The 72,089-nt window shown below is 37.9% G+C and overlaps 3 protein-coding genes and 1 pseudogene across 10 annotated transcripts in view; 2 read left to right on the forward strand and 2 right to left on the reverse strand.

Moving 5' to 3' along the window:
• The first annotated feature begins 12,580 nt into the window (after positions 1-12,580).
• On the forward strand, positions 12,581-16,640 carry LOC113311674 (magnesium-transporting ATPase, P-type 1-like). The gene is made up of 8 exons (XM_026560480.1): positions 12,581-13,003; positions 13,097-13,213; positions 13,286-13,512; positions 13,624-13,835; positions 13,985-14,087; positions 14,168-14,538; positions 14,815-15,319; positions 15,415-16,640. The coding sequence occupies exons 1-8, from the start codon at positions 12,832-12,834 to the stop codon at positions 16,546-16,548; spliced, it is 2,841 nt and encodes a 946-aa protein (XP_026416265.1). The 5' UTR covers positions 12,581-12,831; the 3' UTR covers positions 16,549-16,640.
• Positions 16,641-16,898: 258 nt separating this feature from the next.
• Positions 16,899-19,778, reverse strand: LOC113357581 (annotated as a pseudogene).
• Positions 19,779-23,685: 3,907 nt separating this feature from the next.
• Positions 23,686-29,081, forward strand: LOC113335005. 8 transcript variants are annotated; one of them, XR_003353122.1, is made up of 16 exons: positions 23,686-24,079; positions 24,184-24,318; positions 24,538-24,620; positions 24,760-24,977; positions 25,089-25,365; positions 25,533-25,668; positions 25,778-25,927; positions 26,045-26,174; positions 26,271-26,582; positions 26,800-26,944; positions 27,056-27,066; positions 27,248-27,315; positions 27,649-27,723; positions 28,658-28,735; positions 28,825-28,944; positions 29,040-29,081. XR_003353122.1 is itself a non-coding variant. In XM_026581232.1 (6 exons), the coding sequence occupies exons 2-6, from the start codon at positions 27,308-27,310 to the stop codon at positions 29,059-29,061; spliced, it is 303 nt and encodes a 100-aa protein (XP_026437017.1). In that variant the 5' UTR covers positions 26,667-26,944; positions 27,056-27,307; the 3' UTR covers positions 29,062-29,081. The 8 variants fall into 8 exon arrangements, 1 of the variants encoding a protein (XP_026437017.1); XR_003353105.1 differs by having other exon boundaries at positions 24,760-24,819; positions 24,924-24,977; positions 27,056-27,315; XR_003353116.1 differs by having other exon boundaries at positions 27,056-27,315; positions 28,814-28,944.
• A 38,971-nt stretch (positions 29,082-68,052) lies between these two features.
• LOC113357588 overlaps positions 68,053-72,089 on the reverse strand; it is a 9,332-nt gene continuing 5,295 nt past the window's right edge. Inside the window, exons 11-17 of the mRNA XM_026601036.1 lie at positions 71,870-72,058; positions 69,858-69,971; positions 69,514-69,725; positions 69,217-69,427; positions 68,850-69,087; positions 68,606-68,756; positions 68,053-68,520 (exon numbers count right to left, since the gene is read on the reverse strand). Of these exons, the coding sequence (XP_026456821.1) occupies positions 68,224-68,520; positions 68,606-68,756; positions 68,850-69,087; positions 69,217-69,427; positions 69,514-69,725; positions 69,858-69,971; positions 71,870-72,058 (1,412 nt within the window). The 3' untranslated portion in view covers positions 68,053-68,223. The remainder of the gene's footprint in view (positions 68,521-68,605; positions 68,757-68,849; positions 69,088-69,216; positions 69,428-69,513; positions 69,726-69,857; positions 69,972-71,869; positions 72,059-72,089) is intronic.

Genomic DNA, 72,089 nt, shown 5'->3' on the forward strand with positions numbered 1-72,089 from the left:
TAAGTTCAAGTCTCCACATACCTTTTTGTCGGATGAAGTTCCACTTATTCCTCGAGTAGTTCTTCGTCTTCGTAAGATGATCGCCATGGAGTCTGGAACTCAATTACACTTAACTATCCTAGACCGAGACTTAGTCATAAGTAAGCTAGAAATCAAGACATATAGTTTTGATCACTAATATTGACAAACATGCTTGAGATAACAACGCATGTGAGTTCGACGGATCATTGCTCTCCTTCTTTGTTAATTTTAGTGACAAAACTATCAATACATAAAGCTTACAAAATAGATAAAACTTTGTAGCTTCTCGTCCACATGCTTGATATCCTTGTCTCTTCAACATTACTCGAAAACTTCGTCTTTTTCAAGTACTCCCATGATTACAAAGGTTGTAATTTCAACATCATAGTTGTTGATGTTTCGTAGCCATAAAAATGAGAAAACAAAAGTTCTCGATCATTGTTATACAGTGTCATAGTATTATTACACAGCATCAAAGTTCTCATATCACAACTTCGACAATGATGATATGTATCACTCCTCCTTAGTCAATACTTCGTCTCAACATGAAAACCACTCCCCCTTACATAATGATCCGAAATCCATATGTATTTGTACTGTGAACTACATATTAATTCTCCCCCTTTTTGTCAATAAAATTGGCAAAGGTACGAAAACGGAATCCTAATGAAAATTTTCATGGAGACACTTCAAGACCAAAGGAAAGTACGTGTCAACTTTATTTAGATGCAATCATAAATCCGAAGCTAAATGCATTCATCACGGATTTTATAAAGATACAATATAACTCCTCAAATATTCCACAGCCGCACTCCTCACAAAGATATGGCAATTAAGCATAAGTTCAAAAGAACCCTCCCCCATTTGATGTCATTCCCGAAAGAACAACAAGAGCGACCTTACTTTTACGAGAAAATAAGGATTTCTTTGGACACCAAAAACCACAAAATGATTTTGTATCCGAAATTCTCAATTGAGCTAACCACAAGAGAACCCATGATTAATTTAATCGGAATACACAACCAAAATAACCACAAACGAATCTATGATTAATCTAGTTGGAAATGCTCACACAATAAGATTTATTGAGTTGCACAGTATATACATGAAATATGAATCAGGGAAGATAAATACTGCGGATATACAAGGATTCATTCTATTTCCATCACTATTCGCACAATGACATATAATAGACATAATCCTTGTAAACAAAAGATTTTAACCTATCTTCCATCAATAAATGACATAATAAGCTTTACTTTTGTTTGTCAAAAGTTCATCGATCTTGTATCAATACATGCATATCGATATATAAATGAGATAACTTTTGACAATATATGGGACAATAATAGTTCACGGACGCAAACATACATATCCCATAACACATTGCAATATATAAAACCATAAAGATTAATAATGCAAAAATCATCTTCCAAACCAAACTTTTAGAATTTAAACAAATAAATATAAAAACATGAAGATGAAAACGTTGGACATAGCTATGTGTACTCACAATAATGGTTATTCCAAACCCTAGTTTTCCTTCTTAAACAAAAACAAGAGTAAAGAAGATTTACTAGACAAAAAAAACCTATAAATTATTTCACTTACTTTGAGTACTCTGCTCATATTCTATGTATTCATCAAGCTCATCTTCGATCATATCAATTCTAGATTCCAGATTATCCATGTTTTCTTCAAGTCTCTTGGAAGAGGTTTCAAGTGCACTTTTCAGGGCACAAACTTGTTCCAAGACGAGATTCATGGTTAAAGAGAGCTTATCAAAATGAGAAACAGAGATGTTCCTGTCCAGAGAACAGCCGTGAATGTCAGGGCTCATCACATTATCAGAAGAATCAAACCGTATCTTCTTAGATGGAAAAAGAACAGTCCAAACATCACTTTCTTTGCTTGAAAGACTTGAAGAGGACATGATAGAATAGATAGATGAAATGTTTATTCAACGGAGAAAAACTTCATTTTAAAAGGAACTAAGGATAAAAGATAAATATCCAAAATGACCTTTGACCAAAACCCTAACAGAAAAGGTCTTAAGAAGAAAACCGTTTGAAAACAAAAACAGAAGGCTAAAATAAATTGAAACAACAACAGAAATCATTCATCACAACCCTCTTGAAGATTATAAGTTTTGTCTAAGAGGGATAGACAATAATCATCAACACAGTACTACAAACTGTAGTTGTTCCAATCCCTTGCAGGACTAGGTAACTTCTTTCGAGGGGATGAAGTATTTTTTATACTTTGTTTTTGTCTTGTTTTCAAGAAAGAAGAGTTATGTACTTCATCCTTTATTTCTTTCAGCACAGATTTGAATACCTTGATTGTTGATTTTCACAAACTATACATTCTATTGGAAATCTCTTTTACAAAGGATGAGGGTTTTGTATGAGATTTCTTTTTCTTATTCTGCAAACAACGTTTCACAGAGGAGAACTTTTCATGTTTCATAGTGTCATAGGTTTTAAGATGATCCTGATGGTCATGTGAGGAAATCACAAGATTAGATAAACTCTTGTGATTTTCTATATGATCTTTGGCGTCAAGGTGACTTAGAAATGATATAGAATCAGGAGGAATTTGCTGACAATTCATAGTCGAAGAGGTTCAGTATGTTTTGTAAGAATCACGATTGATCATCTCCAATTTTAGATTAGACAGTTGGCATTCCATATTTCCAATCCTTTTAATTAAGACTTCCTTTTCAAGTTGAAGTATTTTTGAGGAAGTAAGATTTTTTATCATGGAATAATCAGGACTGTTAGGAGGACAGACGTGATTATCAGCAAAAAGATTAAGAGAACCATCATAGACATCATCCTCAGGACAGTAGTCAAGAGTATCCATCCATGCTTTAGTTATCTCACTCATCTCCATATTAGGACATTTAGAAGTATTGTGAACACTTCTATAACACTTGAAACTGGAATTGTTAACATAGTTTTTCTGAACCTTTTTATTGATTGACTGAGCTTTCTTTTGAGAGTTTTTTTCTCTGTCTAAGAGATTTCTTAAGATGTTGTATAAACAGTGACAGAGTCGAATTAAAGCAATTATCATCCCTCTTAATAGTCAATTTAGGACGTCGAGACTTACGATCAGATGAAGCAACATGGTTGCTAAACAAATTACGTTTCTCTCTTTGTTCAAGTTCAAGATCAAAAATTTCCAACTTTCCAACAAGGGAATTTATGGATAGAGTATCAAGGTTATTTCCCTCAATGATGGCAGCGATCTGAGAACTTTCATCAAAATGTCCTTTTCAGGAATAATCTTACCTAATGCAAAAGATGCATTAACAATTTCAGACACTTTGTGATTAAACTCATCAAATGAATCTTCATTTGCCATACGAAGTTTTTCCCAATCGGAATTAAGGTTTTGAAGCGTAGCTTCCTTTTCGCTGGTATTACCTTCGAATACGTTTCTAAGATATCCCACGCATCTTTAGACCTAGTGCAATTTGACACATGGTGCTGAAGATTTTGGGTAATGGCATGTATGATGGCATTCAAACCGTCGGAATTTGCTTTGCAGCAACTATCTTGGGAGGACTGTATTCACCAATATTCTTGAGAACGTATACATTTCCTACTGATTGAAAATCATATGCTTGAAAAAAAGCTCGCATAGCAATTTCCACCATAAGTAATTAGAGCTATCGAAGACTGGTGGTATGTTTATAGATATAGCACCTCTGTCCATAGAGTCAGATCGCTACAAACACAGACTTGTAAGGTCTTGAACGTGTTTGCCTTCTCTGATAACAATTGAAAAAGTGTGGGTACAACAACCTCACCCAATATTTCGATTAGCAATCGGTACGGACCAACTCTAATATACTTTTTAATAGAATCAACTAGACAGTCAGACTCAAACTTTAAAAAAAGTATATCAAGGATTTAATATCTCTATCTCTCGATTTGATCATTACTCAAGCAAATGGAAATCTGTGAGTCTTTATCAAATACTAGAGAGCTAAGCTTGGATGGTACCAAAGACCAATATCCAAGTGTCAATCAATGTAAATCAACAACCAAAGGTTGGATATTCTAATTGATTGATCTTAATGCACAACCTGTGATATTTCAATTATATAACAAAATATAATGCGGAATAGAAATAACACAGACACCAGAAGTTTTGTTAACGAGGAAATCGCAAATGCAAAAAAACCCTGAGACCTAGCCTAGATTGAACACCACACTGTATTAAGACGTTATAAATACTAGCCTACTACAAACTAACTCCGGTCTGGACTGTAGTCGAACCCTAATCAATCTCACACTGATTCAAGGCACGCTCCTTACGTCTCTGATCCCAGCAGGATACTACGCACTTGATTCCCTTAGCTGATCTCACCCACAACTAAGAGTTTCTACGACCCAAAGTCGAAGACTTCGATAAACAAATCTGTATCATACGGAAAAGTCTACGGTAATTGAAAAATCCGTCTCCCACGAATATACCTACGAGTTTTGTTCCGTCTTTTGATAAATCAAGGTAATAGGAACTAATTGATAAACCAGACTTATATTCCCGAAGAACATCCTAGTATTATCATTCACCTCATAATAATCTAAATCGTATGGTAACGAAACTAGATATAGTGGAATCACAAATGATGAGACGAAGATGTTTGTGATTTCTTTTTATCTTTCCCTATCAGAGATATAATCTCAAGTAAATTATTCAATTGAACTCGTACGATAGAAAATGGCAAGATCAGATCGCTCAACTACGAGAAAGTAGTTTCGTCTGGGTCGTAGCAACCAACTAGTATCACACAGTTAAAGTAGAAGAAACATACAGTTAAAGGAGAATCGACTCTAGCAAAACCAACTAGTATCACACAGGAGGTGTGGGGATTATTTTTTCCAGTTGTTAGATGTCTCCTTTATACAGTTTTCAAATCAGGGTTTGCAACCCAAGTTACCTTGGCAACAAAGCATTCAATATTCACCGTTAGATGAAAAATCTGATTCAACCAAGCTAATATCTTTCAACCGTTAGATCGAAACTTAGCTTGTCACACACAAATAAAATGTATTCATTCAGGTTTGAGTAACCGTACCTAAATGTGTACACTTAGTTAGTTCACAAATAGTTAACCAATGGTTATCCTTATGAGCACTTTCATATTAACCGTATTCATCTTTCTCATAACTAGTTCAAATGACTCATAAGAACTAGTTCAAAAGTTGTTCAATTGCTTAGGTCTTTATTCATAGACACAATTGAAGCAAAATCGGTTTGATTCACTTGAATCAATTCATGAACAATATAGCCACAATTTGAAAAGATTGCATTCCTTATAATTTATTGTTTTCAGTTCATGAACTATGGATTTGAGAAATAACCAGCTTGGGTATGCGTACCTTAGCTACCAGATTTGAGTTTACAAACTCAGCAAAAAATTTTGTTTCGAAAACTTACGTGGGTACGCGTACGGGTATGCATACCTAAGGTGACTGGTTTACTAGTTTGCAAACTTACAAACTCAACAGAAATTTTCGGTATGAAAACTTCCGCAGGTACGCGTACTCAACCTGTCTCCTTCACTAATACCGCATGCACACATATGCACGCACTTGGTTTCTGGCACATGGATTTATACACTAATGTTCAAACACATTATATATGCTTATATCCATAGTTGGTAATCTCAACTCTACATTTCAAATGTGAAACATTCTTCTATGATGTTATAACAATTGTTATTCACGACTATCGTCATCAAAGCTATTTTCAAGATTGAAACGTCATCATGACTTTCGTCACGGTAAAGATGAAAATGGTTAAAGCAAAAGCTAACCAACACATATTTCGAGAAAAGAATACGTGAGTAACTCGACTCGAAATAACAAATGTGTATGTATGAAAACTATCATACTTATGCGACTATTGTCTCAAGAGTAGGAGATAGAGTAAACTTTTGAGTGATAGATAAGTTCAAGTCTCCACATACCTTTTTGTCGGATGAAGTTCCACTTATTTCTCGAGTAGTTCTTCGTCTTCGTAAGATGATCGCCTTGGAGACTGGAACTCAATTACACTTAACCATCCTAGACCGAGACATAGTCATAAGTAAACTAGAAATCAAGACATATAGTTTTGATCACTAATATTGACAAACATGCTTGAGATAGCAACGCATGCGAGTTCGACCGAGCAGTGCTCTAACAAAGGGTTGGATGTCACCTTGTCGAGGCTCAAATTTAAGCGACCTTGAGAAGGGTAGCCAGCATTGATGAGCAATGCTAGTTACTGTGGTTATTTTCCTCTGAAATGCAGCATGTAGCAAGTCTGTAGAAATCCCAACAGTCTCTGCACCATCATCACAACAATCTTTCGCAAGGACATCACGGACAACACCAACTAAGGTTCCCAAACAATATGCACTAACCTCAACAGTCTTAGCAACACCATGGATGAAAAACTCTGCCACTGCGCCGTTGAATGGTCCTGCAACAACATCCCCATGAATCATTCCTTCTCGACCCTTACAAGGTACTTTCCGAAGGCGTCCATGAACCCTCTCCCAGGCAAGCTATATCTGTAGATTCATGGAAATCAGTTCTCTATGGTTGGCCTTGCTATCTTCAGAAGAGAAATGCCGATCTTGTAAATGCTTCAAAAATGATCCTTTGGCATAAACCCATGCCATTAACACCATCCAGACAACCGTTAAATCCTTTGAAAGGGAAATGGCATAACCCTTTATCAAGTGTAGCATCCCCTATAACGAGAAAAGAATAAGAAGAGTACTCAAACCCCTGGGAAGAGAGTGTTGTTGTCAACTGTCGCCTGGAAGAGGAATCCCTAGTTTCCCTAGCCATGAAAGATGAAAACAAGTTCTAAAGGAAAAAAGAAAAACTGAAACCCTAAAACGAAAAACAACAAAAAAAAAGTGCCGCGGGGAGAGAAAAGGAGAAAACCGTGGAAAGGAAATCAATCGGAAAACAAAAACTAAAAGAAAACTAGGGCAGACCACAGTAAATCCGGTGAATAAACCTGGCTTTCAATCGCCAGGGGAATCGCCGAAAAGAGAAAAACCATGGTCGCCGGAAAAGAAAAACCATGGTCGCCGGAAAAGAAAAACTAGGTTGTATTTTATTTATTTTTTTAATCACACGAATTTTATTGATTAAAATAAAGAAATACATCCACCGAATAAGAAGATAGAAAATAAAACAACAGAAAACTAAAAGCCTAAAAGAACGAGCCTAGTAACAAACCTACCGAGAAGGCCCGTCAACAAATCTACTGAGTCCAGTTTTCAACTTTTCTCAATTAGATTTTTTGTTCTTCAGTTGAATCTATAATAGTTAATGCCTGGCATTTCAATTCTAGCTAGAAAAGAAGGTCTTTCCATATAAATCTGTTTTTCACCCGCACTGAGTTGGGCCCCTTTCTTTGCAACAACATCAGCAGAAAAATTAGTTTCCTTGTAACAGTGACAGTACCTAATAGACATCAATTTTCCAGCTGCTCTTCTCCATCTTATTTTGATGAACCAAGGAATATTGCCAGAAGCAAATTCAGCTATGACTGTTTGAGAGTCAGAATTGATGATTATGTGTTCTAATTTCCATTCAACAACTAATTCAACATCACAAGTGATAACAAAAACTTATGCAATGTAGTTTGTGGTGATTCATAAACCTCCAGTGAGAGTGCATATTACCTGACATAAGTAATCTCTGACAACTACACCAAATCCTGCCTGGCCTGGATTTTCAAAGGAAGCACCATCACAGCAAAATAAGGTTTAGGAAGAGCTACTCTTTTTCTTATCCTCTCTCAATAATGAATAGGATGCTACCAAAGGAAGAGCTACTAAATGGATTTAAACTCAGATCGACTTGGCCTTTAACAATCCAACTAGGATATACTGAAAGAATAACGACCATGAGCATGAACTCTCCCAAGAAGATAGGAATGGCCACTATACTCAACAATTTCAAAATTGTTAAATCCTTCAGCAGGACAAATCAGAACACGAGATTAATTGAGAAAAATGGAGCAGTAGCAAAGAAGATAGAGAAATTGTGTAGAGACTTTTTAAGGGGTGATACGAAGGAGAACAAAACTTTTCATTGGGTGTGATGGAAGAAGACTAGTAGACCGAAAGTGAAAGGGGGATTGGGGATACGCAAAATAAATCTTACCAACCGGGCTTTCTTAGCGAAATGGATATGGAGATATGGCTCGGAAAAAAAACATATGCGGAAGAAATTAATTCGTCAAAAGTATGGAGGAAATGAAGAAACTTGGTATCCAGATCATGTTCGCACTTCGCATGGCACAAGCTTATGGAAAGGTATTATGACTTCTCTCTCTTATAACCGAGAATTCTCGTATCACTTTAAACAATGGAGAAAATACTAGGTTTTGGAAAGAAAGTTGGTGCACAAATATTCCATTACGTGATAAATATCCAAGAATTTGGAAAGTATGTACATCTAAGAATGTAACTGTAAATGAGGTTATTCATGGGGCAGCAACAAACTCGTCTTGTAATTTGGGTCTCAAAAGGAACCTGAAAGATGAGGAGATTGCAGAGGTGGTCCAATTGGTACATGATATTGGCAATCCAAAGATAATATCCAACATCCCGGATCACAGACATTGGCTTCACTCAGCTACAGGTGAGTTCTCCGCTAAATCGTGCTACAAGGTTCAAGATGAGGAGATCCATGAAGAAGGAAACGACTTCGTAAAACCTCATATCTTCTGGAATGATATAATCCCTACAAAGGTTTCCTTTTTCATTTGGGCTACGCTATGGAATGTGTTACCTACTATGGATGTTCTGGTGAGACGAGCAGTGGTACCACCAACAGCTGATACGAGATGCAAATTGTGTCTCACGGAGGAGGAAACCAACAACCACATTTTACTTCATTTTCCTTTTGTCTATGAGGTGTGAAGCTACTTTCTGAGATACACAGGAATAAGTAGACTAATGCCTTTCACAACTCGGATGTGCCTTGATGATTGGTCAAGAAAGTTGCCTAATGATATGCACAACTTTATCTGGAATTGTCTTCCACATGCTATTTGGTGGGCAGTATGGATGGAGAGGAATAGGCGATCCTTCCATAATAAAAACCAAAATGAAGCCGACACAATTATTGCGGTTAAGTCTCTCTTATATCAATGGGGACTTCCAACTAAGGCGTTTGGTGGATTATACTTTGACGACCTGGTGGCTCGTTGGGAGGAAAAGCTTTATCCGAAGTGATTGGGATGTTAATAGTGTGTAATTCTTGTCTTTGGCTTTTCTGAGATGGCGCTTGCTTGTTTAGTCTTGTAAACTTTTCTCTTTTTCCTTCTTTTCCTTCTGTATTTTTATGCCTCCTCGGCATCAAGTTATCAATATTAACCCCCTTTTCAAAAAAAATAAAATAGGAGAGAGATTTTCCGGTTACCGTGTAGAATTTGGGTAAAAGCTCAAAATTTTGGCAACTAGTCAAAATTTGGTAACAACCGTAAATTTTGGGTCAGAATGCCGACTTAGGTCATTCACAAATTTTGGGTTGTCACGATGTAAAATTTGAATGGTGGGGTATAACACAAGGCCATGAGACGGATTAATGGTCACGGTTTTGGGTCACGGCAATGAGCCCCCTATTTTGTATGGCACTGCACCTAACCGTCTGAATTGCATGTCTAGTCTATTATTTGAAGAAATGATCGAGTATTGTGAAGAAAAATCCACCAATAATTTGAAAATGTTTCGCGATGATTGGGTTTCGATCTTCATTCTGGCAGTGACTGTTCTGTTGGTCTTGGCTGTGTTTAAACACGAGATTGATTGAGAGATTCCGGATTAAACACGAGCTAGGGACTCGATGTATTGATAAAAATTGATAGTACCACAAGAAAATCTCTGACGAACTGATATGTCATAAATTTTCTCAGAGCTCATATCTTTTAGATCATAATAGACAACCACACCATCCCTTGTTAGCATCACAACTTTTCCCTCTCCACTCTCAATAATGAATAGGATGCTATTAAAATAAGGAAAAAATGTAGAACCAGAGGAAGACCTACCATATGGATTTAAATTCACATCAACCTGGCCTCTCACAATCCAACTAAAATCCGCAGCATCCATCTCGAAGATCCTGAAACGATTATAAAAAGAAACCTGTTTTGAGGCATACTGAATTTTTTTGAGGCATACTATATAATGTTAAAATAGGGTCACTAAATAAAAAACAACATCACCCCTTATCCATCCTTTTTGATAATGGCATAACTACCCTTACATAATTAGTGTTAATGATTATGATTAGATTTGATTAGCTAGGAATTTTAAGGATTGATTAAAAATAAAATTATTAGTGGTGAATTAGTAGATAAATCAAATTTATGTGAGAGAGTTGGGATTTTTGAGAGGAGGAAGAAGAAGTGAAAAAAACTTGGGTTTTAAATTTTGAGATTTTAGTGATTAGAAGTGACCAAAATGGGTGATTCAAATCAGAGGTAGACTTCTATACGAGGTTTAATTTCTTTTTATAAGTTGAATCTTTCAAAAAAATGAATTTTTAAAACCCGGATCTACTGATCAGATGAACGGTTCGGCTGAAAAGTTGTCAGCCGAACTTCACTCTGAAACTAACAAATTTAGGTTCGGCTGATTCGAACAAAATTTAGCAAAGTCGCGTGAGCCGAACATAGTGTTTCTCTAAATGATACACTAGGTTCGGCTCAAAATTGATACTCCAAGATCAGCCGAACTGATCTTCTGAAAACCCTAATTTCATCTTTGAAATCATATTCTATCGATCAAACAAAATAAAATCAATCAAAAACAAGATGGGTTTGTTACACATACATTTTAAAATACATCTAAGAGCAATTGAGGTTTGGATTTCGCACTTCAATATCGCTCACTTTGATTCGTGTTTGCTTTACTTGATCAATTTCTTGATTGAATTGGAGTCCAAGATTTTTAAGTTTAAAGTTTATTTTGATTTTTGATTTTAGGTTTTTGAGGATAAGGGCGTTCTAGTAATTTAAATTGTTTAAGGATATATAGGTAATTGAACTACCTTTAGACACCCCTTATAAACCCACCCTAGATGGTGTAATGAATGAGTATGCCTCAAAACAGGTTTCTATAAACACACACAATTTGTCTCCAAAAGATAGAAATGGCCCATTGGCCCCCATACTCAGCAATGTCGAAAGCCTTTGAAACATCATCCCTATTTTTTAACAAGACTTGCCATTGGACTTACCCCTACTAATTCTTGGTCAATATCAAAAAACACCACATGCCCTTCTTGGTGGCACCAGTACAATGAACCATTCCAAAAGATGCCAGATTTCTTTCTTGGTATACTTTCAGCACCAGGAGAACATGTATAAAATCCAGACAACCTCCAGGAGAACATGTAAACTCAAAAGCGTCCTTTGAGCAACTTGTACATAAGAGTAAGCCATTGCAAGATTGCACAATCTTTGTACCATATATATCCCCTGTAGAAGTGAGGATTTTAAAAGGGGCAAAACTACTATTGGCATTTCCATCAAGAGAGATGTAATCATATGTTGGTTTTTCCCGAGGGAACGAATCATTGCCCCAGAAAAGTTCTGGGATTGAAACTCTGGGATTTTGAATAAACTTCTAATGAACAAACTGAGGATCGGTGATGTAGGAGTTAAATATCGCACATATTAATAACTACGCGAAGTGAAGAATACAACATACGCGACGAGAATCGCACACAGCAAATTGAGATGACACATCATATGATGTCAGCAAAGTCACGGGTAAAGTGTGAAGAATTATGCGAAGAAGTAAGTTATGCGAAGATGAGCGATTGTATATGAGCGAATATGTCGCATAACGATCCCGAAAATAAAGGGATTCTTACCTGTCATCCACTATGTAAAATCCTATATAAAGGAGAGAGTCCTTGTTTCTGTGAGGATTCTAGGACAAGTTTGGTAAGAGAGATTGAAAGAGAGAGAAAGTGAGTTTAGGTTTCAAGAAGAGTTGTTGTAAGATTTCCATCTATTTTGTAAGCGATCTGAATCTTCAATCAATAAAATAATTGTCCATGACGATCACATAGAGAAATAACCAGATTGAGTGGGGTGTAGTTGTAAGAAATCTTACAACTACAGGTGATTCTAGAACACCATTGTTTTGATACGGATTTGAGTACAAGTAGAGATTTTAATGGTAATCGGGTAAGAATCAGTGTTAAGATATCAACATTACTACCTATAATAGATGATGACGCTGATGCTGTTGATGTATTCTTTTTCTGCCTCCTCCTTTTCTCTGCTTTGTTGAAGAAGAAGACATCTTTACGAACCCAACCTCCGTTCTTCTGTACGGAACCAACCCCCAACTGATAATCAAGTTATCGGTCCTACAGCATGTTATAAGTACGAGAGAGATTTTCCTTCTCCGGTCACCGCGCAAAATTTGGGCAACTGGTCCAAATTTGGTAACAACTGTAAATTCGATGCAGTGAGACATATTTTAGGAGTATATTAATTTTTGGTTCAGTGAGGAAATAGTTTGTCAATGAGCCCCCTATGTTGTATGGCATGTACCTAACCGTCTATGAAGGTTGGTAGTTGAGAATTTTTAACAACTCTGAATGGCTGGGAGAGAAAAAATTCTTACACTTCAACGTTTCACACCAACCACTCTATAGTCTAGCACAACATAACCCTGTAACAATCCCCTGTTTCATTCACATATCAATGTTTCTCAATTTCATCACTTCTTGATCAGAACCCTCTCTTCAACTGTCTTTCATGGACACTACCAAATTCCCCGCTTCCTGTTTTGGCTTAAATAGCCACAAACACCCTTCACCTTTGAACCGTATGAATGAAACTCTAGTTAAAAAACATGGTTCTTTCACCCTCAAAAGAAGATTCATTGATTCGATTTTCGGCTTTTTTATTAAGAGGCTGTACTCTCCTAGTAAGTTATGTATCCTTGTTGTTTTCCGTAAAATTTATTTACTCAGTTGTGTTTGGAACTTGATTTTCTTGTGATTGTTGATTTCTGTTGCAGAGAAGATTGATGGTGGGAAACAAACTGAAGAGGAAGGCAAAGTTTGTTCTTGGTTATATGCCTTAGCACAATCTGGTCCGGATTTGGTATTTGAATACGTCCGATCAACGGAAAGAGGTTCGATCATTCATTTCTTAATTAGTTTGAATTTTACGATACATAGTTTGAACATGTCTTAATGTATTCTAGGCTTAAGTTTTAAGGAAGCTGAGAGAAGGCTAGCGGAAACCGGTCCAAATGTTCCTCTTTCGCATTCTTTCCCAAGTTGGATGCAACTTCTATGGAATGCATTCTTTCATCCTTTCAATATCATTTTGATTGTTTTGGCAATTCTCTCGTTCACTTCGGAAGATTACCCAAATGGTATCATTATGTTCGTATTAGTTTTTGTCAGTGTAGCTCTTCGATTCTACCAGGTAAACTAGCTATCTAAACTCTTGTTCGTCCTAGAAGCTTATGATAATGCTTTATAACCAACTGAATATGAAGAAAACGGCTAACTGATACACTAAAATTGTTTCTGTCAGGAATACAACAGTTCGAAAGCAGCGATGAAGTTAGTAGAACTCTTGAAATGCCCTGTTAAAGTGCAGAGATGTGCAGGCAGCGTGGTTCAAACTGAATTAACAGTTCAAATTGATCAGAGAGATGTTGTGCCAGGTGATATTGTCATTTTTGGTCCAGGAGATTTGTTCCCTGGTGATGTTAGGTTAATAACTTCAAAAGATCTAATTGTAAGGTAGGATGAATTCTTTTCTGCCATGGCCTAATCTTCTTTCAGTCAAACTTACCAACCAGTTCAGGATTCAGGGTTCAGGTTGTTTTTTTTTTTTACTTCAAAAATGAAAAAGTTACCGACCCGTAACTACTATCTTATTTCTTGAACAGCCAGTCCTCATTAACAGGGGAGTCAGGGACAACAAAGAAAACAGCAAACAGTCGAGAAGATCGAACAACTCCTTTGCTAGACTTAAGAAATATTTGTTTCATGGTAGGCAAATTCATGGTTCCTTTCTATTACTCCAATCGTGTGTATTGTGTACCTGACGGTGACGATGAAACATATTTCAGGGTACTAGTGTTGTATCCGGTAGTGGAACTGCATTAGTTGTTTCAACTGGAGCACAGACTTACATGAGTACCATGTTCTCAACCATTGGGAAGAATAAACCACCTGACACATTTGAGAAAAGCGTTCGAAATATTTCTTATGCGCTCATTGCTGTTATGCTACTTGTAGTCCCGATAATCATCCTCACGGATTATTATGTGTCCAGAAACTTGAGCAGAGCTATTCTCTTCGGGGTTTCAGTCGCAGTTGCTCTTACTCCACAGATGCTTCCACTAATAGTGAACATTAATCTTGCAAAAGGAGCCCTGGCAATGGCTAGGGATAGATGCATAGTCAAAAGCTTAACAGCCATACAGAATATGGGAGCCATGTAAGTCCTCCATTACATATACTCTATATTGCGAAAGGAGAGCTAGGCGCACCAGTCGTACAGGGGCTGCCTAGCTAATAAAACGCCCAAGCCGCAAAGAAAATCAGCAATTTTTTTTTTTTTTATTATGGGCACCTTAGGCGCGCCTAGGCACTAGATGAGACGAGGAGAAGCGCTTGCGCGCCTCGCCTTATACAATATACTCACTAGCTACAGCTACTTTACTGTAACCGTTTTCGGGAATTTGAGTAATTTATCTCATTGTTCGTGTTTCAGGGATATACTGTGTATTGACAAAACAGGTACTCTCACTGTGGATCAACTTATAATGGTTCATCACCTGGATAGCGGCGGCCTACCTAAAGAGAGAGTCTTGAGATTTGCATTCTTAAATTCTTACTTCAAAACCGAACTAAGAAATCCGGTAGATGAAGCAATTCTAGCTTATGTCTATTCAAATGGATACAGATTCGAACAATCAAAGTGGAAAAAGATAGATGAGACTCCTTTCGACTTTACAAGAAGACGAGTCTCTGTTATCATTGAAGCAGATTCAGAAACAACAGATAGAATTTACCCTCATCTTGGTACTAATAAGCTCGTGGTCACTAAAGGCGCACTTGAAGAAGTGTTACAGGTTTGCAGTTTCTATGACCATGCTGATAGTGGTTCAAGCATACCACTCCCTGTAGAAGATCAGCATAAGATCCTGCATATGGGAGAAGAACTAAGCAATGATGGACTAAGGGTTCTTGGAGTGGCTATACGAAGACTAGCAATGGTACATTCTTAATTATCTACAAAGCTTAAACGATTTATGTTCTGCGCATTCATTGCCTTAAGCATTTATAAAGTGATGCTTATATGGTATTGCAGGTGGGAGAAGCGAACAGTGTGGAATCAAATATGGTTTTCCTAGGCATCGTAACCTTCTATGACCCTCCCAAGAGCTCAGCGAAGGAAGCCTTAAGGAGGTTGGCGGAAAAGGGTGTAGAGGCGAAAGTATTAACTGGAGACTCAGTCTCCTTGGCTATAAGAGTCTGCAAAGAGGTAGGAATTAGAACCACTTATGCATCCACAGGACCAGACCTCGAACTCTTAGACCCTTTAACCTTTCATGAGACAGTTCAGAGGGCTACGGTATTAGCTCGACTGACCCCGACACAAAAATTCCGCGTGGTTCAGTCACTGCAGACAGCTGGAGATCACGTCGTAGGGTTCTTGGGAGATGGAGTAAATGACTCTCTTGCAATGGATGCTGCAGATGTTGGGATATCAGTTGATTCAGGTGTATCTGTGGCCAAAGACCTTGCTGACATTATACTACTGGAGAAAGACTTAAACGTTTTAGTCTCCGGTGTAGAGCGAGGAAGAATTACTTATGGGAACACAATGAAGTATATAAAGTTATCGGTGGTGGCAAATGTGGGCAGTGTTGTGTCAATTCTAATTGCAGTTCTGCTCCTTGGATACGAGCCCTTGACAGCAAGGCAACTCGTTGTTCAGAATTTTTTATACAATGTCGGCCAGATTGCCATTCCTTGGGACACGGTGGAAGAAGACTATGCAAAGTTCCCTCAGCGGTGGTCATCAAAAAGCATACCTATGTTCATGCTCTGGAACGGACCAGTTTGCTCCATGTTTGATCTAGGGTATCTTGTGTTCCTTTGGTTCTACTACGAATTATACCATCCTTCCTCCGGAGATAAGCTCTACCATACTGGATGGTTTGTTGAAGGGCTTCTCATGCAAACCCTTATAATCCATATGATCCGAACAGAGAAAATTCCGTTCATTCAGGAAGTAGCGTCATGGCCAGTGATCTGCTCTACTGTTTTGATATCTGCTGTAGGGATTGCATTGCCGTATACTCCGATAGGAAAAGTAATGGGAATGACTGACCTGCCATTGTCCTATTTTGGTTTCCTAGTTGTGCTTTTTCTTGGTTATTTTTTTCTTAGCCAGGTGGTCAAGAGAGTCTACATTAGGACTTATAAAGAATGGCTCTAAATGATACCTATGTACATTATTCACTGCTCAACATTTTAGAATGTATACATGCATCTGAGATTTATGTGATGTTTTTGTTTATTTCATCTTCATATTATGTCCGCAAATTCGTTCATACCAAACTTATTACTATGTAAAACTTATTCTCATTTATAACTGACACAAGTCAGGACCAAATGAGTTTTTTTCTTATAGAGGTTTCGGTAAACTGACACAAAACTTATTCTTATTTATACTCAACGACTCTACATGAATTTTTTTTCTTATAAAGAAGTTTCCGTAAATTACAATCATTGTGCAAGTAGCAATATCTACTTGCCAATAGGAATAACCGCAATTGCTTAGGATGAGTTACGAGCACCAAATGAGTCGATACTTCCCAGGAAAACCTACCGAGTTGCACAAATGAAACATGGATTTAACTGGTAGTACTACAGAATAATGTAATTGTTCGTACCTTATAACTGCAGGATTTTGTTCTTGATGTTCCACCCGAGATCCCAATGATCATGAACATTCTTGAGTGAGCAATATGCCCATCCAAAAGAAGCTGAACCATAAACATCTAACTGTGCGCTACCAAAGTCTTGATAATTCTCCTGAGAACCGCCTCTAAAGCTCCATTCATTCACCCACTCCCCTGTATCCAGTAACCAGTTCTTAATTTTTCTATGAACAACAAGCTATATCTCTTGTTTTAACATACACAGGAAACAAGTTCGTACATAAGAACTTCCAAATAAACACAGTTTAATGGAAACAAGTCTTACCAATAAAAACCAATGGTCCATCTCGATTAGCAGCGTTTAGGAAATCCACTTGAGCTTTCCTGCTCTCTTTGATGAATTGAATATTCTCAGCAGGGCTCATCGTATCAAATTTTGATTGAAAGAAATTGTACAAATGTACATCCACCACTACGTTTGATAAACCCATGTTCGCAATAGCATGATAAAGCTCTGATGGGTCTGCGCCAATCAACTGACACATTATAACATAAGCTGTAGCTGAATATTTCCTGACAATATTGTATCCCTTTGAGTAGTAATCCAGTAAGGTATTGAGGAGAACTTCAGGAGCTTTTGGTTCATTCAAAAGTTGAATCCCCAATAGAGCAGGATTGCTTCCATATCTGCAAATGAAGTATGACATGCTCGTTAGGAGCAAATGGAAACACGAAATTCAACCTGATTCCAGAGAGTCCAGGGAAAGCCGTATATGCAATTATTGAAACCTAATGGGCAAAAATTGGGGAGCAATGACAATTATCGTTAAGCGTGGTTATATCTAAAGATAAACGTATTTTACTTGGAAGCTAGGAATTCTATCGCATCAAGGCTTTGCTGGATGTGTTCTTTAGATGTTGGCCAGCCCACGAAACCATCTCGACTAGCACTGTGATCCCACCCATTTTGGGAACCATTAACTGCATGAAGGTCTATTAGTCATTTAATGTTATACTCCCTGCAAGAAAAGTTGCGAAGGAAATTATGCATCACCAATGTTAGAAAAACCAGGAAACATGATAACATGAAAGTTTGGAAGCAAGACCCACTGTGCCCATTTGAATGCATTATCAAGAGCTGTCAAACTTCCCCCAATGTAAGGAACCGGTGGGTTGAGACCTTGGGCAATCCACCACCCAACAGGAATCCTCACGGTGTTTATACCATTTTTGCTAAGAAACTGAAAGTCTGCTTGTGTAATGTAGCTGCTTCTATGTTCCTACAGTTCAAGTAAAAAGTAATAAAGCTATTTATATTTCACCCTGAGGCTCGAACCAATCGCAAATTCTATCACGCCAAGGTCATTAACATCAGTACTAATGTCATAGCTTTCCATTACGCAAGTAGATGTCGTTAACATTGATTAACTACTATGCATACGGGACTTCAAGAGTTATGTGGAATGGGATACTTACATTAAGTACTTGTTTCGCCTTTTCATATCCATACCCATTGGCAAGCTGGTACTCCCCACGCATATTTTCACCATCAAAAGTCATTTCAAACGTGGCTGCATTATCATCCCATCCTGGGTTCCCTATATAGTCTGCTCTGAGCTCATTTACAGGAGACACCTAAAAAAAGTCAAAAGCAGCATATACCAATTACAACAGCCCGAACGTCAACTGAGAAATTTAAATGGCTGATCAGAGTATCATACCTGCAAATACGTACCACTAGATAGTTTAATATGAACTCTATCATTGCTACTCCTCACAATAGAAAACGTTTCCGTCAAAGACTGGTAATTCGATATTGTGGAGACAATGGCCCCTTCTCCACCACATGATAGGAATTGCCCATTATAAGTACGAAATTGAAATTCCGATTGAGATACTCTCCATAACTGCAACAAAGATTAGCTACATGAACAATCTCCAACACATTTCAGAAAAATAAAATTTGTGTTCTATTTTCTTTGAGTCTGTCTTACTCTGAAGGTTTCCTAGGCACTAGGTTTCTCCCTGTCTACGGTAACAACGTCGGAAACCCCTCCCTCCTCTGCACATATATACTTATTCGAGCTCAGAGATTTGAACCTAACCTTTGCTCCATCCTGCATTATACATTCCAATGGAGAACTAACTATTAACCACCAAAATTACAAGAATTGAAGTAAAACTTCTCACAGAATCCCCCCCCCCCCCCCCATAAATGAAGAATACTTACAAGCATATCTCCTTCTGGAATTCCCTGAAACAATGAAGGTTTCATCCATCCTTCAATAACCAACCCATTACCCAAATTCACACCTTTTACTTTTTCACCATTCAATTTATCCACTCCCGAACCTGTAATCGAAGAATCAGATTCAGCAAACAAAAAATCTCATCAACAATTGAAAGCCCAAAAAGAAAAATGACCAAATTTAGATACCACCCAGGATGCAAAATTACCTAAAAGGGAGATCTTTGTCTTGAGTTTATCAAGTTCGGTTTTTAATTTTGAAGAAGAAGAAGAATCAACGTCAGGTACAACCAGGGATCCAAAATTACCTAAAAGACAGATCTTTTCCTTGAGTTGATCAAGTTCAATTCTCAATGAAGATGAAGAAGAAGAAGAAGAAGAAGAATCAATGTCGGATGCAACCCAGGATCCAAAATGACTCGAAAGAGATAACTTCGTCTTAAGTTGATCAAGTTCGAATCTCAATGAAGAAGAAGAAGAATCAGTATCAGATACATTCACTTGATGATCATTATCATCAGCATCAACTCTCACCATCTGCCCCTAATTCGTGTGGTGAAAAATCACTGCAGCTGGTTTTAGCAAAATTCTGTATTATAATAATCCGAGTGAAGATGAAGAGGACTAGAGAGTGTACCATATGAAAACCATTTAGTTTAAATTTTTTATTCCCACCCGGTTGAAGTGGCTGTCACGTGTGCCTCCAAAGGTTTTCCCTCACGATGTGTCGTTGCCGCACTGGTTCATGACATTCTGTACATGTCCCAGACTCCCAGTGCAGGTCCCAAAAGCTTCTTGGTTCTCGAATCTATAACAAGATGAAGCCGAAGTAGTGCAAGTGCACCAATGGACCATTGTGCACTGCAGTGCTCGACCCGTCATATAAAGGATTTTTGATTAGTGACTAAAAAATAGGGTTGGCCTGAAAAATGAATAGGCATGGATAATGTGTTTTAAAATTGTGAAAAATACTAGAACCCCTATTATATGGGTTTAATATATAGAAGCCTCTTTAAATGGATCCTTCCCTATCAACTCTATTATACAGGTTCAATATATAGAACCCCCACTAAATGGATTCTCCCTATCAACTCTATACTTTCACTTTTTAATATTTCTAGGCTCAGAACTTTAGATTTCAGGGCTTGGTAATAAAATTTAGGGTATGGGGGAAATTCGTAATACCAAGAATGCCCTTTACTATATATCTCCCTTATAAAGCATGGTTTGGACAACTTAGGCAAGATAAAGAGCGGTCAGGATTCGTTATTGGAAAAGCTAAATCCATGGTCGTGGTTTGCAATAATTAAAATTAATCATTATGAGTGTTTTATTAATTAGTGTCTCATTAATCTCTCATAATGAATAATTTATTAAATTTTCATCATTTAATGTCCTCTTAATTAATCTAATAAATATGTATTTTTACATTAATAAATAATTTTGACAAAATTATATATATAGAGAAATTAGTGGTTAGTAGTGGAAGAAATAGTGGCTGGTAGAAGCGGTGGTGGTGGTGCGATAATATCAGTGATGGTGGAAAAAATAATGTCGAAGGGTGGTTTTATGGTGGTGATGTTGGTGAATAGTCGTGAACATTATTAGTTCTGTATATTTACAACACATGCAACATTGTATCGTGAAAGATGTAGTTAGTCAACACGATTGATAAAAACAGATATCATATTTTGTGAAAATATGAAATTTGGCTACAAAAATTTGTGATTAGCCAGGTTATGAAAATTTGGCTATCACAGGTTGTCGGGGTTTCAATCGATTCAAAACTTTTTGGTCTAGAAATGTGAGATTTTCTCAAGAACCAATTTTTCGTTCATATTTGTTTAGACTTAGTAGGAATAGAATTTTGATTTTACCTTGATTCAAAAACGGGTTAAAATAAAATTGATTGCAATACAACAGAGTATATAACAATAAAAAATATAATTGAATAAATTAATTAACAACCTAAGTTTGTTCAATCAAAACTTTACTCATGATGTGTGTGATTTAAAACTAGAGATACGACAAACGGCCAACGCGAGGACGCGGCGGTTGTGGTAGAGAAATAAATGGTATTAAATGGTTTTGTAGTGGTGGCGGCGGTTGGTGAGTAGTAATAGACTACATAAATTTTGTATCGCTACAAAATGACATTATAAATTAGAAGTTGTGGTTGATGGGCTTATTAATAAAATAATCTCGGTTAAAATACGTGAAAGATCACAAAAATAAAATAAACCAAAAAATGTCATGTTATATAATTTCTACAAACAATCGGGCACAAGGTAAAATCAATACACAAAAAATTACTTATCATCGGGAGGTGTCGTTATGTTAAGGGATGTACCCAAAGTATGCATACTTTTCTGCCTATTTCTTTGTATTGTATTATACAATGAAGCTTCGCTAAGTTAGGAAGATAAAGACCGATCCTGATTTTTCCTTCCAATTGGTAAATTCACGGTTTCTGTCAATCCCATGAATACACGTTTATTTGAGAAAAATTCATTACATATTCTTTTATTCCCATCTCAAAATTCAAAATCAAAATGGAAAACTTTGATCAACTGAAAATAACAAACCTGCCTTCCCATAAAATTTACCAATTGGTTTGTCGCTCACATTCGGTATGATGAGTGGGTCTAAAAACTCTAATTCCTTACTTTAGAGCAAACGAAAATTAGAAATAAAGTTGGGAAGGGAGACAGATTGCGGAGAGGAAAAAACTAAAATCTAAGAGAATAGTTCCGCTCAATATTGTTTCAATTGTCTCTCAATCTTCGTCTCAAAACGTACATCGGTGACCTTAAACTACTCTGAGATAACAACATATGAGAAAATCCTTTCATGTATGATTTTTTGGAATTTTTATCATGTTCTTGAATATCATTTGTTGTATTGTATATTTAGCTGAAGCATACATTTTCAAAGATAATCTTATTGATTACAATAACCTCATAGTTGAAATTTAGGGGTGCCTGTATTTTGTGATTGGTCAGGTTATGAAAATTTGGCTATCACATGTCGTCGGGGTTTCATTTATTCACAACTTTTCTGTCTAGGTTTAGACATTAGAGGAAATAGAATTTTGATTTCATCTTGATAGATAAACTTAGAGAGAAACTTATAAGGTTATTCAAATTACACATTACAATTTGACAATAGATTGATATTTGCAAATTAATCTTACATGTATACAAAAGCCTCTATTCTCCGGGCTTATGTTTCAAAGTATAGAATAATTTGACTAGAAGTTAATAAATAATCTAACATGATTATACGTAATTTATACAACACCCTTCCCATTATGGAAAGATAAAAACGGCCAAGATTTTTTTAGGGTAAATCTAAATCAACAGTTGTGGTGGTTGACATCATAATTGTATATCTGTAATTTCTCATAATAAATATTTTATTTTATTAATCCTATATTATAAACATCTTATGATTATCTTCATAAATAAACTTTTATTAATCTTACATTATAAATATCTTTTTACATCATAAATATCTTATAATTATTTTTATAAATTAACTTTCACTTAATATTTTATTAATTTTTCATTATAAATGGCTTATAATTTTTAATCAGATTTTCCTTTAGTGGGAAAGAGTACGATGGAGAGTGGAACATATTACAAAAAATTGGATGGAAGCCTGGCAACAAGATGGGCTCCAACCTATTTTTGAATGAGAAACCTAAGTTCCTAACCTAGGGAAAAGAAAATCTCCCACTTTAACATTCGCAACATTAAATATTCATCACTAAATAAATATAGTTTCATTATTAATTTTTTTTAATGTTTTATGATCTTAATAGATATTTTTATTAAATAAATAATAAGTTCGTTACTATCATATTAGTCGGGTGGTATCTGCGGGTGGTGGTCCATGGAAGCTGGTGACGATGGTGATGAGGTAGTGGTGGTGGAAGTGCAGGTGGTCAGTGTGGCAATTAGGTGGTGGACAATTCTTATTCTATGTCGTTAGGACACAAGTAAACTATTATGGAAGTTGTGGTTGATTTTTTTAATGTGAAAATAAGTTGGTTATAATACAGAAGAAATAATTGTGCAGGCTGACCGCAATTTTCTCTAAAAACAACCTTAGAAGAATTCAAGGATGATAGGAAAATAATCTACAATTTGGATAGTTAAGGTTTTCAGTTGGTCCCACTATATATTTCACTCGATGGTTTCTTTGAGACATCTACTACGGTCAACCTAACAATTCTCAAAAAAAAAAACATCAAAAAATATTGTCACTATATATATCCAACAAAAAAATTACAACGGTTAAAACTGACATATTATTGTTTTACTTATTATGAAGACCGTGCCGTTACGGCACGGGTGAAGTTCTAGTGCCTAATGAAATAGGTTATAGGTTTCATTTCCAAATTCATTTTCATTTTCACTTTCTCTCACTTCTCTCTCTCGTCTCTGCTCTGAAGAAAATTGGGGTTCTTTCATCAGACCAAAGAAAACGATTGCAGAGAGCAAGAAATCGATTCTCGCTCCATCGAGAAAATCATGGCACCATTGTTAGAGATCTCTGAAAACAAACTACCAGGAGGAATTTTAACACAATCGTTCCGTAAATTACTACCTAGATCTTCTTCGGCAAATATGTCACTGAAGATGAAATCAATCAAATCGATTGATACTGAAAACACTCCTACGTTAAATCAAATTGTTCAGTTAGATAATAATTACATTTCTTCTCCGTCTACAAAAAAATATCCACTGAAATCAGTTAGTTTTCAGAGAGACGTCTTAGTTTTAGATCAACATGTTGATAAATCAGCTACTCTTCCTCCTGATCCATCAGTTAAGGTAAAATAATTGTTCAAATTTATATTTTATTTTTTCATTTTGGCTTGTTTTCACTCAAATGTTGGGTTGTTTCGATTCTGATTTTTTTCCCTTTGTTATGATAGATTATTGCAAGAATCAGACATGTCAGCTGGCGCGAGAGAGATCTTCCGACTGTTCGTAAAGTTAGCCCTACTTCAATTTCTGTTGCAGATCTCTTGTTTAATTTCGATTCTGTTGTTGATTCAACTTCTACAAAGGTATTCCCTAATTTTGAGAGAAACTTAGCTATCAGCCACATTTTCTTTAATTTGCTTGATTTGCATATGTGCTTGCATTTAATTCCGTGGTTTATGTGATTTTTCCCTGGTTTCTTAATTTCCTTCATCTAGGAATTATGGATTTTATTTTCTGTAAAAATACATTATTGATAAATTAGGGGAAACATAACGTGATTTCGGATGATTTGTATATCTCAGGAAGACATCTTCCAATTGGTGGGGTTCCGGTAGTAAAGGATTCCTTGGCTAGTTATAACACTACAATATTATCCTATGGACAGGTATTCGAAAGTTGGGATTTATTATCTTTACTTTCTCCATTGGATTCATAGATTTTGTTTAGGGTTTGAATTTTGATTTGGTATGTCTAATTTTGATTTGGTTTGTTTAGGTATACTTATGTGTTTCTTATATTATTAGGAACAAGAAAACTATGGAGAGAAGTAGGTCAATTATCAGTATCAATGTTCATTTCTGGAAGTAAGCTTTTGACTGCTTATTTTCTGTCATAATGAAGTAATAGTTTAGCTTTTTACATATTACTATGTGGTGTATAAGTTATTTACATTTTGTTGTTGTTAAAGATATATAATGAGCAGATAGGTGATTTACTTGATCCCGCGCAGCGAAATTTTAAGGTGGATATGTTCGGCCAATTAGTCACTCTCTTTAAGATTTCCTTTAGAAAGTCTTGGCTCTCTTTTTCCTTTTCATGGCAATTCTAATTTTGTTTCTTCTTATATTTTCAGATAAGAGATGGTGCGAAAAATGGATTTTATGTTGAAAATCTAACTGAAGAATCTGTAATTAGTTATAATGATGTAACACAAATTTTAATTAAGGTAGGAAATATTCATGCATTGGGTATTTTTAATGCTGTTTTCCCTTCATTTTTCTATCGGTTTGTTCATCTCGGAATCATGTTTGCGGGGGATTTCAAATTGAAAGGTTGGTGCAACTAGTATAGACTCAAAGATCTCTCGCTCTCATGTGGTTTTCACTTGTGTCGTTGAATCGTGGTGCAAGGTGAGGCCTTACCTTCTTGCCTAAATAAACTGTAAACACGAATGTGCTTTGTTATCTACTTTTAGTAATGTGCTTTTTTTATCTCTTCAGCAAATTTACACGATTTATTTAGTATCCCATTGATTTCTTATCTACTTCTACTAATATGCTTTGTTACCCCAAAGCAGGTAACCTCGTCAAAATACATTAGTAGTTCGAAAACCAGCAAAATTAGTCTGGTTGACCTAGATCAGACAGAAATAAACTTGAGGATGCATTCATAAAGGAGGTCAGGAATGTGAGAAAATCTCTGGCACAGCTCGGGTATGATTCATCACTTTTGTAGTGTTATCATAAATTCGGATCAGCTCACCATTCACTTGGTTATATGACCATGACTCTCATAGTAAGCCTTTTATTATTGTGCTTGCAGGCGCTTGGTTAACACTCTTGCTGAAAGTCCCCAGCTTGGAAACCCTAGTGATGTCCCGTATATAAGTTCATGTTTAACACATTTACTTCAGGAATCATTTGGGGGAAATGCAAAACTCTCAGTCCGCTGCACTGTTTCTCCTCATGACAGGTAAATGAAAGTTTAACTACTCCAGAGGCTTGAAATAATTTTCTTGTTTAATTGGAAGTGATATAATTCTAGTGTTTTTTGCTTAAATCTGTGGTTGATTTTTCCTCTTCAATGCAGATGTAAAGGTGAAACTTTGAGCACGCTAAGGTTTGGTCAGCATGCAAAATCCATTCAAAATGGGCCACAAATAAATGAGATTTCGGAGGATGATGTTAATGGTCTCAGTGATCAGATTCGTCTATTGAAAGTAGATATTGTTAACTTCCATGACTTGCATATCCAGTTTACTGTATTTCCGTTCTCTATTCTAATCTAACTAGCGGTACCTTCTTGCTTGCTGTAGGAAGAACTTATTAGAGAAAAGTCAGTTGGGTACAACTTAATGGGAAAGAATTCTGAGTATTACAGAGGAAAAAGTGCCCGTGAAATCTTAAATCAGCTGAGGTTAAATATCAATCGCTCGCTGATCCTACCCCATATGGATAATGATTCGGACGAAGAAATTAATGTTGATGACGAAGATGTAAAGGATCTAAGAGTCCAATTAGAGAATTTACAAACAAACCTATCCTTCGACAAGGAAGAAAGTTTCTTTTCATCCTTTGAAGATAGTTTAGATACAGATTTCTTAGACATACAGCCCTTTCCAAAATGTGTATGATTCCCTAACTAGCGTTGACAGACTATGGATGTGTAACTAGTAGTTACACATGCTAATTAGATAAGTTACACAAGCTAAATGAATGTGTATCTACTAGTTACACATGCTAATTAGATGTGTAACTTATAGTTACACATGCTAATTTGATAGGATATGCATATCTTATTGAAACTCGTATGCTGATCTACTGGTTTTTTGTTATTTTATGCAGGGAAACACATTAGGAAGTTGGTTAAAAATGGATTCATCAGCTGAAAACCAAACCAGATTGACTCTCGATCTCATGCACAAAGAATGACAAAAGCCATGTGTTAGTTTGGGCCTTCATAAAAAAATTGGATTGGCTGAAAAAATGTGTAAGAACCTTTCTAACTATTGGTAAATCGCTTAGTCTTAATCTTTTCTAGTATGTATCTCAATATGTATTTATATGGAAGTAATTTCTGGATCAATTGATCTCTATGCAGGTCTGAATGTGGTATGGGCACACTGACAAGATACCATTTACACAGAGCTAAAATTTCTTGTTACAAAATGCTCTCAATGATTATATCATATAGAAGTTCATGATATGCATTTTCTAGTTACGTACTGTCCATTGGATTTGTTTTAAGCTAGGCATGTAGTTATTGAATTGGATCTAGTCGTGGATTGTGCAGATTAGAACGACTTAAAGACAACAGGAGCATACGAGCCTTTACGCGATGTTCTCGTGAAATATGGAGTGGTAAGGCATCCAAAAGTTGAACTGCCATTGATTTTCACATTTTTTATTCTTAACAATATCATGTCTTCAAGGTACCAATGCTTAAAAATATATAAGTATATTGGCATGACTATTATCTTTCATGTACATGTTTTGTTTCATTTGTCTCATAGGCGACTGTAATCATTCACTAAATGACGTGCTTATGTTTTCGTAGGTTTTGGATTATGTATAGTGATAGGAAGGATAACCCAGTAGTTTTGGCAAGCATATGAGCATTTAACACTTTTTCTACCTTCTGATGCTTTCAGTCTTCACCCATAGACTAACCTTCAACATCTTCTTGTTCCACAGGGTTGGAGTCATCCTTGGGAGGGTCATGAAAATCACTCTCATGGGCATGGGCATGGAAATGCACAGGAGCATGAGGTATTATTTCTAGTTAAATTCTAATTCGTGCTTCAACGCACAGTCATGTTACTCCGGCCAATTGACGCTCTTCAGCGCACAGTCATGTTATTTATATGTGTAACAAGATGTTACACATGTTATATGCTTGTGTAACTCCTAATTACACAAGTAGGATGCATGTGTAACTCTGAATTACACTAGACATATGCATGAGTAACTTATAATTACACATGCCAAAATGAATAAACCTTGCAACCAAAAATTATGTATGCTAGTTACACAAGCTATTTGGATGTGTAGCTGCCAATTACACATATGCTATTTGAATGTGTAAAATCTGAAAATATATTTATCTCGTTTTTATAACTACGTCCTGAACCCTAATATGTAACTTCTAGTTACACATGTTATATGCTTGTGTAACTTCTAGTTACACATGTTATATGCTTGTGTAACTTCCTAATTACACAAGTAGGATGCATGTGTAACTCTGAATTACACTATACATATGCATGAGTAACTTCTAATTACACATGCCAAAATGAATAAACCTTGCAACCAAAAATTATGTATGCCAGTTACACAATCTAGTTGGATGTCTAACTGCAAATTACACATGCTATTTGAATGTGTAAAATCTGAAAGTATATTTATCTCGTTTTTCTTCTGTGAGATAAAGAGAAACTCTTTCTTTCTGGTAATGGCTTTTATAACTACGTCATGAACCCTAATGTGTGCCCCTTAGAATCCTAACAAGCTCAAACAGTCATCCCACTGGCATTGGACTGGATCATAAAGTGGTTGAGCCCCAAAATATTACTTATTCAAGTATCAAGTAAAACCGGTCTTCATGACAACCAACCCTTAGTCCAGGTTCTTTAATTCTCGATAACTAGATACAAAAATGGCTAGTTCTTTTGTTGCTAACCCATACTTTGCGTTATGTTACCAGGTCAGAGCTCATCATGAACAATGAAACTCAACTAAAGCAAGAGAACTTAATGAAAATTGCGCTTGATACTACTACAAGGTTAGTCCAGCATTCCTCAGTCTATATATTGTTTCTTATTCATCGTTTTCCCGGAAATGTTGAACCTTTAACTCGTAGCTTTACTGCAGAAATCAGTGGTTTGAACAATATACACTTGGTAATCATGCTTATGTTCTTTCCTTTATTGATTCTGGTGCTGAATTCCAACATGGATGTGTAACTCCTAGTTACACTAGTCAGTTTCATAGGTAACTGCTAGTTTCATTACTTAGATGTATGTGAAACTGAATATACTTTGTTTTTCATTTAATATTATAAAAACTAATTGCTTGTTATATTTTAGGTCTCGCTGGAACTGGAGTTGATGCTGAATAAACAAGTCAGGTGCATGTGTAACTCTCAATTACATTATATAGACGCATATGTAACTCTCAATTACACTAGACAGATGCGTGTGTAAATTCTAGTTACACATGCTAAAAACTTGTTGTAAATGAATATTAAAATTGTCTATTTTTCTTGATGTGTAACTTTGCATTACACATGCCATATGGATGTGTAATTTCTGGATACACATGTCATATGCATGTGTAACTTCGGTTTACACATTCACACTATACTTTAATAATTTTGGGCCTAGATTTAAATTTTATTTAATTTGGGGGCTTGACAATAAAAGGGCATGAATGTCTTTTAATAACTCGGGGCCTAGATTTGAACTTCTTTTAAATAGGACCTCATATTATGGGTTATCCATGGGTCGGGCCTTAGCCTAATTTTCGCAATAATTTTAGGTAAACTAGACACGGATGTTATTTATACGAGCTAACTTAGAAAAACATGGATACACATATGTCTAACTCGATCAACCCTCCTAACTCGGGAAACTATAATGAATTTATAAAATTAGTTTGATAAAGTGTGTTTTTTTTTTTCTATTTAGAGTAATTTGAGATATTATCTCAATATATAAATTATTTGTCCTCAATCAGGGAGGTACGTGATCAAATGTGAACTTTGGGGATTTCAGGAAAACTTTTAATTGAGCAACTCTTGAAGTTATACGGGAAGTCTAGAGATTAATTTATTATTTTATCTTCCTTTTTTTTATTATGAAAAATTTATTAATTAAAAAGAGTCATTACACATCATCAGATAGATCGGTGACAGGTAGCCGAGCAACTAATTGGGCTCCTATACCTTTCGAGATCTATCCAGCGGTACTAGTTTTGTATTTAAATCGCTGTGAGATTAATTTCTATAAATTAACATTCGAGTTACACTAATCGAGTAATTAGCAGCTAAGACGTCTCTTGACTAGTCTAATAACGTTGACGAGCTTGAGGGTCTTTACATTCTCCCCTCCTTATTCATTTTCGTCCTCAAAAATCAACCGTTCTTCTGGTCTTCAAAACTCCCCACCTTATAGAACAATCACATCTCTTGTCTAAGCGCAGACAACATAAAAACAAAACACAAACCTATATGGCTTTCTACAACTAAAATTTGTGTATCTAAGCTCAACTATGCTGATTTAAGTTCTACCAAATAGGGAAGTCCAAATTTCTTACACTAATTTATATAATGGAAACTATAAATCTTAGTCTCTAAGTTCCTTACACTGATTTCTATTTTTGAAAACACGTCTCTAATTACAAGGGAGATTCTTATGAATGTTCCTAAGTGAACTTATAATCATCGGTTTTCTAAAAGATCTAAATCATACTAAACGTCTATGATCGGTCACCTCTGAATGCAGTTTCCCTGTCAAGGTTGTCCAAGCCCAACAATGCCTTCCTACGAACAGAGAGAACACAACCTTCACTATTCCCCAGTTCTGGATTAGCTAATTATTAATTTATTAAGAATAATTACTCTCCAAATATTATCTATTATGAATTTACGACCATCTTAATTACTCATATTAATACTATTATCAATTGTATTATTATTCTCATTATTCTTAAGTTAACAGTCCAGTTGGTATGTTAATCCTTAATATTTTAAATATAATTCTACATTCACGTGAAGATTGATATAATAGATTTTGTTTATTCAGATTGAATCTGTACACTATACCTTGTTAAATATTGAAGCTGGTAATTTAACATGATTTAAATTTGTGTCTGCATAAAATTATAGTATATCTTAATAGTCTTTAGATTTTGCTATTAATGTAAAGTATCCTATTAATATAGAATTTATTTTCTTTTAATTCTACCATTACACTAAACATCTGAATACTATTATAACTACTTCATGTATATTTGTTTCATTTTAAAGATTTACTGGATCATCTATTAGACTAAAAATAATTTCGAAACAAAATTACTAACAAGCTGAGTATTTTTATTTATACATTATATCCTCACCTTCTTACGTCTAACGCCTAATAAATATTATATTAACTATTTAGTTTAAAAAAATATGTATTTCTAATTTGTCATTAGTTTAATTTTTCAAATTTTAACCGTACATAAGCGTTAATGATTTCCATAGCTATTTAATCATAATCATTATTTTTTCGTCATATATCCTTATCGAAATTCTTGTTAAATTAAGTTTAATATAAATTGATTAATGCTAACCTCTATTAAAATTACTATTACTATTATTGTCATGTATAATTACTATAATATTATTATTATTAACATTGATGGTTGAACTATTATTCTAACTACTCTTACAAATTTTATTAAGTCCCGAAAATATTAATAACATTTATGTAATTATAATTTGTTAACCCTACGTACAAGTCAAGGTATTAAATAAGTTTCTATGTGACATTCAAGATTTATCAATAATAATAATCTTACTGTTTTCTGATATCGTATTGTGCACGTCTTTATACTTTTTAGACTGACTACTCTCTAATATTTATCAGCTAAAATTATTGGTGTACCCTATAATTTTTACTTCATTATATATACAAACAATCAAACAAACAAATCAATCAATCAAATAAATATTTTAATTATTGATAGTTTTTAGTGATTAAGATTTATCTCACAACCCAACCCAGTTCTAAACTAATCTAGTTCACTAACTGGCACTGGCTGTTTAAATCTTTTCCCATATAAGATCTAATAGTGAGCACTAAGACCAACTTGTAGCGCCCCCTAAGCTAGCAGCTGACTAATCCAAGAGGTTAACTAAATAAACATGCACTAAGAATCTAAATCATATACTTAGACATTCACTTAAAAAATTTGCTACAAAACTTAACCCAAAATCTATCCCCGCTCTGAAATACATATAAGAACTCCTCTCATGTCATATATAACAATAGTGAGTTGATTTACAATTAAAATATAAACACAAAATAAACATAGAGCAAGCAATCTAAATAACGTAATCAACTCCTCGAAGCTTTCGCTGCGCAATTCTGATCTGTCTTTGAAACTGAAAATGGGAATGAGTGAGCACATCATCCCTAAAAGGGGTGCCCCGTAGGAATAACATCTAACTTTCAAGTAATCATTGGAATGATTTGGAAAACAATTCATGTGTTTCCCAAAACACTAAAAGACAACCAAAACACAGAAATAAACGAAATGGTATATGGAACTAACTCCTTCGACAAAACAATGAATTATTGGATGTCGACCAATTCCTTACACATCTAATTGTAAACATTGACAATGAAATATATTGGATGTCGATCACTTCCTTACAAATCCAATATTATACATTAATGTCGGTCAATTCCTTACACATCAATGTTGGTGTCGACCAATTCCTTACACACCAAAATGAAGGAGCGTATTCTATATACTTTCAGAATTTAAATAGAACAATGCAAGGAATACACAATTAGATAATGCATGAATTTGTTAAACATAAACTTTTGCAAAAGAAAACAATAATAACTACAAAAGAGTTAAACATAAATTCTCACCTCTTCTGATGACAAGCCACGCCTACCTCGAGATCCACGGTCCACTGGTTTATCCTTTGAATCAATCATTGTAAATAGAGACTAACTGTTAATCATACAAGAAGTCTAAGAATCTAGCCAAAATGGCTCAAACAAGAATCATACAAACTATCTAACGGTTCTAAGCCCATTTGTGGTTCTACACATCTTCATTATCCATCTCTTGCATAAATAAGAGCTTACTAATTCAATTAGATTGATTCTATAGTCCATAGCTAAGTCTTAAGAAGATCTACAACTTTGTAGAAGAAACCAAAGGCTAATTCAGACCACAAGTAGTCCAAACACTAATTAAGACTGCTGGCCCTAAGCCCAAGCCAATGGGTCTGATCCGGCACGGCCCACCAGTTCGGTACACCACAAAGGCCTGAACCAACTGGGTCAAGCTAACAGTCACTGACGGTCAAATGGGACAACCAACAGTCCACGTCCAGTCAAGGTCAAGTCCAGGGTAGACGGTCAACAAGTCAAGACTAGTGACTCAGTGGGTCAAACCCGATTCGACTCAGTCAGATGGACTAAGTCAGCTAAGGTAAGTCAGTCATGTATCTGACTGGGAGGAACACTCGAGGCCAAAGCTAAACTGCACCATAGTAGTGCATCACAAGACTCAACTAAACTAAGCTCAAACTGAGCAACCAATCTTCCTGCCATAGTTTCAATTCCAACTCTATTTTTAAACTACATTCTCTTCTTAATCATTCAATAATAATTCACAAACAAACTTCAAAACTCAAATACAATTACAAACACTGGTTACCTGCAATTGCAGTTCCAAGCTTTCACATCAGACATTAACTGCAACTCTGCAATCACCACTAAATTTAACTACAACCCCTAGTAGGTCTAACTCATAACCAACCTCAACTCAGTTGTAACCCAAGCTTTATGTACTTCCATATAACCCAACTTAGACCCATTACAACCACAACTTGCACTACATAACTTCAACAGTTGTACAACAAGACAATACCACAGGCAGATTCAATTACCCTTCTTCAGATTACTCATATCCCATGCAACCTCAGCCATACTACCATTCCAATCTTCATAACTATTTCATGTCTTACCACTCAATCAAAACCACAACAACAGTAACCAACCAAGAATATAACCTCAGACGGATTTCATACTCCATGCACCACCGTGTGTATCTTCTCAGCTCTATGATAAGCTCTTAATAGAACTTCAACCATCTGACATAAGCTAGCTAACTCCATCTGCAATACCATCTCAGTTCTATTTCCTAAATCATCATCTAAATAGAACTTCAACCATCTTTTGGTTATTAAAACCACTTCTAACTGCAGCCACAGTTTCATTGTTTGATCACCTCAACCTCAGTTCAAACACAAATATATGAACTCAACAAATCTTAGCAATTCAACTCAAATATACAAAGTTAAACAATTAAAGCTCACCCAAGCGGTGACATCTTCTCAGTTGCTGGTTCACCAAAGCAATTCTACTGTAACCCTGATTGATCAATCACCATCGTCAATTTCATCCTCCGGAACATAACTTCATCTGTAATTCCTCTATAACCCCTCCAATCACTCGTAATCCATCTCAATTCGACATCCTAGAACATCAATTTCATCCTCTCAAACTCATGCAAGCCTAAAATCGAACTTAAAACCCTAATTCTTCTTATCTCCTTCTTCACAGAACCCTAACTCTATAATTCTTCAACCTAAACTTAATTCATCACGAACCAACCTCCAATCTTTCTCCTAACCCTTAATTTCATCCTCAACACCTTCTCAGAACACATCTTCTCGCAGAATATCAATTTCATCCTCTCAAACTAAATCAAGTTCTGCATCAACACCATCTTCTTACTAAAAGCTTCTACGAAATCACACACATAAACTCAAGATCGCTTCGTCGGCTCAAAATCGACAGAAAGAAGAAAAGAAGAACGAACAGAAGAAGAAGAAAGAAAGAAGAATAAGAAGAAAGAGAAAGAAAATGAGAGACGAGCGTTTATCTTCTCGATCTGGTTTGATAAGGCCAACGAGGAATATTATTGCACGCACTCTTTTCGATAAGGGAAGTCTAGGTCGGCCTAACTGCTAAAAGACCATTTTCCCCTTCAAATCAATCTGATGATATCCTCTTCGTCTGATGTCCGGATGACACGTTCGAGTAGTCCATTCCGCGTAACTTTTCGAGATCTATCCAGCAGTACTAGTTTTGTATTTAAATCGCTGTTAGATTAATTTCTATTAATTAACGTTCGAGTTACACTAATCGAGTAATTAACAGCTAAGACGTCTCTTGACTAGTCTAACAGCGTTGTCGAGCTTGAGGGTCTTTATATTCTCCCCACCTTATTAATTTTCTTCCTCGAAAATCAACCATTCTTCTGGTTTTCAAAACTCCCCACCTTATAGAACAATCACATCTCTTGTCTAAGCGCAGACAACATAAAAACAAAGCACAAACCTATATAGCTTTCTACAACTAAAATTTGTGTCTCTAAGCTCAACTATGCTGATTTAAGTTTTACCAAATAGGGAATTCCAAGTTTCTTACACTAATTTATATAATGGAAACTATAAATCTTAGTCTCTAAGTTCCTTACACTGATTTCTATTTTAGAAAACACGTCTCTAATTACAAAGGAGATTCTTATGAATGTTCCTAAGTGAACTTATAATCATCGGTTTTCTAAAAGATCTAAATCATACTAAACATCTATGATCGGACGCCTCTGAATGCAGTTGTCCTGTCAAGGTTGGCCAAGCCCAACAATGCCTTCCTATGAACAGAGAGAACACAACCTTCACTATTCCCCAGTTCTGGATTAGCTAATTATTAATTTATTAAGAATAATTACTCTCCAAATATTATCTATTATGAATTTACGACCATCTTAATTGCTCAAATTAAAACTATTATCAATTGTATTATTATTCTCATAAGTTGATAGTCCAGTTGGTATGTTAATCCTTAATATTTTAAATATAATTCTACATTCACGTGAAGATTGATATAATAGATTTTGTTTATTCAGATTGAATCTATACACTATACCTTGTTAAATATTAAAGTTGGTAATTTAACATGATTTAAATTTGTGTCTGCATAAAATTATAGTATATCTTAATAGTCTTTAGATTTTGCTATTAATGTAAAGTATCCTATTGAACGCACTCTTTTCGATAAGGGAAGTTTAGGTCGGCCTAACTGCGAAAAGACCATTTTCCCCTTCAAATCAATCTGATGATATCCTCTTCGTCTGATGTCCGGATGACACGTTCGAGTAGTCCATTCCGCGTAACTTTTCGAGATCTATCCAGCAGTACTAGTTTTGTATTTAAATCGTTGTTAGATTAATTTATATTAATTAACATTCGAGTTACACTAATCGAGTAATTAGCAGCTATGACGTCTCTGGACTAGTATAATAGCGTTGACGAGCTTAAAAGGTCTTTACATAAACCTTCATCTTCACGAAGAGAATGAACGCCTTAATCTTGACTTGAAGCGTCTTAGTAAGTCCTTTACCACATCAAGGGGCCTTCATGCTTCGGCGATGTCAGCTTACAACCGGCTGGAGGAGGATTATAAACGGGTGGTAAAGAAGAAAGACCAACTTATGGTCGATCTTCGCAAGTCTCGCAACAAAGCGGCTGGTCTGAACGAATAAGTGGATTTTCCGAAGAGGAAAGTGGAATTCCTACAAGCTCAACCAAATAAGCCTCCCCGTTCCACCAGATCTTCCTCAAGAGTTAAGTCCGCTACTCTTCACGAAGACAAAGGCGCTATCGTTGTTCAATCCAGCCAAGTTATTTCAAAATCTCCTCATGGTGAAGGTTGGGACAATGCCTATCACGAGCTATGCGTTCGGTTGGAGGAGTCGGATCTTAAGATTTCCAAGATGGACCATTTGTACAATGACGTCCAAAAAACTTTGGATATTACCCTTCATCAGGAGGAAGGTAGCTTTAGGCGTAGCGAGAAACATCATTAACTAAGTCATATTTCATGTTCTTGGCAATGCTCTATTTTGTTTTGTAGAGTCCGAGGGCCGTTACAAGAATCAGGTCATCCAGCTCTCCCGCAAGAGAGATGAGTCTCGCAAAGAGGTTTCCAACCTTCAAGGCGAAGTCAAGGGGCTCAATGATGATATTGAGGATATGATCAAATCTTCCAAAAAGGTGGCGAAGCTATCTCGTAAGAATACCCAGGATTATTTAGTCCCTCTCTTCAACGGCTACTGTGATGAACGCGGTATTCCTTACCCTTCTCTTCCTTTAGAGGTGTTTTCTGACGACGAAGAGTAGCCTCCAGTGGAAGAAGATTATCTGGATGAGGAGGGTCAACCTCATAGCAGTACCTCTAGCGATGATGGCACTGGTACTGATGGCGCTCCCCTTCAATAATGGCTTTCATCTTGAATCCTAGTCGTTAAATTCTGGTTGTGCTCTAATTTCTAACTTTGGCTGTTTTGTACATTTTCTTTTCATCTGGGTGCTCCCAAGCTTGGGGGTAAAATATTTACTCAATATTTTTGGTGATGCTTTTATTTATTATATAGTTCCCTTTGCGAAGTGCTACTCCTTCTTTGATGCATCGCTATCAAGTATATACTTACCGCGAGAATACTCAAAAGAATAATAACCTTAAAAGTATATACTTGCCTCTTGTTCTTTTGAGTGTTTCCAAGGTTGCAACGTCAGATGTTATCTCGCTTGTTTCATATTATCTTTTTCTTTGTCTCTTGCTTCGCCTTTGGCTTCTTTTCGTCGTCTTATGTTGCCTTTGTTTCGTTATCTTGGTGTCATTTATTTGTGTGTTTGCATGATACTATTTTTCATTCATTTGATTGTGTGTCTGGTTTCTTTACAAGGTATTAGTATGCCTTCTAATTAAGGTCTTATTTTGCCTCATGATTTATGAAGGATCTTAATTCGACGAAGTATCAGGTGCTTACTACTCTTTCAAGTAGTAATCCATCTACCTCGCATTATCATTTTATTGGATTCCTTTCTCGCGACGATGTAATAGGCCTATCCGTTCCCGTGAATGTTAGCCTCATTACATCCTCGTCTTTTTTGGTCACTCAGCTCCCTAATTCTGGAGGGTGCCATCCCTTTATATTCCTCCTGAATGCCCCTTCAAGGAAGTTACCCCTAACATGCATGTTGAGCTCTTCCCATCTGGTTATTACGACACCAGTTGTTTTCGTGACTTCTTATCCCTTTCGCCGATGTGGCTAATGATTACGAAGTCGCACCCTAAGTGAGGTTTCTTTGGGATCGAATGCTTTGTAGCCAAGACTTGCCATACGGTTATGGCCGGGAACGCTCCAGACGCCCCAGAAACCCGCAGCTCAACCGAATACGTCGGCGCCTTGGTCTTACTCCACATCCCTTACCGAAGGCCATCATAAAAGGGACCCTCAGAGGATAGGTCTTATCATTTCCCCTAACTTTATGTCTGGGAGTTGTTCACTACATGCGTTAGGCTTTGCCTCTTACACTTTCGTGCGAACTAAGGTGCATGTCGTGGATTCCCAGCCTTCACAGGGAAGGTTTTAAGTTTCCCTAGAAACCGTTTATTTCGTGGGTCTTATCTGCCTCCTATTTTTGAGGTCTTATTGAAACTTTCTTATGAAGATCTTTTTCTTGTTTCAAAATATCATTGTTATTATTTCTTAAATTTTAGTACAACGCCAAATTAGTACATTTTTCTTTGCGATTTTCTCTCAGAATCAATGCCCTTTTTCGAGACGAATGTGCTCAGATTGATACCGACTTAAGTCCTTCATCTTTACTTCGTTCCTGACCTTGAATATCGCCGAGAACAATGGGTGCTTTGTTGACAGGGCGTAGATAAAGGACCCCACCAGGTCTTCCTCCGATAGTCTCCCTTGTAGTCTTTTACAAATCGTGTCCCAACTTGCCACAATGGTTCGCAAGCTCTCGTTTTCTCCTTGCTTCAATGAAAATAAAGATGATATTTCGGGCTTGCATGGTTCACTTCTCTCACACTTGCTTGTCATTTCTTGCCTTCCTCGTGCATCGGGTTCCCTTCTCGCCGACCGGCTGTTGCTAGTTGTTCTTCTTATTTCCGCTATTCTTGCTTGTTGCAACAAATACTCTTTCTCCTTTGATTCTCTTCTGCTTGCTTCTATGGATTTCCTCAAATTTTCCCGCTCGCTTTGTTCTCCTCGCCACTTTCTACCTCGCAGTGGGTCCTGATTATCTTCCTCCATTACCCTTTTTCCCGGTGTCCTTTCTCCCTTTTGTACCCCATATTCTGCTTTCTTTCGTTTTAGGTGGTTGTTCTTGATTAATAGCTTCTCGTTTTGTCTATCAAGCCTGATCCTTTCTCTTACCAATTCCTATTTCTTTCGGCTTTCTCGATATAGTTGCTCTTTTAATTGCTCCATTTCTTTTTCTTCATCACATACTTCTTTTCCCTTCTAAATAGGCTCACTTGGTTCCTGAGTTTCATCTGTTTCTTGTGTGAATGCCTTCTTATGTTTGGAAGTGCTCGTTTTGGCTTCTCCGTGTGGAGTTCGGTTCCCCTTTACTATGGAAGCTTCCTTTTCGCTCCCTATGCTTTCCTTTGTTTTCTTTGTATTTTCGCTTTGTTTTTCCTCCATTTGGATTTCGAATTCTGGAGTCATGTCGCTGCGGACCTCATTGTTTCCTCTTGCCTTGTCTGTATCTTTTGCACTTGTATGTATTTTGTCCTGCTCTTAGCTTATTCCAATTGTAAATACCATCATACATTCATCTTTTTTGGCTTCACATGCCTCCTTCTTTCTCTCTATCCTCTTCCTCAGCTTTTCGTCATATTTGTTAACGTCTTTTCAATACAATCTCGCGCATCCTTTATATCCCCTTTAATTTCGCCTATCTCGCTGGGCATTGGGAACCGTATGGCTTGATGATACGTCGACGCAATTCCTTTTATCCCGTGTATCCAAGGTCTGCCAATAAGAGCATTATAGGGTGAATCTATGTATACTACACGAACGGTAACTTTTGTTTCCAGCTCTCCTGCGAAGATCTTCACGGTCAACTCTCCTTTTGGTCTTGATGCAACGCCGTTGAACCCATATATATAATATGTAGAGGGCATAAGGTCGGAATCTTTGTAACCCATATTTCTGAACGCATGATAAAACAATATGTCGACTGAACTTCCAATATCGACCAATATTCTATCTATCGCCCAGATTTTTTCCTTCTGCCCTTCATCACTTTCCCATCTTGAATATTTCCCGAAGTTCAAAGTTATGAACAGTGGTTCGGCGTGTGAAGCTCCTCCTTCGGGTGCATCCTTCGCCGAGAACGTTATTTCTCTTTTTTGCCATTCTTCTAACGACTCCTTTTTCGCTACGCTGAATATTTCATTTCCTTCGAAGTCCCTCTTATATACTCTTTTGAGAACATTTTCATGGAAGTTTTGAATGATCTTCGCTGAGTGTATTATCGAATTGCAATTTAGTTTGTTGGCTCCTCGATCTGTTTCAATTCGGTATATAGGCTGGTTTTCTCGTGGTGGTGGCGGTAATGGTTGGACATATCCTTCCAAAAAATGAGAGATCTTTCCTTGATCCAGCAAACGAAGTATGATCTTTCTAATGTTTCTGCAGTCATTTGTATGGTGCCCATGGAACCTGTGGTACCTGCAAAATTCGTTTCTCCTCGCGCCCGGAGGAGGCTCTTTTCCCACGTTTGACGAAGGTGGTATTTCTTCCGTCAGCACTATCGCTTCCCATATCTTCTCAGCAGTGGTATTGAGTCGTAGGAGCTTTACATCCTCAAAGGATGGTGCATTCACTCTCCGTACTCCGAATCTAGGCGCCTGGTTATTCCTCTGCTGATATCCTGGATTGTAACTCCGTGGTTCATATCTCCTTCACCTCGATTCCTCGTATCTTTGTTGATCAATCCACTCATGATCTCCAATTGACACAACTACGAGCTTCTCCCGGATGGGGGTTGATGGCTCCCTATTCTTGCAGCTTTTATCGTCTTCTACCGCATGTACCGTCCTCGGCAACAACCTCGAATTTCCCTATTTCATCGTAACGGGTGTTACTTCGCCAGCTTGCCTTTGCTTTTCTTCCAACGCTATATACTCCTCATGATATTCCATTAATTCATTCATCATCATAGAGTTCCGTATTATGAATATTTGAGTGTAAAGTAAATCGGTTGGGAACAAGGCGTTGGCGAAGGCTAAGATAAAATTTCTCTCGTCCACCCTTCCTGCTAACTCGCTGCACACACTACAAGAAAATCGTCCATCAGCGACATATACCAACGTCGCAAAAACTAGGTATTTCGTCACTAAAAGTTTTTGGCGACCAGAATTTGTTGTCGCAAAAATCGTTGGCAATAGTAGGTCGCAGAACGTATACAGCGACGTTTGATTCATTTTCGTCGGAAAATATTTTTCAGCGACAAAACCTAATCCCGTGGATGAAAGGTTCTGTTTCCTCGACATTATACAATTTGGTCGCAGAATTTTTGTTATTAGCGACAACATGCTTCTGTCGCTTAATTATTTGTGACGACAAGTATTTTTTGGTCGGAAAATCTGTTGTTTTAGCGACTAATTCTTGCTGTAGCTAAACCATACATTTAGGCCGCATATTTCTTTGTTGGCGTACAATGTTGAGGCATTTTTGTTGACCTGAAAAATATTAATTTACACAAAGAAGGAAAATAGAAAATGCTGAAGATCGGTTTTTATTAATGACTCACTAATCAATTACATCAAGTTCAGTGTCTCAGAAAAATATTGAGAATAAAAAACACCATAATAAGTCTTTGAAATTACAAACAGATATATATAACCAAGGCATAATCGACTACATCACTATCTTTGAAACTCATAGTCATCAAGTCAACTTAATTATCCTAGCATGATGTAGACAACTGATCATAGAGGTGCAGCAGATGGAGGGAAAAGTATGACAGGTCCATTTCAAGTATGTCATAACCCATATTGGCGGTGGAAAGAGGTATACAAAATGGATTAGTTTTCTTATACGATAAAATTATAGCTTCAATCTCAAGTGACAACAATTAAATGTACAAGAAGTCACCTTCATGCCACCCATTGCAGAGCCAATGACAACGCCACATTTATCTTGATCTAACTCATTCAGGACATCTTCTTTCATCACAACATCTGCAAAGGATATTTTTCCCACAATAAGAATGTAAAGCGCCAAATGTTGTGCTTAGCCGCATCTGAAACGAATAAAAACAAATTAGTGAAAAAAACATAATGAGGTGATATGTAGGAGATGGAGAAGTTCTAGTCCTACAAATGAATATTAGAAGACATATCACCTTAAGAGTCATAGCCGTCGTTGCCCACGAGCTAGTCATGTAAAAACCTGATGTCACAGCTGTTGCAAGTACAGGAAGTAGCCATGGTACTTGTTCAAATGCAGCAACTTCCAACGGTTTGGTATATAGTAACACCAATGTGGCAGTAGAAAATCTTGGTAGTGCTACCTACGCATTACTCATGAAAGGAATCCCCTTCGCGCACTCCTCGGAGTATCCTCAAGCTTTAACTTATCTGACTTGTCAACCCTAATCCCACGGCCTGACATCCAATAGATTTTAGCACTTCTCAGCTGAAGGAACAAATGTAAAAGACACATTAAATTCAATAACCAAACAAATATAACTTGAATCAAAACATAAACTGAACAACAAACGCTCGATAAGTTTCACAGCTTCAAAAAAAATCTAGAACCAATGCCACAGGAATTGAAGGAAAACGTAAAACATAGAAATAAATTTTACCAATCCAACAAAAACAAAATGGAGCAAAAATGTTGGGTTTATAACATGAGCCGAGCTATGTAGAAATAAACTATCAAACATGACGAGCTTCATACAGTGCAAAGAGAACAAAACTCCATGAGTCGGAAGGAACTAGTTTAACTAAATCCAATAGTTTAAAACGAAAATCAAGTATTCAAAACAACAAACAACACCCATTTATTCTTTAGTCTATTGCGTGATGGCATTGGTCAAATCTGCGTACAAAGAAACATTCCACGACTTGGTATAACTTTAATAAGAATCCAAAAAAAAGGAGGCAATATGTATATTCAAGGTGGAGCACATATTAAATTCATATAACAGTTCACAACAAGGTTGAAGACAGAACACTAAAACAAGATTAATTAATTTAATTGCCATCCATACTAGCCTACTATGCTTATAGCTAGCTGTTGAAACATGGTATGCATATGTAAGGTAGAAATCAGGTGACTGTATTCATAGAATTTATCACATTAGAATCTTGTCAAAGTGAATCTTTGCATAATGATAAACTAAATTCAATGGTGAAAGTATGGCTCAAATAAATTCATACAAGACGCTGACATGCTTAACAAACATATGAAATTATAATTAGGAGAGCATTTCAACCTTAATCAAGGAATGACAACCAAAAAGGCTACCTGTTTATCTGACTCTTATTATCCAACCACTAGTATATGGAATAAAAGAAAGGGGCATTACTTTATCCATTCGTATGATCTGATTATCCATCAACCGAATTGACACTGTAAAGAAATAAAAACCAGTAACTGTTAAAGGCTCCAAACTACGAAATATATGTAACTTAAACAGAATTCAGAAATTGATTTTACCTTGATAAGATTCTGGCATTACTTAAATCTTCGATTTAGAACAATTGAAAAAACCTCTCATATACGATGTCATTCGCAGCAGATTGAAAAGGGTTCAGAATAACAATCACCCTTTTCAATATTTATATGATTCTTCTTTTTCTTCATCGATCCATCTCATACTCCTATTCTCTAGACTCACAAAAAAAAAATCTAATTCACTACTATCCATGAAACTAATTTGAATGAATTAGACATTAAACATAGTATCATGACTGAAAAGAATTAACACCTACTCACTTCATATCATGAATTAGAGTATACACATAAGTTAGGAAGAAATCCCCAATTTTATTCAAAACCCCAATTTAAAATTGCACAATATCCACCTGTTAAACATGAGTCCATGATGATTGTTTGCTGCATCTTCCTCGATTTCAAGGAACTACATCATCATTTGCAAGCTTATTCAACAAATCAATTCGGTAAAGCAACCCTAATTTCAATTCGAAAATGAAATCAAAGAAAACCCATTACCTCTTTACGCCAAGCATCTAATGATCCATAGCAGAATCCTCTTCTTAATTCATTGATTTTCTTAAATCTAGAGAAGATGAGTTTCGGTTGAGAGACAGAAGGAGAAACGAAGATAGAAACCCAAACTAAAACTCTGATTTCTATTTTTCTTTTGCGATCGAGAGAATGAAATACAAACCCTAGCTTTGTAATGATTTGGAATGAATAGAGGGAGGAGAATACGAGATCATGTTTTTTAGCAGTTAAGAGAGAAATTGGAAATATGAAATCAATTTCACGGGAGGTGAAAGAGGGAATATGAGATCGTGTTTAAGGGAGTTGTGTTCTATTTTTTGTGGGTGTTAAAATTTTATCCGGATTATGGTTTTAAGGGGGTACACAGTTTGAGAGCATTGAGTAGGTAGAGCCATTTTGAAGAAGAAACAACGCATATGAAGGAGGGAAGTTACTACCGGAGACGACTTACATTTTCACTACACGCCTAATTGTATGCCATTTGGGAGAGTGACTCGACACGTATGATTTGCTCGAAGAAGAAAATCTGACTTCGTCATAGCTATGTGTCTAAATTTCAGTCTAACTTATCGCTAAAAGTAAACCCTTCACCTACAAAATTGAAATACGTCCCTAAATTTGTCTTTTAGCGACCATTAACATCGTCGCCAAAATTATATTTTGACGATAATATTGATTTAGGTCGATGTTTACAGGATTTAGCTACAATATTAAACTAGGTCGTTGTTTATATGATTTAGCGACCATCTTAGCTACGAATTTTTCAACTTGTCGCTGAAATTATTATTCAACGACGAGAATTTTAATGGTCGTTGTTTATTATATATAGCGACGAAATTCTATGTGTCGCCATGAATTTCATCGCTAATGCCATTTTTTCTTGTAGTGACACCATTCTCCATCTCGTCACTCATGCTCGCAAGCTCTCTCCTGGTCTTCGCCTTAAGTTGAACAAGGTTTCAATTCCTGGCCTTAGTAGGATGTTGCTGATATACGTTGTTAAGAATATCCTTTGCAGATCCTTGAAAGATGAAATCGACCTTTCCGGTAATCGATCAAACCATGCCATGCTTCTCCGGTCAGGCTTGCTGATAGACACATTTTTGTGTCTAATTTGATCTCAATACTATATATTGTTGGCACTCGATTTTGTACTAATTTTGTTATTTTATGTATTTGTAGGTATTTTTTGGAAATAAACATTTTTGGAAAATTCTGCTCGAAAAGTTGATTTTGTCACCCGGAGGACAAGTGTTATTCGGACTCTCGCTTTTGGATAAGGGGTAACCTAATTACTAAGGGGCACCCCCAGGTCACCCCAAGGCAGATGCTATTCGCACCCAAGTTCTGGTTAGGGGGAGGACATCTTCTTCCCAAATTCAAAAAACAAAATTGGCGGGAAAAAATTGTTATCAACTGGCAGATTTAGGGTTGGAAGTTTGGACGGGATTAAAGGAGATTCAATGGCCCAAATTAAATGGGTTTGTTCCTAGGGCCTAGATAGAGCTGGTATGGGTGTTGGATTCGGTCAAAATTGGTTAGATAACCGGTGGTAATCAAATCAGGGAAGATATTCTAAAATAAGAAAAATATTCTATTCTTGGAATTCTTGGATGGAAGAGACGTGCATGGGTTGATTTTATTGGCTGGAAACAATCCCTACAGCTCAAGGATGACGCGTGAGAAGAGATAAAACATGGAACAATCCGTAACAAATAAGAGAATTAAAGAAAAAAATATCGGGAATATTTTTCATTCACTGCCGAGTAATGGGAAGATTTTTTGGATTAATGGAGGAGATTCAATGGTTCAATTACGTATAAATATGTTCCTAATGTGCTACAGAGAGGCTGTCGAGAGTTTGGGGAGGTTTGGAGGCGAGCAGAGAGGCGCAGGAGGAGTTGCAGAGAAGTTACCTGCTGCTGCTGCTGCCATTAACACGCCTGAAGAACACGAAGAACGGACTCGCAGCAGCAGTCGTTCCTCAACAGTGAAATCGACTGTCGTTTGTGGGTCGTAGTTCTTCAACGACAACAGCACCTCAGCTCTGTCGTTGATTCTGGACGCCTTCTGTGGGTCGCAGAGTTCTGTTTTACATCAATTTCTTGTATTTCTCTTCATTGTAAAACACTTTTGAGCATCAATGAAATATTTTGAGAGCATTTTTACTATGATGAGTTAAACCCCAACACTGGGGCGACGGAGGAGGCCGAGCTTCATAAATGGGTAATTTTATTAATTCTTTTTAAGACTTTTGCATTAAAAATTAAGTGAAATATGATTTGATTAAATTGGGTGTTATTTGATTAGATGGGTCATGCTTAGCTTAGGTGATTTGATGTTCCATGCTTAACATTTACAACCAATGTTTTGAGAATCGACTTTGGCAAAATAAGAGTCCATATATGTTTTGAGCTATTATTGTTGAGAATAAATCATTAAGCCTTATGTTATGAAGATTGGCCGAATCATTAGTCCCAGTACCTCTCTACCAATTTGTCTATATTTGTATATAATTTTTATAAATCTAAAAATCCTTCACCTTCACAAATCTTAGAGTTCGAACCTTTATTACTACAACCACCGAAAAATCTTTTAATCAAAATGGCGCCGCCGACGCGGATTTGTGCTTAGGAATAATTTTTATGTTTATTTTCTTTATTTTTTGTTCCTTTTTTACTTTGTCTTTTTGTCTTTGATTTACAGGTTCGAAATGGAGCACTAAGGACTTGGAGAGGAAAAAGCTTAAAGCGAAAAGCGAAAAGAGAAGAAAAAAGGACAATTTTAGGATTTAATTTTTAAATTTGTTTTTTTTAGAGTGTGTGAGGAAAACTGTAAAAAAAAATTTATTATTTATTTTGGACTTTGGACTTTATTCTGTACAATTGGACTTTATTCTTTTTTTTTACCCTACGGAAGGGTATTATTATAAAAAAAAAAAAATTATTATATAAACTGTGTGCAGGGAAGGACGACGATTACTATATCGTCTCGGCCCCTCGGGTTCACACACGGCATAGGAGTCGTGGCCCGAGTCGACGACAACGGTTCATCGCCCGTCTGGTACGGGAGGTAAGTCCAATCGAAACACCCGCGAATCTCCTGCAAGCGGGTTACTGTCTGCCTTAAGGTGATAATTGTTTGAGGACGAACCAGACTGTCTTTATTTTCCTAGTAAAGGGCAAGGCCTGGCCTAAACAAGATAAGGGTTCGGATTTCATCACCGTTCCCTTCTTGCCCGCCTTAGGAAAACGAAACCTAACGCGAACCCAAGCTTAAAATTTGGAATAGAACGAGACCGATAGGGTAACGAGCTTAATAGGAAACTCGTTCGAAAAATATTGGTTGCTCTTTAAGCACACTCCAAAGTTCATGATGGTTTCTGTGGGTTGAATGCGTGACTGCGCCGACTTGTGATAACGGTGAGGCCTTGGGTATCAAAGCTCCACTGAGCTTCCCTCGCCTCAATTCAACTTACTTTGACTCGGATTGATTCCAGAGGGGTTTGCTCAAATTGCAACGAATTCCCTTTCGAAAGATATAAGCTGGTCTAGAAACAATCTAAGTGGAGCCATCATGCTTTTTGTTTGCTAGAAATCTTTAGGTTTGCTTTGGTGGAGTCGAGTCGGCCTTGTTTGTGATTGTATAGAATCCCTCTGTAGTTTATATTTCTTCGGTGATGAATCCTTTTGAGGAGACGCCACCTGCGATGACGTTGCGAGAATATATGTCTAGAAATTCTCGTTATCAAGAGACGTCTTCGGAAATGACTCTTGGTGAATATATGCGTGGGCAGCGATATATGGATACTCCAACTTTTATTGAGGAATCACCTCTAACGATCTATGAGAAATATTATAAACATAGACCATGTAGTTTGGAACAAAGATTGAGAATTCTTGAATTTCAAAAATTGTATCATGATGATGAGGATAGTGATGATGAAGAATCTGAAATATGTGGGAATAGTGATCAGGAATTTGTTACCCCAGTTGAGCCTTATAATGATTATATTATTTCTGGTTCAGATCCTAATAATTTTAAAAATTATTCACCTATTCAAAAGGACGAGGATTTGACTAGAGATACCCCCGTTTCAGACGATGTAGTATGTCCTGTTTACGAAACCGATGATGGTTTAGAGGAACCAGTTTATCTTGAGATCGAGTCAAACGATTTAGAAACAATAGTCTTAGATGAACTCGTAGAGATTAGCGAGGATGAACCTGACTTAGAAAAATCAATTGCCGACCTAGAAATTAGGGAGGTTATGACCAGTCTATCTAGAGACGCCGAAAACTCTAAGTTTGGGGGTGAGTATCATTCTCCATGTGCTTTAACTCTTAGTAAGGTCCCTCACTTGGGACTTGACATCAATGCCTCAACCATCTTACAAGATTATCTTCATAATCGTTTTCCAGAACCTAATGATATCCAACAAGAGTCTCAAATGTTAGAAACCCATCCTCTGGTTGATGTGGTTAACCCAGGCAATAATACCAAGATTGATTTTGTTTTCCCACCAAATAGTTTTCTTCCAACTGTGGGAACGTTTATATTCCAAATGTGTCGAATATTAAGTTGTGAGACTAAACCTGAATGCCTTAGGAAATTAGAATCGATACATTTGCTTAAGAATGACCACTATTCTCACTGTGGTCAATTTTGTAAGTCATATCTGATTGACTTAGAGGATCCGCAATTATTTAGGTTATTACTTTGTGATTCCAAGTTCTTATTTGAGTTTTTCCAGACTCTAGGACCTAATAATTTGGATCCAACCTATGAAGAAACGCAGCCAATGAAAATATTCTATTTAGACCCTTTCATAGAGCCTGAACCTGAACCACAATTAGCGATAGTTATCAGGAAACTAGGTAAGGGCATGCTAGTGTTGTTCATTTCGTTGGTTCACTGCAGTTTCCTTTTGTCAGCTCTTTTTGGTTTTAAAGACCCACAGTTATTCCGGCTACTTTTATACGGTTCGAGTTGACTAAACCTTTCCTACGTCTGGCTGAAGACTTTAAACTTAGCACTTCTTGGGAGGTAACCCAATATTCTTGCGACATGGTAATATCCTTCCTTATCTCTTTTGCTTCAAGTGGTAACAATTTCTCCTTGTTCATGCTTTTAGTTTCATCTTTAGAACATTGAGGACAATGTTAGATTTAAGTTTGGGGGTATGGGAGAAACTTTTTAGTTGCAATAAATAAACTCCAGAGCCTAGAAATTTATGCGTATTAAGGATAGCACTAACCAATCTAAGTGGATGGAAACATTTTTGTTTTAGGAGTTGAGGAACCAATCTGACTAGATGGAAACATCTATAGAGTCTATTCATAAAAGCACAGAGCTCAGGTGTTAGAAATAACATGATAGTTTCGCCATATCTTGTCGAGTCCTTTTCACTTTCTATTTTAGTTTTCTTTTGTTTCAAGTGATTTGGTGGGGCACACGATTCAAGTTGTTACCTTTGCTAGGGTGAAATAGAGTGACTGAGTTACCTTTTTCAAAAAAAAAAAAAAAAAAAAAAAAGACCGGACCAGTTAGACCAATCGGAATAAGTATTAACACTTGGATAGCAATATGCGTGTGTTCTCCCTGTTTCCGTCGCCTAAGCAAGCGTGGAATGCAGGCCTGTGGGAACTATCGTGTAATCTGCTGACAAGAAGCATGCACTTGGATCCAAAAGATCTATTCATGCCGTTAAGTTAAAAAAAAAAAAAAAAAAAAAAAAGGTTATTGTTATGTGTAGTCAACTGCTGGTTCCCTTGTATTTGCCAGTTTGTTGATCTAGATTTAAGTTATTGACCACTGGTTCCCTTGTATATGCCAGTGTGTTAATATTAGTCAGACCGGTATCTCAGTCATTTAGGTTAGGTTCACCTTGGCAGAGGCCTTCAGACAGATATGGGAAACACCGTTCACTTTTCAACCATCTACATTTTTCTTTTTCCATCTTCTTAATCTTTTCATGTGATTAGTCTGACTCCGAGTATGATGTCCATCGTGAAACTATCTTAGTAGAGCTCTGTCACTTATATGAATTTTAGTATGCTTGAGTGCAAACTCGTGTACAACAATTGGAATTTCGCATCAGGGTTCTTCCTCTTAAAGTCAATAATTGTATGCCAACCAAGGAGGTTCTTTAGTGCTTTCCAAGGTTCTGCGTAGATAGCTGGGGTCTGGAGTATTGGTTTTTGTGGGTACACCTCTGATAAACCCACCCGAGATTAACTCGGTCACTTTTCAAGAATAAATTTTGCTCGAGGACTAGCAAATAATAAGTTTGGGGGTATTTGATAGACACATTTTTGTGTCTAATTTGATCTCAATACTATATATTGTTGGCACTCGATTTTACTAATTTTGTTATTTTATGTATTTGTAGGTTTTTTTGGAAATAAACATTTTTGGAAAATTCTGCTCGAAAAGTTGATTTTGTCACCCGGAGGACAAGTGTTATTCGGACTCTCGCTTTTGGATAAGGGGTAACCTAATTACTAAGGGGCACCCCCAGGTCACCCCAAGGCAGCTGCTATTCGCACCCAAGTTATGTTTAGGGGGAGGACATCTTCTTCCCAAATTCAAAAAACAAAATTGGCGGGAAAAAATTGTTATCAACTGGCAGATTTAGGGTTGGAAGTTTGGACGGGATTAAAGGAGATTCAATGGCCCAAATTAAATGGGTTTGTTCCTAGGGCCTAGATAGAGCTGGTATGGGTGTTGGATTCGGTCAAAATTGGTTAGATAACCGGTGGTAATCAAATCAGGGAAGATATTCTAAAATAAGAAAAATATTCTATTCTTGGAATTCTTGGATGGAAGAGACGTGCATGGGTTGATTTTATTGGCTGGAAACAATCCCTACAGCTCAAGGATGACGCGTGAGAAGAGATAAAACATGGAACAATCCATAACAAATCAGAGAATTAAAGAAAAAAATATCGGGAATATTTTTCATTCACTGCCGAGTAATGGGAAGATTTTTTGTATTAATGGAGGAGATTCAATGGTTCAATTACGTATAAATATGTTCCTAATGTGCTACAGAGAGGCTGTCGAGAGTTTGGGGAGGTTTGGAGGCGAGCAGAGAGGCGCAGGAGGAGTTGCAGAGAAGTTACCTGCTGCTGCTGCTGCCATTAACACGCCTGAAGAACACGAAGAACGGACTCGCAGCAGCAGTCGTTCGTCAACAGTGAAATCGACTGTCGTTTGTGGGTCGTAGTTCTTCAACGACAACAGCACCTCAGCTCTGTCGTTGATTCTGGACGCCTTCTGTGGGTCGCAGAGTTCTGTTTTACATCAATTTCTTGTATTTCTCTTCATTGTAAAACACTTTTGAGCATCAATGAAATATTTTGAGAGCATTTTTACTATGATGAGTTAAACCCCAACACTGGGGCGACGGAGGAGGCCGAGCTTCATAAATGGGTAATTTTATTAATTCTTTTTAAGACTTTTGCATTAAAAATTAAGTGAAATATGATTTGATTAAATTGGGTGTTATTTGATTAGATGGGTCATGCTTAGCTTAGGTGATTTGATGTTCCATGCTTAACATTTACAACCAATGTTTTGAGAATCGACTTTGGCAAAATAAGAGTCCATATATGTTTTGAGCTATTATTGTTGAGAATAAATCATTAAGCCTCATGTTATGAAGATTGGCCGAATCATTAGTCCCAGTACCTCTCTACCAATTTGTCTATATTTGTATAAAATTTTTATAAATCTAAAAATCCTTCACCTTCACAAATCTTAGAGTTCGAACCTTTATTACTACAACCACCGAAAAATCTTTTAATCACTTGCCGGGATGTACTTGCATAATACAGCCTCGTTTCTTCCCCATTGCATTAATGACAGAGTGTATTGTCTCAAGTGTTGTACAACACTTTCCGTTCCGCTGAATATGCTTGTAAACGTGGGTAATACACACTTTTCTGTAATATCCGCATACATTGTATCATAGGTGAATGGAGACTTTCCCGCCTCTTCTATTGCTTCTGCCAATTGAGCTCTTCCTCCTTTCTTCGAGTTACTGATCAAGGATATCATCTCTCGCAGCTCGTTCATGATCTCCTGATTTGGGTTCCCCCCGTTTCCTTCATTATGACCACACCTCAGCAAGCTAAATATTCTCTCACCTTGCCTGACTTCCCTCTGATGTCTCTCCATTTCGTCAATCCGGGCCTCTTCCTATCGCCTCAATTCATCCGCCCTTCTCCTTTCTTCCTCATATCTCCGTCTTTGATCTTCCCATCTTGTTGCCTCTAGCACTCTTCTCAAATCTCGTTCTTCACTATCTTCCCGTTGTCGTCTTCTTCACCGTTCTCCTCCATCATCTTCGCGAGTAAATCCTCCCCGCCGTGGATCTTCATCTTCTGATATTATTTCGTTTTCTCCTAAGTCCACATCATTTTCTGCCAACTCTTCGTTGAGCCGATCATTTTGCATCATTAGCCTAGCGTTTTGTCTCGTCATCCTAGCACATTGGTCCTCCAAGTTCATGTCTCGTTCTTGCTCAAGACGAAACGTCTCTCTTAACTGCTCCAACGTCATATGTTCTTCCTCAACGTTATCTTCTAACTCTTCATGAGTCATCTCCTCCTCTGCAGCAGTCTCCGTGTCGGAGGTGCGTACCGAACCTTCTCTATAATTGTCCTCTCCGTCCGGATCATTCTGTCGCCGGTTTGCACCTTGTCTTTCCCCTGCAGCTGGCGTTCCTTCTTTTTCCATTCTTCCTCTCCTTGCCTCTATACGTTTGCTTCTTCTTGTTTCTATCATATGCCTTGCTCGATCTGGTGCCCTGGCCATCTAACAATCTTCAACTTCCACGATCTTTCTCTGCTCTCCACGCGAAATTCCAAGATCTCTTCATATTCTATGTTCCGAACCTTTTCTACGAATGTAAAAACTCAAGATCTACAACCCTAACTTCAAACAACTCGCTAGATCTATAATCTCTACAATCTCTAAGACAACATCTTTCCTTTTCTAAATACCGAAAACCAGTAAAATGTAAGTTCCCTGTTTCTAGCGCCAAAATGTAACTACCGAAAACCAGTAGTACACCCAAATAGTAAGTAAACGAGATCTAATACTTGAGATACCAATTTGATTAAAGAACTTTTATGGATTTATAGAATGAGAACTCTCGATTACAAGATTACACACAAAGGAAAACACTAATCTTACTCTCTAAGCTAAGGTTCCTACTCTACCCAAAATTCCATCCATCATTCGTTGCCCAAGGACCTCTATTTATAGGCATATCACCCATAGTGCTGGACAACTCATTTTTCTTCGTGGGATCTTCTTGGTCTTGCTTTATCCTTCTCCCGGCCCGTTTTCCATAAATTTTTTCCCCTTCGTTCACTGACCCATGTGATCCTGTCGGGACAGCTGTCCTATTTCTTGCTCAATAAGTATTATCTTCGCCGAATGACTTTTGGGCAAAGCAATCTTCCTTCGCTTCTATACTTGTTTCGTTTGATACCTTGCCGAATACTCCCACAGCTTTCTCGCGGTTTGCACTATTATCTCGTGCACGTATCTTTGCCGGTTTATTAATTATGACTTACTCTTACTTGATTTGACAAGTCACTGACTGGGATCTTTGACTGAGATACATTTCTCTCTTTAAGGCCTTTTCGTGTTGACACGTGATGAGTCTATTTTGTGTACCTACAGGGAACTTCAAGAGCTTTTGGTTCATTCAAAAGTTGAATCCCCAATACAATAAGCATTCCAGCAGATACCAGAATCCCATGGTATACTTTCAGGTTTAGCAGTATATGAATAAAATAGATTTTTCGACAAAGCATATTTTAAAAAATTGGTTTAATTGTATTACAATCTCTGTGCAAGTAGGAATAACCAAAAATTGCGTAGGATGTGTTACCAGTATCAATGAGTCAATACATTGCAGCTGAAGTTAAGCAGCGTTGCTCTAAATGTAACACGGATTTTAACTAGTACTACAAAATGTACTTGTTTGTACCTTATAACTGCAAGATTTTGTTCTAGATGTTCTACCCGAGATCCCAATGATCATGAACGTTCTTGAGTGACCAATATGCCGATCCAAAAGAAGCTGAACCATAAACATCTAGCTGTGCTCTACCAAAGTCTTGATAATTCTCCTGAGAACCTCCTCTAAATCTCCATTCATTCACCCACTCCCCTGTATCCAGTTACCAGTTTTTAGCGCTGCTATGAACTTCAAAATAAACACAAATTATGCTTCAATAAATACAAATTTAATGGAAACAAGTCTTACCAATCAAAACCAATGGTCCGTCTCGATTAGCACTGTTTAGGGAATCCACTTGAGCTTTACTTCTGTCTTTTACGAATAAAATATTCTCAGTTGGGCACATTGTATCAAATTTTGATTGATAGAGATTGTAGAAGTGCAAATCCACAACTACGTTTGATAAACCCATTTTGGCAATGGCATGATGAATCTCTGATGGGTCTGCGCCAACCAACTGACACATTATTACATAAGCCGTAGCTGAATATTTCCTCACGATGTTGTTCCCTTTGAGTAGTAATCCAGTAAGGTATTGAGGGGAATGTAACTACCGAAAACCAGTAGTACACCCAAATAGTAAGTAAACGAGATGTAAGACTTGAGATACCAATTTGATTAAAGAACTTTTATTATTTATAGAATGAGAACTCTCGATTACAAGATTACACACAAAGAAAAACCCTAATCTTACTCTCTAAGCTAAGGTTCCTACTCTACCCAAAATTCCATCCATCATTCGTTGCCAAGGACCCCTATTTATAAGCATATCACCCTTAGTGTTAGACATCTCATTTTTCTTCGTGGGAGCTTCATGGTCTTGCTTTATCCTTCACCCGGCCCGTTTTCCATAAAGTTTTTCCCCTTCTTTCGCTGATACCCATGTGATCCTGTCGGGACAGCTGTCCTATTTCTTGCTCAATAAGTATTATCTTCGCCGAATGACTTTTGGGCCAAGCAATCTTCCTTAGCCTCTATACTTGTTTCGTGTGATACCTTGCCGAATACTCCCACAACTTTCTCGCGGTTTGCACTATTATCTCGTGCACGTATCTTTGCCGGTTCATTAATTACGACTTACTTTTACTTGATTTGACAAGTCACTGACTGGGATCTTTGACTGAGATACATTCCTCTTTTTAAGGCCTTCTCGTGTTGACACGTGATGAGTCTATTTTGTGTACCTACAGGGAACTTCAAGAGCTTTTGGTTCATTCAAAAGTTGAATCCCCAATAGAGAAGGATTGCTTCCATATCTGCAAATGAAGTATGACATGCTCGTTAGGAGCAAATGGAAACACGAAATTTGACCTGATTCAAGAGTGTCCAGGGAAAGCTGTATGTGTAATATCTGATGGAAAAAAAATGGGAGCAATGACAAGTGTCGCTAAGACTGGTTCAAGAGTAGTTATATCTAAAGAGAAACTTATTTTACTTGGAAGTTAGGAATTCTATCGCATCAAGGCTTTGCTGGATGTGTTCTTTGCTGGGAACCATTAACTGCATGAAGGTCTATTACGCATTTAATGTTATACGCCCTGCAAGAAAAGTTACGAAGGAAATTATGCATGATCAATGTTAGCAAAACCAGGAACCATGATAACAGGAAAATTTGGAAGCGAGAGCCACTCTGCCCATTTGAATGCATTATCAAGAGCTGCCAAACTTCCCCCAATGTAAGGAGCCGGTGGGTTGGGATCTTGGGCAATCCACCACCCAACAGGAATCCTCACGGTGTTTATACCATTTTTGCTGAGAAACTGAAAGTCTGCTTGTGTTATATAGCTGCTCCTATGTTCCTACAATTCAAGTAAAAAGTAATGAAACTAAGTTCACTTATATTTCACCCCGAGGCAATCATAGCTAACTAAATGAATTTACGTTTATGAATTTGCATTTGTGATCTGTACTGCAGAAATGAAGCCAATTATATTTTACTTAAATAAATTTGCGTTTATGTGACCTTGGATTGGATAGCGGCAGAAATCCTTGTGCTTGTGCTGTCATCCACAACTTCATAGCTTCCATTGGTATAACACTATTGTTTGAGGGTGAAAACAGTTTCTGATGGTTTCAGTAATTTCGCGTGTTGTGGGTGAGAAACGAGTCTAAACCCTAAACAATGTACAACAAGGGAGTACTTCAGATTCGAGAGATCAATATGTACAAATCCGTCCTAAACCAAGAAATGGCCGTTCCGGACTTGCTTCGGTCACAAAATGAAGGATAAGGGTTGGTTTTAGGGAGGGAAGCGAACAGAGTGTTGAGACCAGAATAGTTCCTTCTGGAAGAGTAGTTGTTTGACTTGTATCAGAAAATGAAAGCTAACAGATGGAAAGCTAGCGAGTGATTTCTGAGTGTTGTATGCTCCTGACCAAAACTTGTTGTTCGGTGGAAATAGGTAATGCCTATTTATACAAGTCGAAGTGAAACGTACTCTGGTCTCATTAAAAAATGGAAAACGGGTGAGTAAATAGGAGGAGGTGGTAACAGGTAACGCCTGGCCGGAATTGATGTTCCATTAAAAGAAAGCGTTTCTCCATTACTCCTTGTATTTACTAACCGCCTCATCCTTATGACACTTTCTTATAACGGGCGTAGTGTACGCCGCACGCTATAAACCGCCAAACCAATACCCAATGAGCATCACCCAGTTTGTGACATGCGTTGATGTCTCGAGTGTTTTCATCGAAAACATGTAGCACGTTATTGTTGTCTGGCAAGTTGAGCTTGGAAGACTTGCCGGCTCGGTGGTGACCTTCGACGGTCGAGATTTTGCATATTAAGAGGAAAGGTAGCCGTTGATTATTGCAACCCTTCGTTTGGTAGCCAGTGGCATTGAAACATGATCATACCTAGTTTAGGCGCGGATAAAAGTTAGGGTTTTGGCTTTGTTTAGGCGCGACCAAACTAGGGCCAAAGGTTGCCATGCGTTAGCTGGTAACCTTGGACGGCTAAGATCTGCACCTTAGATGAAAAAGTGGCCGTTGATTGTTGCAGGCCTTCGTTTTGGTATCCGCATAGGGAAGTCCGGTATGGCGTGGCGCGGGAAGGTGGTTGGCATGCCATCTGCACATGTGGCATGGCATATGCCTTGGCACGATTTGGCGTGGCCAAAACTAGGGTTTGGGGCCAAAGGTTACCATGCGTTGTTTGGCAACCTTGTACGGCTAGGATTCGCATCTAGGATGGAAGGGTGGTCGTTGATCGTCGCACGCCTTTGTAGTTGCATCTTTTCTGATGCCTACACCCATGATGATCTTAACCACCAAAACATAAATCAACACACATAAAAGAAGATAAAGTGCAGGAAAGTAAAGGGAGACAAATATTTTACCCGTTTCGGTCAATGGTGACCTATATTCACGGGATTTCACTATGTTATGAGTTGTATACAAGATCTCCATTGGAGAGGCTCTCATGGATCTCTTAGGAAGAAGAAGACCATTGGAGGCCAGATGAGAGAGAGAGAGGGGAGTAGCCTTGGCTATCCGTCCATCCCTATTAACCTATTTCTCTTTCTATTTTATAGGGTAGGTGGTTACATTAAATTACATTTATGCCCTTAGAGCTGACTAGATAGGATAAGACTAAGTAGTTGGGTGTACATAGTGTAGTTGGGTGTGTCATAGTAAGATACTTTGGCTCCTAATCTTGCGCCACGTAGCGAGTTGATATTTTGCCCTCACATTTTGCTCCTTTGGTTGAGGGTTGTTGGAACAATAATCCTTAAGAAAATCAACCTCGGTATGGATTTGAAGACGAGAGAAGTGGTTGAGCGAGATTTCTGAACATGCTTGGTTCCGATCTGGCTTGTAGTTAGGCTTCACTTCTGTAGAGTGTTTGGCTGGGGTCGTCCGAGTTAGTTGCTGCGATGCTTGTGCTTCACAATCTGTGATATGTGCTACACGATGTAGACGTGCGAGTTGCGATTCCGAGTAACAGTACAAGGTCGCTCTCAATTCTTGGTCTTTGATTCTTTGCTGAAGTTTGTTCATGACTTCAGTTGGTGGTGTGCGGTACTGAGCCTCCTAGATCTTTTTTGAAGAATGAACTTCGCAGAAGAATATAACCAGCTTTTAAAAGTATTAATGCTTTCCCCTGTTCTTGTGTGAAGTTCTGAGGCAGTCCTTGTGTTCGTGATCGATGTGCTTGATCCTAGGCAGTATGTGCTCCAGGTCTGTCTGGCTTGGTCGGCATCAGTTCTTGATGACTTGTCGTGTAGTGCTCCTCGGGACCATCACGGGTATCTGCTGTTCAAGAGAGAGTAGTAATTGCTATATTGCAAGAATATAAATTTAAGATTTGGCTTCGCAAGCATCACATTATAGTGATTAAGTATTGTGGTTCAAAGCATATATGCTACGACTGTAAGAGATAATAACAGTTCAAGGTCTTTTTCATTTGCAAAGATAAAATAAGATATTTGATATCATTTAGCATGCTTATGGTATGAATAATTTGTATTCAGGCATATGTAATCTATTTAAGCATATTAAGTTATTAAGCATTATGTGAGAAGAATTAGTGGAATGCACAATTAACAGTTCCTTAATGTAAGTGATACTTAGATGTTTTGACAATTAGCTGATTGCCTTTGCATCTGTAGCTTGCTCCTTGCTCCGAGCGATGAGGATTTTTCTTTATAGGTATGACAGTTCAATATATATGCTCCTGTTAGCATTTGAGAGGATAAGTTTTTGAAAAAATCTAAAATACATTCAATGAAATGAAATAAATTGAGATAAGTTGAGGATATATAAGCTTTGAATCTTCAGCTTGGTGTAAAAAGTCTTATGCGAGTTATTTAATCCCTGTGGTGTCTTTCCAAACGATTTCAGATTGCTCTGAGGTGATCTTGTTAGTCCGAGCAGATCGGGTGAACAGGTCAGGCCGATGCTCCAGTCCGATACCACTGTCATGGTATGAGTTCGTGCTCCTTTCCGATGTGGAGGTACAGTCTGAGGTCTTGCCCCAAGGACTTACTCAAATCGTTCTTCCGCACGAGTGATTAAATGCCTTCGGATGGTAGTCTGAGGTCTTACTTCGTGCTCCAGTTGGAGGCTTGTATCTGTGGGGGCTCAAAATGTCTTCGGATGGTAGTTCGAAGCCTTGCCCCGAGGACTTACTGTTTGCCTCAACTCCTGTGGACGTAAGATTTTGTTGAATGCCTTCGGAGTGGTTTCCGAGGTCTTACTTCGTGCTCCAATTGAAGGTTTGTTTCTGTGGGGACTCAAAATGTCTTCGGATCGTAATCCGAAGTCTGCCCCGAGGACTTACTGGTTGCCTCAATATGAAAGTATCGAGGGTATATACTGCCCCCTTTGGTTTTTGGAAGCTTAAGAGCTTATAGATTTTGAAAGCCAAAGTCAAGGTTTTCCCCTAACTCCATCATCATAGTGGTATCTCTTTCGTCCTTGGACAAGTTACGGGCTATAAGTCCAGGAAGTGATCAGCTTCCTATTTGGCCAGATAACCTCTTATAATACAAGTCGAGAGGATTTCAAGGATCCTTCTGATGGTCGCGAGGAGATGTTTCCTCGCATGGGACTAGTGTCCTGATTACCATTTGTGATGGCCTTGAGAAGATATTTTTCGCACGAGGGTTTGGTTTAACCCGATACCATTCGTAATGGTCTCAGATGGGGATCGTGCCCCAATTATCATCTCGAGAAGATGTTTTCTCGGATGGGGATCATGCCCCAGTTACCATCTCGAGAAGATGTTTTCTCGGATGTGGATCATGCCCCAATTACCATCTCAAGAAGATGTTTTATCGGATGGGGATCATGCCCCAATTACCATCCGTGATGGATAAATTTCATATATTAAGAACACTAAGTTACCCTGCAGGAAAACACAGATATGACAAGGGGGAGATATTTATATCACATTCATTCAACATTCATCAAATGTCCCTGCAAACAAACACATACATATAGCATAAGAGGGGGATGTATGTACGATAAACCAATTAACCCTGCAGGAAAAAACATATATATATATAATTAGAAGATGTACCATGCATACATCCAGTGTACCTGCAAGAAGACGGAAACAAAATAATAGCTTTATTGTGGATTACGACTAATCCGACTCTAACCTTAGTGCATGATAGGCATGCCTTTACGCAGATTTCAACTAATCTGACTCTAACTCTATCTAGCATAATGCTAGTTCCTAATACATGATAAGCATGCCTTTATGCGGATTATGTCTAATCCGACTCTAACTTTATGCGGATAATTAACCCCACTTAACTGAATTCTCCAACCATAATGGATATTTGCTGCAAAACATGAAATGTTAATACATCATAATATTAAGGCATTCAATAATTATAAAAGCATTTACTTTATGTAAAAATTTTCTGTTCATTTTTATGCGATATGGTGTCGCATTGTCATTTATTGTAAAGCTCGTTGTGGAGAAGGCGCGCTAGATTGTGGCACCTAATTCTGGATGTACCAGTGCGATACGTATATCGGCTTGAGTCTGTGCGACTAGCTGTTTTCTTAGCTTGCTCTTGAGCAAAATTGTGCCTTGGCTAGGCATATGTATATTCAATATGTGAGTTAGAAAGTGCCCTTTTTGTCCTTAGACTGGCAAGAAAGGTAGGAGATCGTATCGTCCTTTAGCTTTGTAGCCTTTGTCACGAGGTTTACTTTTCCCCCTGGAAATTCCAATTACTGGTTAATAACAGTAGAGAAAGTATAATTATGAATGATCATGATTTGAGTCAATGACTAGGCATGTTTAAGTTCATTTGTATAAAACGGTAAATTTAGAGATAAAGAGACGAGAAGGTCCACTGATTTGGACAGTGTGCGCAAGCTAAATCGTGAGCTTAGCGAGCTCGGATGGACTGTCGTGATCGATCCGAGAAGAACGCATTGAACATGTAAAGCATTTAAGCATATTATATCATGGTAATTTTATATGAATGGCATGTTAGATTACATGAGCATGGTTCTTATTTTTGAACAACACTGAATATAGCAAGATGATTCTTTTAACTACTACATAATCATGCGAGTAAATGAAATTCAATGTTGTGAACATTCTTATGAAATTGGCTACTTAGAGGTTATATGTACATATGTTGAAAATGAAATGAAATGCATCAGCGGCATACTACTCTTCATTAATTAAGGAGTTGGTGTTGCTCATTCAAAGGTAAGCAATTCTAATATGTTATAATGATGCTAAAGTTTACTTCTAAAGCATTCAATTCGCCTGAGCGATTTCTATCTAATCCCTGCTATAAGGTGTTGCTTAGAGTAAAATGTTATGCGATTTTTTACTATAAAAGTGTATATATATAGTTAGGCCTTTGAGACCAGAGATACTTAGCCTTTTTTGGAGCTAGGTAGCGTGTTATTGGTCTTGAAATGAACATCTAAAATAGACGCCATGGAAGAGTCTTTCTGTAGACCATATTAGCAAGTACCTGTTGGTCATGAAATATATCGAAATTCTTTGATTCAAAGTATATAAGCATATATTTAAGTACAAAGCATCTAGCTGTTATGCAGTAATCGAAAAGAAATCAAGAGATGAGGTAGGAAAGGTATGGTATCCGAGTTGCTTCTCGGAGATGGACTGATGAGTCCGATATCATTCACACGATCCGAGTTCATGCTCCTAGACCGATGACTTGGTTAGTCCGAGCTCTGGTTGGCTCTCAGCGTGCTGGTTGCTTGGAGAGTACGAGATGGTTGATCCAATTGAGTTGTCCGAGCTCTGGCTGGCTCCCTTCGTGCTGGTTGTTTCTACACGAGCCGATGAGAGTTGATTGTCCGATCCCAAGTGTGAGGATCTGTCCGAGATGGCTGCTCCGAGATAATCCTGGCGAGCATGATGAACCATCTAAGATAGGCACAATAGTTGCACCTACTGTTCATGAAGCGCTTTAAATTTCAATGGATTCAAAACATTATCCCCATATAAGTATCCAGGAATCAATCATTTATATGTTTATTAAACAAAAGCCTGTTTAGATTATTCAGTAAGGCATGCTTTGTATGCAATAGGAAGAGAAAATTAAGAGAAAAGGGGGTGCCGTCCGAGTTACTGCTCGGAGATGGGACTAACGAGTCCGAGCTCAGATTGGCCCTCGCCGTGCAGATTGGTTTCTGTCTGACATGGGTGCTCCGAGTTGAGCTGTCCGATTGAGCTTTGATTGTTCATCTGATGTTGGTATTCCGAACTGAGGGTACTGCCAGTACGAGATGGTTGCTCCGATCTCTGGTTCGTCACGAGATGGCCTCTTGTTGGTCATGAAGTTGATGGTAGCGAACTGATGTTACTGCTCCGATGCAACTTCGCCCATGGCCGTTTTTCGGTGACAACAACCCAATCGTGTGAGTAAACAGGATATGATAAATTCGTTCAACAATAGTTATACGAATCAGAACGAGGTGATAGTGAAGCAAAAAGCTCTAAATCAGCCTATGATGCTGATGATGGTAATCTGCGAACGAGATTTGATTACTATCCGAGATTGATGCTCTAGATTGAGCCGTTCGATATAATTGAGTCCGATATGGATCGAGTCCGAGCTTGGCTGGTCGTCATCACATAGGTTTGTCTGTCAGAGATTGGATCAGTAACATCTCCATGAGTTGACCTCGAGATGATTGTGCTGCTGGTTCTCTGTAATTGTGAGCTACTCCGATCGTCTACCACCATTTTCTGCAACAACAAGTAATACAAGTTAGTAGTCACTATACGGATAAACTTGTTTGAGAATTGCTTTGAAAGAAAGCACGAGAAGAGATTGAAGACAAAGAGCCCTAAATCAGGCTAAGCTGATGGCAGCTGAGTTCATGCTCTGATTGTGTCTTGTTGATCGCCTGTGATGAGACTGGTGCTTGGAAATAAACTGATGAGTCCGAGCTCGTGTTGAGCCTCGTCTGGAGGATTGCCTCTTCACGAGCTGATAGGAAGTAGTTTTCCTATCTAATCGTGCGAAATTGATGCTCAGAGTTGAGCAGTATGAGATGGTTGCTCCAACTGAATCAGTGATGCCTCTACGAGTTGGTCTCTATATGCTGATAGTGGTTTGTGATCGTGAATCACTCCGATTGGATTTCTCCGGTAGAATTTTTGCTGTCGCCAGTAGCAGTACAGCTGCAATCAACAAATGGCAATGCAAATCCAAGTTAGCTTTTGTCGTATGAAGAACGAGATTCATCATCAGATGTTTATTCGATTTCACACACAGGGGAAAACCAAATCAATCTAGAATTCCCTATTTTTCTGTTTTTTAGATATAATCCCTAGATGGGTTTGTGAAAGAAGGTTTGATAACCATGGATCTATAGCCAAAACTTGTTTTCAATACATATTTTGAAAAAAATTGCAGATTTTTATGAAAATCAAATTTAAATTTCTATGAGATATATCTCTGAAAACTTGTAGTTCTGAATGTTAAGAGCAAAAGTGATAGAGATAAGAAGAAAAGTTTTGATTCCCAGTCGATTAGTGATGATAGATCTTCTAATTTCTCTGTTTGGATGAAATTGTTCTTTCTTCCCCGCAGCAACTTCGCCTGCTCTTCTTTCTTTTGCTTAAGCTTTGTTTGGATCAGACGAGACACCTTGTTGTCTGAAACTCCTGTATCTTTGACGAAAATGCCCTTAAAGCATTTGTTTTAACTGGATCTTCACCGGATCTCTTACAAAACTTGCGGGTAGTGAAGTATTAATGTTCTTTCACGAGTTTCTATCGCCAAAATGTAGTTGCATCTGATGCCTACACCCATGATGATCTTAACCATCAAAACATAAATCAACACACATGAAAGAAGATAAAGTGCAGGAAAGTAAAGGTAGATAGATCTTTTACGTGGTTTGGTCAATGGTGACCTACATCCACGGAATTTCACTATGTTATGAGTTGTATACAAGATCTCCATTGGAGAGGCTCTCATGGAGCTCTTGGGAAGAAGAAGACCTATGGAGGCCAGATGAGAGAGAGGGGAGTAGCCTTGGCTATCCGTCCATCCCTACTAACCTATTTCTCTTTCTATTTTATAGGGTAGGTGGTTACGTTAAATTACATTTACGCCCTTAGGGCTGACTAGATAGGATAACACTAAGTAGTTGGGTGTACATAGTGTAGTTGGGTGTATCATAGTAATATACTTCGGCTCCTAATCTTGCGCCACGTAGCGAGTTGATATTTTGCCCTCACAACCTTCGTTTTGGTAGCCTCATAGGGAAGGCCGGCATGGTATGGAGCGGCATGGTGGTTGGCATGCCATTGGCACATGTGGCAAGGCATGTCTTGGCGCGGTTTGGCGTGGGAAAAACTAGGGTTTTGGGTCAAAGGTTAACATGCGTTGTTTGGCAACCTTGGACGGCTAGGATTTGCATATAGGATGGAAGGGTGGTCGTTGATCGTCGCACGCCTTCGTTTTGGTATCCGCATAGGGAAGGCCGGCATGGTAGGGCCAAGGAAAGGTGCGGTTTGCTTGGAATGGTGGGGCCAAGGGTTTGGCATGCCATTGGCGCATGGTGGGGCCACGAAAAGGTGTGGTTGGCTTGGCATGGTGGGGCCAATGGATTGGCATGCCATTGGCGCATGGTGTGGCTAGCATGGTTGGGGCCAAGGCAAGGTGCGGTTGGCTTGGCGTGGTGAGGCCAAGGGTTTGGCATGCCATTGGCGCATGGTGTGGCTAGCATAGTTGGGGCCAGGAAAGGTGCGGTTGGCTTGGAATGGTGGGGCTAAGGGCTTGGCATGCCATTGACGCATGGTGCGGCTAGCATGGTTGGGGCCAAGGCAAGGTGCGGTTGGCTTGGCATGGCGGGTCCAAGGGTTTGGCATGCCATTGGCGCATGGTGCGGCTAGCATGGTTGGGGCCAAGACAAGGTGCGGTTGGATTGGTATGGTGGGTCCAAGGGTTTGGCATGCCATTGGCGCATGGTTTGCTAGCATGGTTGACATGCTTTGGCGCGGTAGACGTGGCTGGCATGGTTTGACATTGGCACAGCGGTGCGGCTGGCATGGTTGCCATGCCTTGGCGCGGAGATGTGGATGGCATGGTTTTCCATTGGCACAGTGGTGTGGCTGGCATGGTTGGGTTGCCTTGGCGCGGAGATGTGGATGGCATGGTTTGCCATTGACACAGTGGTGCGGCTGGCATGGTTGGGTTGCCTTGGCGCGGAGATGTGGATGGCATGGTTTGCCATTGGCACAGTGGAGCGGCTGGCATGGTTGGCATGCCTTGGCGCGGAGATGTGGCTGACATGGTTTTCCATTGGCACATGTTGTGAGAATTAGGGTTTGGTATATACGAAGAAGATGTCAGTTAGTATTAAGGGTTCTTCCGTGGAACATGACACATGTATATAAAAAAAAGGTACCCTGGTAATTCTTACATAGGCATGCTGATTGATTCATTGAATGCGCTAGTGGTCATAGTGACGTCATGTCAGATGTAAGGTTTTACGATTTTAACCCTAAGCTAAAAACCACCATCAACATTAAGTCCCCTGCTTAGCTCGGAACAGGAGCATTGTTGCGAGGTAAGCATAAGATGGTGACAGACAAGGAAAAAATCGAAGCGGCGGGTCATAAAAGAAGGCTAGGAAGATTCGTCTAACCTTTTCGAGAGTGTTTTGAGAATCCGTGCTTCTTGCGTTGGCGGCCTTGCATGAATTTTACTTGCGTCGTTATTGACAAGACCGTGAAATGGTAGAGGCGTTGCTGGTTGAGATGCAGGCTGTCAGCTTGGTTTGGCCACGCGTCATCTTGGCTAGGCTAGGGAACGCGGAGGCGTTGGCTTAGCGATCTGTCGGCGTTGGTCGGCTTGGAATGGGAGCCGTAGGTATTGCACGGCCTGGAATGAAGTCGCTAGCATCGATCATCTTGGTGAGGCTTTGGAAGAGGTTTGGCGTGCGTGAACTTCCGACGTGGTTTCGGGGCGGCTTGGCTCGTCTCGGCGCGACTTGGCTTGGAATGGAGCCGTCAGTGTTGGATTCGATACGAATGGGGTCGCAGACGTTGTAGTGGCTAGGAATGGAGTGCGTCTATGGGTTAGGCTTCAGAACGCGGAACGGAGCCGCTAGCATAGACTTGGCGTGAAGGGAAACTGCTAGCATTGGGTTGGCTTGGAACGAGCCATCACCATCGGTCGGCTTGGACTTAGAGCGGTTAGCAGTGGATTGGCTTGGAAAGGAGACGTCAGCATTGGTCGGATTGGAGTGGAGCTAGCTTGAGTTCCGTGGAAGGATGACAACCTGCTTCAGTTTCGTGGAGTGATGACAACTTGCTTCAGTTCCGTGGGGAGGTGACGACTGGCTTTGGGAAGATAACAACTTGCTTCAGTTCCGAGGGAAGGTGACGACTTTGGCTAAATTAGGGTTTGACGTGGCGAAAACCTTTAGCGCCCTTTGCTAGAATCGTTGTAGGATTCCCGTACGAACTCGGATTTTGACGGTCCGCCCCTCCATTTTAATCGGAAAAGAATTTCCTATCTCCTCACGAGGGAGTATTTAGGTTTTGAGCTCGTTTAGGAGGTGAAAACGGTCCGACAGTGAAACTCAGGAAGAATTCAGGAGGGATGTTGCGGGCCCGGGGTAGCATAGTCGTGCCGAGTCATCTATTCCCGTTCATGGAGCAAGAAGGAAACCTTATTCTGTGCAAACTATAGAAACTCTGTCTGTATGAAAAGAGGTATTGACCTTCTTCTATTTTCTGTTGCTCGTCTGGATCTGTGCTTTCGTCTGCAATGTCTCTCTAGTGGATTCCAAAATTTAAAAAACTCTATTGCACTCTTGGGACGGATGGATGTGGTTGCGTTGTCGGTCCATCCTTGATTTTAGGTTGTTTAATGCCTGGACCTTCTGATCGCGATGACAATATGCTGTGGATACTTGTATGGTCGAAATCTTCCGGAGCCACTGGATGAAATACATGAGTTGGGAGACGTTTTGTTACCGACATGCTGCTATCAAGTCTTCAAATACTTTTTTCCCAGAGACATCCTTCAAACAATGTTCTGAATCTTGGACTATCATATGGAATGGGATGCGGTGAGCAGTCCCCAGTTATAATTCTTCCACAGAGCCTTGGCCACCCCAAGACCAAATTCTTCCACGACGAATTCTTCCACGGCGCCAAACCCTAACTTTGGCCACTGAGCCAATTTTTAGCTTTGGCCATGCCGCAACATCACTGGCATACCGCTATACTGCGGATACTAGCATGCCGCTATGCCACGGCTACGCCATTGGCATGCCGCTATACCATGGCTACGCCACTGGCATGCCATTAGCATGTGGCCGACGCCACTTCGCTATACAACAAGATGTGTCCATAATAAATCACCATCCTTCTTCATGAGATGCAATCTCAGCCATCCAAGTTTTCCACCGAACCGGTAAGCTCGCGACAAGTTTTAGGCGACTAGCCAAAACGAGCCTAGCATCACATGCTATTTACCTGCGGCAAGCCTCTCGATTTTAACTTTCCACACGTAGCAAAGTGCTACATGTTTTCCACGAAAACACTCGAGACATCAAAATATGTCATAAACTGGGGGATGCTCATCAGGATATTGGTCTAGCGGTTTACAGCGTGCGACATGCAATGCCCCCGTTACAAGAAAGTACTGTCATGAAATGGGATAATTAGTGGTGGTGAAAAGTAACGGTGTAAACAATTCATTTCCTTCATCATGGAAGCGTAATGACTGGCGGTTACACGAATTCACTTCCCTCATCATGGAAGCATAACGTATGACAGTTACACGTTACTCTTTTCTTCCACCACTCAATCGTTTCCACTTCCTACGAGATCAGGGTACGTTTCACTATGACTTGTATAAATAGGTCTCACCTATTTCCACCAAACAACAAGTTTTGGTCAGGAGAACAATACAACATACAAAATTCATCTGATAGATTTTTCATCCAGCTAGCCAGTTCAACTTTCTGATACAAGTCACAAAACGCCCACACTTCCAGAATCAACTATTCTGGTCTCAACACTTTCTTCGCTTCCCTCCCTAAGACCAACCCTTCTCCTTCACTTTGTGACCGAAGCAAGCCTGGAACGACCATTTCTTGGTTTAGGCCAGGATTGTACAGATTGATCTCTCGAATCAAAAGTACTCCCATGCAGTACATTGTTTAGGGTTTAGATTCGTTTCTCACCCACACACCCAAAATTACCAAAATCAGTAGAAACGGTTTTCACCCACAAACAATAACCTTTTGTAATTTTATTTGGTTTTCCGAACACAATTTTCATGTAATTACACATTCAATATGTAATTCTTAAGCAGCAATTCTAACGTTGTAAGTTACCTAGTGATAACATGTATGTGCCGAATTTCCAATGATTGAAAAAAATATGATGCCTCATCGACCTTCAACCGTGGTGATAGTGATTAAATTACTTGAGGAGCGAGTTGGCCCCGAATCTGGCTTATCTGATGATGTTAGGAAAGTATACGGAGGTTCTTTCGGAGATGGACGATCAGTTTCACTGATTAACATGAGATCCACTTCAGTCATTGTTGGCCTATCTATTGCTATATTCTGAACACATAACAAACCAATATGTACACATTTCATCATTTCTAATGGAGAATACAAATCACCCAAGTCCTCATCAACAACCTCTGACCATTTCCCTTCATTCCAAAGTTTCCAAGTCTGCAACATAAATTTGAAATTATGCGTAAGCAAATAATCCATTTTACATTAATCTACTGAAGAGTTGACGGATATAGATACTTACATGAAGTAAGAGGTTTATAGGTTCTTCAAGATTGTAAAAGCTGTTATTTTTTTTACCGCTTATAATTTCTAGTATCAACACCCCGAAACTAAAAACATCTGATTTCTCTGAAAATGTACCTCCCATTATATATTCTGGAGACATGTAGCCACTGCATTTGATTATGAAGGCACGTTATAACATGTATATAAATTTAGGAGACATTTTAAATTTAAGATCGATATTAAGGAAACATGGAGCTCACAATGTACCAACAACCCGGTTAGTTTGAGCAATAATTTGGTCACCACCAAATATTCGTGCCATTCCAAAGTCTGAAATTTTCGGAGTCATGTTTTCATCCAATAAAATGTTACTGACTTTAAGATCTCTGTGAATAACTCTTAAACGAGAATCACGGTGAAGGTATAGAAGGCCTCGAGCAATCCCTCCAATAATATTGAAGCGCTTATCCCAATTAAGTTGTGCTTTCTTATTTGGATCTGTCGCAGTACAAATTCTTAATTAGCTACGGTGAAAAATTGATTCACAATGATGTAATGTACATATATATGAAAGATAGAACAAATTTTTCGTTAAGCAATTGATAGCGGAATAGAGAAGAAACAAACCGAATAGAAACGCATCCAGGCTACCCTTGGACATGTATTCATAAATTAACATATATTCTTCTCCTTGAATGCAGCAACCCAACAGTCTCACAAGGTTACGGTGTTGAAGTTTGGAGATCAATACAACCTCGTTCTTGAACTCTTCAATACCCTGTCCAGAGTTTTTAGACAGTCGTTTTACTGCTATTTCCTGCTCGTTTTGCAATTTACCCTAAAAACCATCCTCCATATAGTGAATTAAGAATGTCCAATATGTTTACCCCTATTGTCATAATAATTAAGCACATGCAAACTTACCTTATAAACTGGCCCAAAACCTCCTTCTCCCAACTTATTTTTCAAACAAAAGTTGTTTGTAGCATTGGATAAATAAGCATAGTTAAATACTTGCAAATCTTGTGTTTCTCCTTCTGTTTTACCATCATCTAACGAGTTATTTGGAGTGTCATTGTAGGTAGCCTTGGATTTCAGCAAATCTGCCAACACCCCTTGGAGTCCTTTCAATCTTTCTGGGTATTCACGAACAAAGGATGAAACTGAGTTTATTGGTGACAGTCACAGAAACAACATTGATGCATGTTGTTTGATATGATCTATTATTGTCAGTAAAATATATATATATATATATATATATGGACTACCTCTTTTATAAGCCTTATTTCTCTTGAGCAGATAAATGTAGACTAAGATGCAAATGATAATTGCCACCAAAGAGGAAACGGGTAGAAGGATCTTCCAAACTATCGCCTTCCTGACTAAGAATTTCGAAGACGCAATAAGCAAAAAATTCACTCTAGCCATATAGGGCTAAAACATCGTAATATTTTGAGCTACGGTGGGATCACCTCAAATGCAGATTTATGTGTCATCACTAGATGAAGATATCTCCCTGTACAATCTTATTTCTAATATAATCTTCTCTTTTTCAATCAAAAATAAACAAAGAGATGAAGATTATCCCAGTTCTAGATGGTTAAATTATTTATTGCGAGTGAGAGCATGGTAGTATGCACTTGATAATATCAAATTATCCCTCCGTTTTAGTCAAATTAATATAATTCTTTATGTATCTTATTCTTTAAGGGTAGAATTGGCAACCAAACTTTAATATGACATATCTAAAAATTCGTGCCTTGGAATTTTACAAATTTTATCTCGTTGGAAAGGTAATAAAAAAAGCTACGCGATGAGTATAAACAACAATATCATAGAGTTTTTACGGAAAATTTGGAGGTATTTATCATTTTAGGCACAATTTTAGAAAATTAAATGTATATCTAGTATGCAAACCACCACAAAGAATACATAATATTTTATGTAGCTATATTTTAGTTTATGCATTAACTAATTTTCCTTTGCAACTAATAAAACGATGTATTCCCTCCGTTTTAAGAAAAGAGATACTTTTATTTTAGGCACAATTCTTGAAAATTGAATGCATAACTATTATGCAAACCACCACATAGGACGCATCATGCAACCATATTTTGGTTTATGGATCGACCAATTTTTCGTTTTAGAAAAAGCATACTTTCACATTATGTTTCAGGAAAAGTGATACTTTCACTCTGTTTCGGGAAAAGAGATATTTCGCTCTGTTTAGGAAAAAATGATACTTTCGTTCCGTTTCGGGAAAAGTGATACTCTGTCTCCTTTCCAGAAAAAGTATCATACTTTTTTTGAAACGAGGCGAAAGTATCATACTTTTTCTGGAACGGAGCGAGAGTATCATTTTTTCTGAAACGAGGCGAAAGTATCACTTTTCTCGAAACAAAAAGTATCATTTTTTCTGAAACGGGGTGAAAATATCAATTTTTCCGAAACTGGGCGAAAGTATCACTTTGATCGAAAAGAAGGCTAAAACGTCTTTCTCTGTCATTTAGAAGACTCTTTCTATGAAGGTTAAGAGAAACGGTCAGTGCCTCATCTAGATAAGCTCTATTGCGAGCAAATGCGTTCATCATTCACAACTTGGTTGTGGAGGCACACATATTCCAAACACTAGAAGACAACCAATGTTTACCGAACGAGAAAGAAGAAGCACTATATTTTTGAAAAACTATAAAATGTTAGTATTTAATTTTCTTAGCTTTAGATGCAATTTTTCTTATTTTCAAATGAAGGCTACGCACACATAGCTGTGAAATAGATGTTACCTGATTAATATATGTGATACATTTAACTTTCAAAAAGAAAATGTGCTCCAATTTCCTTGTTTATACTCGTGTTTCTTTTTAAATCAAACCATTCAAATTACCGAACAAAAAGACAAAAACCTAATACCTATTACCCCTTGATATAGTAGTTTGATTTCCGGTTAGAGGATTACCTAAAAAGATTGTAGTCTCTTCAGTTGTTTAATGGGGTTCATTATACATGACAAAACCATGCACAACCTAGAAGAACATAAAGAAAACGCCATGGATTGTTTCTTGTGGTGTCCATTCTTTATACAAACAAAAATCAGTTGAACCAAATTTTGTGACCCTATGTAGATATTTTGGTTTGGGGTGATTCTTCTTATTTATTCCATAAGTAATGTTCTCTTAAAGTTCAGTCTGTGGTTGAATAGAAAATCATAACAATATCATATCTATGAGCCTAAAGTTCAGTAGTGGAACTAGGAGTCCATAATTAACTGGTGGGTCATTACCTGCAGTTAACTGGAGGTAATTGTTGTTGATATTCCATTTGAGATCCCGAAAATTAACAGCATCATTCTTGAGTGACCAATATGCCCATCCAAAGGAAGCTGAACCATACACATCTAACTGTGCACTACCATACTTTTGAAATTCCTTCCGAGACCACTTGCCTCTGCCAAATTCGTTCACCCATTCCCCTGTATTCATTTCCAACAAAACACAGTGTCT

Source organism: Papaver somniferum, chromosome 1 (genome assembly GCF_003573695.1).
Source record: "Papaver somniferum cultivar HN1 chromosome 1, ASM357369v1, whole genome shotgun sequence".
NCBI classification, from domain to species: domain Eukaryota; kingdom Viridiplantae; phylum Streptophyta; class Magnoliopsida; order Ranunculales; family Papaveraceae; genus Papaver; species Papaver somniferum.

Excerpts from the sequence above, each read along its gene's own strand:
- LOC113335005 (XM_026581232.1), top strand. Across the intron at positions 27,724-28,657 it reads GAAATGCACAGGAGCATGAG|GTCAGAGCTCATCATGAACA; the intron begins GTATTATTTCTA and ends TTATGTTACCAG. Across the intron at positions 28,736-28,824 it reads GCGCTTGATACTACTACAAG|AAATCAGTGGTTTGAACAAT; the intron begins GTTAGTCCAGCA and ends GCTTTACTGCAG.
- LOC113311674 (XM_026560480.1), top strand. The coding sequence starts at position 12,832 with ATGGACACTACCAAATTCCCCGCTTCCTGTTTTGGCTTAAATAGCCAC. Across the intron at positions 13,004-13,096 it reads TAAGAGGCTGTACTCTCCTA|AGAAGATTGATGGTGGGAAA; the intron begins GTAAGTTATGTA and ends TTTCTGTTGCAG. Across the intron at positions 13,836-13,984 it reads TCAAAAGATCTAATTGTAAG|CCAGTCCTCATTAACAGGGG; the intron begins GTAGGATGAATT and ends TTTCTTGAACAG.